Source organism: Cervus canadensis, chromosome 33, assembly GCF_019320065.1.
Source record: "Cervus canadensis isolate Bull #8, Minnesota chromosome 33, ASM1932006v1, whole genome shotgun sequence".
Classification (NCBI taxonomy): domain Eukaryota; kingdom Metazoa; phylum Chordata; class Mammalia; order Artiodactyla; family Cervidae; genus Cervus; species Cervus canadensis.
The window spans coordinates 11,447,166-11,519,254 of NC_057418.1; the positions used below are offsets into that span (position 1 = coordinate 11,447,166).

At 40.6% G+C, this 72,089-nt stretch overlaps 1 protein-coding gene across 1 annotated transcript; it reads right to left on the reverse strand.

The window, feature by feature from the left end:
• Positions 1-21,694: 21,694 nt before the first annotated feature.
• LOC122434124 (p53 apoptosis effector related to PMP22) lies at positions 21,695-36,421 on the reverse strand. Its single transcript, XM_043457298.1, has 3 exons — positions 36,006-36,421; positions 25,596-25,736; positions 21,695-23,257 (listed from the first exon to the last, which is right to left on the reverse strand). Exons 1-3 carry the CDS (start codon positions 36,190-36,192, stop codon positions 23,031-23,033), a joined length of 555 nt encoding a protein of 184 aa, XP_043313233.1. The 5' UTR covers positions 36,193-36,421; the 3' UTR covers positions 21,695-23,030.
• Positions 36,422-72,089: the final 35,668 nt, after the last annotated feature.

Consider the following 72,089-nt stretch of genomic DNA (forward strand, 5'->3'; position numbering starts at 1 on the left):
CAGTCCATGAGGGTCAAAAAAGAGTTGGACACGACTTAGTGACTAAACAACAACTGGAAACTACACCTGAATAATCCTCTTCACACCTGGTGGGACATCATCTCAGGAGAGTTAGGCCAGTGAATTGTGTGTTGCTGCCTTGCTTATTTGGGCTGAGTGCTCCAAGCCCTGGACAGCAGGGCCTCCGTCCCCTGGGGCCTCCGGGGGATGCTGAGGCCTGCCCTCCTGAGTCAGCTCAGGGGTGGGGCTCAGGGCGTGGCCCCAGGTGGAGGTGGAAGAAGGGTGAGGTAGGGCGAGGAGGAGCATTTCAGCTTCTGTGTGTGCGTGCTGGTTTAGTTCTCACAATTACTCCCTTAGACTAGCGGCTGGGCGTGAGAGCCATCCACTTCCTGAGAAAGGGCGGGACTCCAGGTGAGACATTAAAGGTACAAGAGCCGCAGAATCACCGACAAGACACCAGGCTTACACTCAGCCCTGCTCTGATGCGTCGCATTCCTTTGCCCGGCGTTTGAGGGTCTCCTTAGTCTGGCCCAACTTACCTAGCGAACTGGCTCCCAATACCAAAGGGAGACCTTCAGAGGCTGACCTCACACACTACCTGGAGGCCAAGTAGGTTGGTCCCAGGTAATAAAATTTCCACTGAAATCACATGAGCACGGACTCTGAGACAAAGCCCTGGTCTTGTAATTGAATGAGTCACCCATTTGTTGCTGGAGTTGTTAGTCACTTTCTCTGTGTTCTAACCAAAGATGAGGTAGCCTGGATTTAAAAAGCCAGTTGATCCGATTTCTCATCAGCTGATCTCTGTGCAGTTTCCACAAATGAGTATGTACTTTCTAGGCCATGTCACCATCATGTAAGAAGCTCAAGCAATACTTAGGCATGTTGTGTCTAGAACACATTATTTTCCCAGGAACAATGATAATAAGTGCTACTTACTCCCTCTAATGAGAACATGCCAGCCTGTCTGTCACCCAGGAGAAGGAATGACAGGAGGTCTTGAGATGCCCCAAAGGAAACTCGACCACGTTGTTTTTTATCAATCGAGTTCAAAGAAAGAACAAACAATTGCTCGCATTGGGTTTTCCTTTAGCCGGAGGCTGATGCCAGGCGTCAGGCTGCAGTGGGGTAATATTCAAACAGTCATCACTGGAGTCATGTGAGAATATGTGCAGTCTCTAGCCTGAAGAGAACCTTCTAAAGCACCTGGGATCCTCACAGCTCTTCTGTGGGTCTCTCAAGATTGAACACTGTGTTGCCACCCAATCCCCCCTCAATCACAACTAAATAGTAATAACTCTGATCTTTGTGCACTTATTCTTAGCAGGGACTGCTTTTGGGGCTCCCATGTGTTGACTGGTTTAATCCTCACAATTTTATGACATACGCACACTGGTTATTCAGTGGCTAAGTTATATCCAACTCTTTGCAACTCCGTGAATTGTAGCATGCCAGTCTCCTCTGTCCACTGTCTCCTGGAGTTTGTTCAAATTCATGCACACATATTCTCCCAGATTAATTTGCCCAAGGGTATGGTTAATAAATTGTAGAACCTGGATTTCAACCCCAGAAGCCTGACTCCAAGACCTGTGTAGCTAAGTGCTATGTTACTCCAAAATCAGACAACAATAAAACTGAGCAAAAGAAAACAATGATATGTGAATGGAATATAAAACCAGCATGATTTAAATTATCTGAACTGGGGGAACACAACATAAATTAGAGGGGAAAAACTATCCTTTCATCAACTCTGTAGTCCTCTTCATTTAAATCTAATATGGGCTTTACTCCCATGGGGAGATGGAGGTCACAGTTAAAACACAAGGGGAAACCAAAATAATTTGCTTTGTGGTTTCAGTTTGAGAATCATGTAAGGAATTTTTGAGGGTAATTTGATTATCCAGTCTTTTTATTCACATGTTGAGTTTAGACTCTAACCCCCCAACAAAATATGACTCAGTCAGTTGCAGTGACTGAGTTGGGGAAAATCTTGTAGCATTTTTCATCGCTGAATCACCATCAAGAGGCATCCTGAGAAGCACCAGCCATATGTTGGGCTGGCATTCAGAGCTGTTCGTTCTTTCTGCTCTGGAGGCCAGAACCCTGAGCCCACTGGGGTCACTGGACCCAGAATGAATTGTAGCCCATCAGGCTCCTCTGTCCTTGGGATTTACCAGGCGAAAATCCTGGAGTAGTTTACCAGTTCCTTCCCCAGGGGATCTTTTCAACCCAGGGATGGAACCCGTGTCTCCTGCGTGGCAGGTGGATTCTTTATTGCTGAGACACCCAGGAAGCCCCCACAGACTAATAGCAAGTAAATTACAACAACACAGACTTGTATTCAATAGACACTGGCCAAAACACCGTGAAGCAATTCTCCATCAAACATAAATCACACATTAATAAGAACTTCTTCATAGAGAGTCTATTAGTATTTTCCGTAAACCTATAGCCAAACATCTGCCTGCAAATGCCCAATACTAATTGCTCTTCCATGTTGAAAGCCATTTCCACTGTGCAATGTTCCTCATGTCATTTGACAAAGGTATTTTGCCAAAAGCACGTTGGGCCTTCTTTCTGTGCATAATATTAGTCATTATCTTTGTGGCTGGTATTAGAAGCTTCTCATAAATCATGCAACTCATACTATTTTTGCTCTAAGAAGCTCGTTTGGTGTCCATCTTCATGAGGAGAAGAAGGCCCACACGGGAAGCTGAAACTAAGAATGATGTAGTCAGGAATTGAGGGGGATGCAGCAGTCTCCCTTTTAGTTGAGACCAGCAGTTAATTACTGTAGTTCAATTACCTGAAGAACTAAAAAATTAATCATAATTCCTAAGCCTCACCCAGATTTTGATTTTAGGGTCTATTTCTATAAAATAGTTTGCCAAATAAATGTATAAGATGAAAAAAAAAAAATACCCCCTCCACCCCAGGTCAAGGAGGTAGTGTACTTGGGAATTTTTTTTTTAAGTTTTCTAGGTAATTTTCATTACAGCATAGACAGACCTCTATTATAAAAATAATACATTCCAGAAAGTTCTCTGTGCTGAAGTTCCTTGCATTAGTTCTAGACCTGCTACCAGAATGTAATTTTTCCAAGGCTTCATGTTTATAAAAGATGAACAGTTATTGTTGAGCATCTTTTAATGAGAGTTTATGATTGTGAAATTGATTTTTTTATTTCCTATCTATATTTTCTCTCAAAATGAAACAGAAGAGTACCACCTAGAAGAAACGTGGACCTGACCCTCAAAGCCCCATGGCCTTCCTGTTTATCCCAACAGGTAAGAGACTGATATGTTTGTCATGTGCCATAAATAAAAAAGAAAGATGAAAGTACTTACATGCTCTCAGAGGCATCATAAGACACTTCTCCCCCATTCACTGCTTTCCTTTAGAAGCCAGTAGTGTTGGGGGAATGGCAAGGAAGAGTATGTACATCACAGACAAGTGAATGTCAGGAGCTGAATTTCTCTTCCTTTCTCTGACCTACTGTCTTCCCAGCAGTGGTGCTGGTCTCACATCAGACTAGGGAGACACAGGTGGTACCCAGTACCTTCAAAACACATGAGACAAAGTGTGATTTCCCTTACTCCATGGGAAGATACTAAATAAATAAGTGCATTTTATTAGGTGATTTGATGATTGAATTTTAGTGGTAGTATGTGTTTCGTTAATCCAGTTACTGATATCTGTTAAGATATTTGGTTCTGATTAGTTTAATTCCAAAAAAGAGATTTCTAGAATAATGTTTCTACATCATTCCTCCAATCTGCCTCACGATATTAACCCTCCCTTGGACATTTCCTAATTAGATCCAAAATCAAGGACTGAATCCCTGAGAGATTGGATAATAAAATGGCATCTGCAATATGTTCTCAGACTGGGAGCTTGAAAGCAAAGGAATAATCTTTCCTCCTCAGTCCATAAGAAAGGACATGTTTTCAAAGCAGAGATAGGTTTGTTTTATTTATTTATTTATTTTTTAAACCTGATTCGGTTTTTTTTTTTTTAATCCGTGGCTGATTCATGTCAATATATGGCAAAAACCACTACAATATTGTAAAGTAATTAGCCTCCAACTAATAAAAATAAATGGAAAAAAAAAAGATAGGTTTGTTTTATACAGCGGGTTATCTAGGCCAATAGGCCCATCTCTGTTATTTCCTAGTTGTCATCCTCTAGAGTGGTGAAAGCCTTATTTGTTATTTCCGCCAGTCTCAGCATTGCTTCGGAGACTTGAGGGAAGAGAATGTGTGCACGTTAACCTGGTGGGTCAGAGAGGAAGGCGCCCTTCACAGGCCAGGGCTGCGGTAAGTTGAAGCTTGAGGGGGAGAACAAACCTCAGGACAAAGGCAGTGGCCCAGTTCCACCTCCCCATCAGGAAATGCTTCTTTCAAGGAAGCCAGCCTATTTAGAGGTTTGACACTTTTCCCCTTTATTAAGTAAAGTTGCATAGCCTACAGGGAGAAGGAAATGGCACCCCACTCCAGTACTCTTGCCTGGAAAATCCCATGGACGGAGGGGCCTGGTAGGCTACAGTCCATGGGGTTGTGAAGAGTCGGACATGACTGAGCGACTTCACTTTCACTTTTCACTTTCATGCATTGGAGAAGGAAATGGCAACCTACTCCAGTGTTCTTGCCTGGAGAATCCCAGGGACGGGGAAGCCTGGTGGGCTGCCATCTATGGGGTCGCACAGAGTCGGACACGACTGAAGTGACTTAGCAGCAGCAGCATAGCCTACAGAGATAATATGCCCATCTCACAGAAGAAATGACTGAGGCCAAGGTAAGTTGAGTTTCTTTGCCCAAAACAACAGAGCTGAAAGTGGTGATATAAGAAGTGAGAAGCATACCACTTAGTGTTTCATATCACTGATTTCCAAACTGGGGAATTATAGCACACTTCTAAAAATCTTTCTAAATTGTCATAAAATCATAACATAAAATTGTGTCTTACCCATTTTTAAGTATACAGTACAGTAGTGTTATGCAACAGATGCCCAGAAATTTTTCATCTTCTGAAACTAAAACTTTCTACCCATTAAGTAACTCCCCATTTTACCATCCTTCCATCCCTTGGCAACTCCCATTCTATTTTGTTCCTATGAATTTGACTACATTAGATACCTCATGTAAGTGGAATTATACAATATTTGTCTTTATTGAAATGGCTTGTTTGACTTAGCTTGATGCTTTTAGGTTCTTCCATGTTGTAGCAGGTGACAGAGTTTCCTTCCTTTTTAAAACTGAGTAACATTCTACTGTATGTATATATTATATTTTGTTTATCCAGTTATCTGTCGATGGACACTAGAATTGCTTCCACCTCTTGGCTGTTGTGAATAATGCTGCAGTTAATGTGAGAAGGCAAATATCTCTCCAAATGCCTGCTTTTAATTCTCTTGGGTGTGTACCCATAAGTGGAATTGCTAAACCATATCATAATTCTGTTTTGAATTTTCAGAGGAACTATTTTCCACACTATTTTAAATTCCCACCAACAGTGCACAAGAGTCTCAGTTTCTCCACGTTCCCGTCAATATTTGTTATTTTCCTTTTTTTTTTTTTCTTGATAGTTGCCATCCTAATGAGAGTGAGGTGACATTTCATTGTGGTTTGACTTGCATTTCCCTAATTATAAGTGATTCTGAGCATCTTTTAATAAGCTTGTTGGTCATTTATATATCATCTAAGAGAAATGTCTATCAAGTCCTTTGTCATTTTTGTTATTGATATATTTGGGTTTTATTGATTTGTAGTTCTTTATTCTGAATATTAATTGCTTACCAGTTATATGATTTGCAAATACTTTCTACCATTCTGTGGGTTGCCTTTTCACTATTTTGTTTGTGACCTTTGATGCACAAAAGTTCTGAAGTTTGTTGCAATCCCATTTATCTATATTTGCTTTAATTGCCTTTGCTTTGGTGTCATATCCAGAAATCACTGCCAAATCCAATGTCATTGAAGATTTTTTTCCCCTATGTTTTCTTCTAGGAGTTATATAGTTTTAGGTCTTTCATTTAGGTATTTTCTCAATGACATTCTCCTTCCCCCATTGAGTAGTCTCTGTACCCTTGTTGAAAGTACCCCAGCTAGGTTCTCTTAAAAATGATTAAAGCATAAGGATTTCCCTGATGGTCCAGTGGCTAAGATTCCACACTCCCAGTGCAGGGGCCCTTTGTTAGATCCCTGGTTGGGGAACTAGATACCACATGCCACAGCTAAAAGATCCTGCATGCTGCAACTAAAAAAAAAAAAAAAAAAAGTCCCATGTGCTGCAACTAAGACCCAGCTCAGACAAATAGATATTGTTTTAAAGCACATGCATGTTTTAGGAAATAAGATCTTTCTCTGATGTAAAGTTTGTTGTCAATCCTTTACCTCTTCAGTATGTCCAATATCATTAATTATAGTAAAAAATAATAACTTAAAAATTGATCAAAATTACATTGCAAGCCAGTGACAAAATTGTGGTATATCAGTGTGCCTCAGCATGCCAGTTGGGCCCCACGATGCTAGAGTGTAGTCTCTTAGAGAAGGTATTTCTTGGAATCCTAGGCATATTTTCTCCATCCTTACTAAGGATGAATAATTACATGAATCGAATCAGATTAAATTTCCTGACTACTATGCAAAGCATAAACATATTACTTATCACTTTTTAAAATTACAGTTGACATAAAATATTAGGTTAGTTTCAGGTGTACTAGATAGTGATTTGACATTTGCTTTCATTTTGAAATGACCACCATGATGTCTTGTAATCATCTGTCTGCATTCAAAGTTATTACTATATTAGAGACCATATTCCCTGTGCTATATGTATATTGCATGCCTGTGGCTTATTTATTTTGCAAATGGAAGTTTGTAAACGTTAATCCCCTTCACCTATTTCAACCCTTCCCCTCCCTACAACCACCTGTTTATGCGCTGTACCTATGAGTCTGGTTTTGTTTATTTATTTTGTTTTGTTTTTTAGATTCCACATATAGTGAGAGCACACAGTGTTTATCTTTCTCTATCTGACTTATTTCACTTAGCATTATACTCTCTAGATCCACGCATGTTGTTACAATTGGTTAAGATTTTTTTTATGGTTGAATAGTATTCCACTGTGTATATATACCACACCTTCTTTATCCATTTGTCTTTTGATGGACATTTACATTGCTTCCATATCATAACTATTATAAATAATGCTGCAGTGAACAGTGATATGCATATGTTTTGTTTCCTTCAGGTAAATACACAGAACTGAAATTGCTGGATCATATGATAGTTCTATTTCTAATTTTTTGTGGAACCTCCTTACAGTTTTCCACAGTGGCTCTACCAATTTACAATCCCACCAACAGTGCACTAGAGTTCCCTTTTCCCCACATCCTCATTAACCCTTGTTATTTGTTATCCTTTCGATGAGAACCATTCTGGTAGATGTGAGGTGGTATCTCACTGTGGTTTTGACTTGCTTTGCCTTGATGATTAGTTATGTTGAACAGCTTTCCATGTACTTCTTGGCCATCTATTATATTGTCTTTGGAAATACTTCTGTTCAGGACTTTTACTCACTGGCTTGTTTCATTTTTTTTTTAATATTGAGTTGTATGAGCTGTTTATATATTTTGGATATTAATCTCTAAATAAACATCATTTTCAAATACTTTCTCCCTTTCAGGAGGCCACCTCTTCCTTTGGCTGACAGTTTTTTCACGATGCAAAAGCATTTTAGTTGGTTGCAGTCCCGTTTGCCTATTTTTGCTTTTGTTTCCTTTGCCTGAAGACCAGTGTCAAAGAGTATACTGTCAGTGTTTTCTTCTAGGAGTTTTATGGTTTCAGGTTTTATGTTCAAGTATTTAGCCAATTTTGAGTTTATTTTTGTATGCCTTGTGAGATATTAGTCCAGTTTGATCCCTTTGCATGTAGCTTTCCATCTTTCCCAGCACCACTTATTGAAGAGGCTGTATTTTCTTCATTATATATTTTTGCCTCCTTTGTCATAGATTAATTGCCTTATGAGCTTGGGTTCATTTCTGGACTCTGTAGTCTGTTTCATTGATTTTTATGTTGTATGTTCCCTCTATGCCAACTTTGTTGAGAGTTTTACCATAAATGAATGTTAAACTTTGTTAAAAGCATTTTCACATATGTTGAGATGATCATATGATTTTTATTCTTCAATTTGTTAATGTAATGTACACACTGATTGATTTGCAGATAGTGAAATATCCTTCCATCCCTAGAATAAATCCCATTTGATCATGATGTATGATCTTTTTAATGTATTGTTGAATTTGGCTTGCTAATATTTTATTGAGAATTTTTACACCTATATTAATCAGTGATATTGGTGTGTAATTTCCCTTTTTTGTAGTGTCTATGTCTGGTTTTATTATCAGGTGATATATAGAAAATCCTACAGACACTACCAAAATACATATAATAAAGTCCATGTTTGACAAGCCCATAGCCACCATCATATTCAATAGTAAAAAGCTGAAATTATTTCTTCTAAGGTCACAAACAAGACAAGGATGTCCACTCCTCTCACTTTTATTCAATACAGTATTAAAAGTCCTAGCCATAGAAATCAGACAAGGAAAAGAAATTAAAGGAACCCAAATTGTCATGGTTTGCAGATAGCATAATACTATATATAGAAAATCCTACAGGTGCTACCAAAAAGAAATATTAGAATTAACAAATGAATTCAGTAAAATCACAGGATACAAAATCAGTATACAGAAATCTTGCACTTCTATACACTAATAATAAACTATCAGAAAGGAAATTAATAATCCCATTTATAAAGTCATCAAAAAGAATAAAATAGCTAGGAATAAATCTAACCAAAAAGTTAAAAGTTTTTCACAGAACTAAGACAGGTAATTCTAAAATAGTATGGAAGCACAGAAGACCTCAAATAGCTAAAGCAATCTTGAGAAAGAAGATCAAACCTAGATATTTCACACTCTCTGATTTTAAACTACACTACAAAGCAACAGTAACTAAAACAGTATGGTATTGCACAGAAAAGAAATAGGTCAATTGTGACATTCTTCCCATTTGTGGATCTCATTTGTGGATCTCATTTGTGGATTGCTGAGCCAGTGGTATGGATTCTGACTAAACCACATCTCTGCCTCTCCTATCCATCTCATTGAGGTTTCTTCTTTATGTCTTTAGTTGTGAAAAATCTTTTCTGCTGGTCTTCAGGTCATTCTCATAGATAGAGAGATACTTACTTGATCTATAAGTGCTTGTAATTTTGATGTATCCATGGGAAGAGGTGAGTTCAAGGTCTTCCTACTTCACCATCTTGGACACCTCTAAGGCATTACCATTTTATAGCCAAGTACATAAATAGGATCAAACAATGACTACCACTTGATTCATGAATGACTAGGAAGCATGTTGTCTAAAATCATTTTACTGTCTCCACCCATCAGAATGTCAGTTTCATGAAAGTAAGAACCTTGTCTGTCTTGCTCACCTCTGTATCTCCAGTAACTGTTGCAAAGGAAGTATGCAATAAATCTGCGCTGAGAGAATGAATGGCAAAATGAGCAAATGCAGAAAATTTGTAAATCATGGAAGGTCATTAAAAATCATGTTTAACCTTGTCATCCATAGGTATCCATTCTTTACACACTTTCAGATTTGTTCTTTAAACTTATCCTTCCTCTCTCTCTCTCGTTTCCTCTGTCTCTCACTCACTCTAGTTGTGTGTGTGTGTGTGTGTGTGTGTGTGTGTGTAATAAAATATATTTAACATACACTCTATTTTATAGCCTGCTATTGTGTGTTTGTGTGCTCAGTCACTTTAGTTGTGTCTGACTCCTTGCGACCTCATGGACTATAGCCCACCAGGCTCCTTTGTCCATGGGATTTTCCTGGAAAGAATACTGGAGTGGGTTGCCCTCCTCCAGTGGATCTTCCCAACCCAGGGATCAAATTTAAGTCTCCTGTGCCTCCTGCATTGCAGGCAGATTCTTTACCACTTGAGCTATCAGGGAAGATAAAACTCCTGGCAATACTTATTGAACATACACCTCTATCAATAGTAATTATTATAAAGTATAAATATGCCTGTTTAAAAAAAATAGAAGAGTAAAAAGTAAAGAATAAAAGCCATATCCCACCCAGTCCCTTTCCCAGAAGTAACTACTGTTAAGATTGATATGTATTATTCCATGGTTCTTCTTTTGTCTATATAAATACACACACACATACATGATATTATACAACATGTCATATATATATGTATATATATGTGTGTTACTATACCTGTATATATACACAAATATAGGGAAATAAGGTCACAGAAATTTAAACTTGTCTTTTTAAATTTCAGAATATATTTATATCTTCCCATGTCAGAACATGTGGAACATTGTAAGGGCTTTTAAATCTTAAGATGCCTGCAGGGTAGGGGGAGAAGTAAGCCAACAAAAAGCAAGCTGATTCCTGCTTCAGCAAGATTCAGGATTTAAAAACAAACAATCTCTGAAGGCAAGACTCAAGGTGGAGTTGAACACAGGAGGATAGCTTCTAAGTCTTTACAAGAAGCATGTAGAAGGCCAGTTTTGCTTCTCTACTAGTTAAGTGGCTTCTCCTCAACTTTGGCAGAAAACTAGAAATGTGCCCAGAGTATTGAGGACAAATCATGGCTAAGGAAAAGTAAGGCACATGTTGAAAACATGTAGATTATGTTAAAGGCTGTATATTCAATGGTGAAAGTCCCAGCCCAGTCCCCCAGTGGCTCCTGGAATAATAGGAACCAGGTTCTGCTTTTTAGGCAAGAAATAGGAAAATTTTGCTCCAGGAAAACTGATCAGCCCAAGAGAAAAGATTCATGTCTATCAGTAATTTGAAGCCCCCCAAGGCAGCAATCAGATTCACCTTCTTAACCTATGATGAGGACCACTAGTTGAACCCAGTCGACATATGTGGAGCTTGAAAACTAGAGTTTTTGTGTCTCACTCTAAAATATAAATGAGCAACCAAGGATCATCAAATATCCAAGAAAAGCCTGAAAATTGAAAATTAGGAACAAAAACACACACATAAGCTACCAAAAAATGGATTTCAAGGAAGAAAGAGATATGAATAGGACAAGTAAACTTCAAAAACTTATTATTAATATCTTATGGAAAAGCAAGAGGAGATTTTGCTTCCACAGAATAAGACAGGATGACTCTCTTAAAAAGAAAAAAAAAAGAGGAATGATTGGGGGATAAGAAAAAGCTCTTGGAAATTAAATATAGAAGAAAAGTTTTTAGATTCAACAAAAAGACTGAAAGACGAATATTGGGAAAATCACTGCAAAGGGAGCATAAAAAGACAAAGAGATGGATAATAGAAAAGGACAGAAAGAAAAGAGATTCAAACATTGAGAGAAAAGAACAGAAAATTAGAAGACATAACTAAGAGATCCAACATATGGTTCACCTTCAAGGGAAAACCAAACTTAAATAAGTGGTTGGGGAAGTGGTCTCAGGATGGAGCCTACAATTGGCTCCCTCCGGTCAGAAGGCAACAACAATGGCATTGTTGGTGGTACATGCAGCCGTGAAGACTCCTGTCAGCCTGAGCATCACAATTACTGAAATGCTTACCTGTGAGGGGATGGAATGGAAGAGGAAGCACTGGCTTATAAGATCTCTGTAGCACTTGAAAGATAATCTGTGGGGGCAATGGTAATGATAAGGATCATGGAATTGTTAACTGAAGAAAGTGAATTAAAGGCTTATGTCAACCAACCATCAACCTGATGGCACATTGTGAAAGCCAGAGGTCCTCCATGGAAGCATCTAAAGAGATCTTTATCTCCTCCATCTGATGTCAAACTGTTGAAAATCGGGTCTAGGATTTGATACAAGCATGACAGACCTACAATGGGGGTTGCATGCACAGTCCTAGGAAGTCTCCCATGTTAAAAATCAGGCTCTGATAGGAAAAGAGCTGGACTCCAAGACCTGGGACTCAGCCTTTGGGTAGAAAGCTCCAGACTCACCAAATGATGCCCTCTCCTGTGGCGGAGGCAAGTCACCTTCCACTGCCTGGAACCAAAGACCTCACCTGAGGCAGATGCCTCACAAGATGTTAGCGTCCTCCTCATTGCTTCTACACCTGTGACTAGGTTGAGTTCTTAGACTATCCTGAAAAGGAAAGTAAAACTACTTTTGGTGATAGATGGCTTATCACCAAAAGAGCTGCAGGACCTGGCTGATATGTCCAGTTAGCACTGAGAAGTCACACACGAAAATGGACTTCAGAGATGTTGGATTGAGAGATGGGTGGTGAACCACCTTCCTCAAAATCTGCAAACCCAGTATCCAGGGATTTATGGAGTTGTAAGAGGTGAAATCCTATATAACGTTTCCTTAAACTAAGGGAGCCGAGGTGTGACAGTGGGCACATGACCATGAGATCCACTGATCTTTCTGTTTACTGAACCTCCCAGAAGCTGCCAGACTAATGAGATATTAAAACAGCCTTTTATAGTCTCTTTACATGAAGTCTTTTGGCTTCCCTGGTGGCTCAGTAGGTAAAGAATCTGCCTATAAGGCAGGAGACCCTGGTTTGATCCCTGGGTCAGGAAGATGCCCTGGAGAAGGAAATGGCAACCTACTCCAGTATTCTTGCCTGGAGAACTCCATGGACAGAAGAGCCTGGCAGGCTACAGTCCATGGGATCACAAAGAATTGGACCTAACTGAGCGACTAACACTTTCTCTTTTCACTTTTATAGTCTCAGCTAAGGTACCAGCTCGCAGACCTTTCAGAGCTGGGCTCATGCGCTTGTGGCTCCACTCCCAGTGTCTTATTTGGGGGAGTTTATGCCACCTATAATAGAAATTTTAGACTCTGCAGAATTCAAGGTCTAGGTCTTTGAGAGGCTACACTTCGACCAGGGAATGTAATAAGGGTTCCACTGAAGCTTTTAGGTTCCTCATGCAGATGGACCAACAAGCCAATAATCAGTTATTATAGTAGTGTTAACTGACCTTCATCATCACAAAGGCGAATAGTTGCTGTTACAAAATACCAATTAAAGCTTCAGGCTGCCACTACGGGGACTATAATTCATTTCCCTTGTCTTCCCATTTATGAGATGGCATAGAGACTATGGCCTTCAGCTACTTTGAGGCATCAATAGAGAGCCTGCTCAGCGTGGGGCAGGGGCACCCTGAGGGCTGTAGCAGGCAATGTCCCCCGCGTCTCCTTGGCACACCTCTGGCCCCGCAGCTACAGGACAGCTGCCTTGCCCTCTGACGGCTTCCCAGCCCAAGTGTCTATCTCTCTAACCCTTGGCCTGAGAGCTTTGCCTGGTGTAGCCTACACACAGGGCAGCTTAGACATGCTGCGACGTCAACCCGAGAGCAAAGATCAGCAGTGAAGGACAGCAGCCATTGGATAAAGAGCCTCCCGGTCCTGCAGCAGAGCTGTTCCGAGGCACATTCCTCACAGCTCCTCGGCAGTCTTGAGCCCCGTCAGTGCTCTGACTATAAACACACACTTGACTCATTTATCCTAAGCTCTTCTACTCTACTTACTCTTTCATTTGTGCTTTCTGGGATCACTTCCCAAATAAACTACCTACCCCCAAGTTCTTGTCTCAGGAATCCAAATTAAGGCAGTGTGCCATGAGCAAAAAAATAAAAGGTGTTCTGCTGTCAAAACTCCTCCTCATGACTTATCGTTCACTTTAGCATCTTAGTAGTTCTGAAATTTGTACTGTAATTAAGAAAAAAGAAAACAATATAATAATAAAAAAAGATTCTTTATACTCTATTTGCCACTGTATTTCCTCGGTGTATCTATGTGTAGCTGAAAGAATGGACTTTGGAATCAAACTGACCTGGTTTGAATGATGGTTCCATTATTTACCTTGTAGTCCGTCAGCCTCTCGTAAGCCTTAGGATCTCAAACTCTACTGTGGTAACAGTATATCTACCTAAAGGAATTGTTGTTAAGGTCAAATAAAAGCCTGGCTCATGGTAGGAAAGTGATAAAACATAGATATTACTATAATTACCTTACTGGAAAATCTTTTTCTGTAAGATTTATTAGCATCTGGAGCATGATTATTTTTTAGAACTTTCTGTATGCATTTCTCTAGTGAAAATCTGACCTCTCCTCTTGTGCTGAAAATACTAAATCATAATTCTAAATGGTGGCTTTCCTTCTGTAAAAGTTTTAAAGGAATTTGTAGAACTCAAAGAAAGCATTCCTATCTGCGAATTCCTACAAAAGAGAAGCCTACGTTTAACATGTCAGCTTTGTCAACAATGTGAGCCTTATGAAGCTTCTCTAACTTCTCATTTGGTCCATGTTACCAAATTTTTGTTCAGTGAAAATGGTGTCTCAGCATAAAATTCTGTAGTTTTTTTTTTGTATTGGAGTGTAGTTGATTTACAATGTTGCGTTAGTTTTAGGTATACAGCACAGTGGTTCAGTTATATATATATATACACATATTCGTTTTCAGATTCTTTTTCCATGTAGGTTATTAGAGAGTATTAAGTAGAGTTCCCTGTGTTATACAGTAGTTGATTATTTTATATATAGTAGTGTGTGTATGTTAATCCCAAACTCCTATTTGGAAAGTTCTGTGTTGTAACATGTAGAAATTTCTACACCTTGCCTGCCAGTCCTAACACATGCTGTGATTACTCACCTACCCCGAGATTGAGGAAAAGATTGGGCTGCTCTGTTACCAAAACATAGGGCCCCAAAGAGCACCTTCCCCACAGATGGCCTGAGAAAAGAAAAACTTTACACAAAACAGGCTGCCTGTGAGTAACATCCTTCCATTTTCCATTCATTTCCAAAAGCAGCCCTGAGGTTACACAGCTATAAATTCTGAAAACTTTTCTTAGAACAAAAAACTGTGATGTTAAAAAAATGAACAACCAGGCATGTTTTACACATAAATCCCTTAATACTAAACAAGCTGAATTGAGAAAACTCTGGTGAAGGGCTGGGGGCAGGCTGTCTGCTTCTTTGATGGCTTTCCTGTAATGACTCAGCTTTGCCGTGGGCCAAGGACAGCGCCCATCTACAGCTCCTCCAGGGATGCTCAGGGAGCCCCACCAGGGCAATTAGGCTAAGAATTAGCCAGTTAGAGCTGGGAGCTTGTTGTTCATCTGCTCAGTCAGGAGGTGGAGAAGTAGCATTCTGAGCTGAGTAACTTCAATGCAGCCTTTCTTTCTTTTTTTTTTTAATATGACATAGTTTCCTTTGAGATCTGTGTATCTGTAGCACATGTGAATATAGAAAAAGACAAACATCACATAAGTCAGTTTCAACTTAACTGGTGATGTTTCTGAATGTCGAATTTACCATTTAGTGTATTCCAGGCAAGAATACTGGAGTGAGTTGCCATTCTCTTCTCCATGGGATCGTCCTGACCCAGGGATCAAACCCAGGTTTGACTGCAGCCAGATTCTTTTCTGTCTGAGCCTCCAGGGAAGCCCTTATCAGGCTTCCCTGATAGCTCAGTTAGTAAAGAATCCATCTGTAATGCAGGAGACCCTGGTTTGATTCCTGGGTCGGGAAGATCCACTGGAGAAGGAATAGGCTACCCACACCAGTATTCTTGGGCTTCCCTTGTGGCTCATTTGGTAAAGAATCTACCTGCAATGCAGGAGACCTGGTGTTAGTCCAGTTGGGTCACAAAGAGTCGGACATGACTGAGCAACTTTTACTTTCACTGGCCCTAAATCCCTGTGGTGTTGGAGAAGACTCTTGAGAGTCCCTTGGACTGCCAGGAGATCCAACCAGTCCATCCTAAAGGAGATCAGTCCTGAGTATTCTTTGGAAGGACTGATGCCGAAGCTGAAACGCCAATACTTTGGCCACCTGATGTGAAGAACTGACTCATTTTGAAAAGACCCTGATGCTGAGAAAGAGTGAAGGCGGGAGGAGAAGGGGATGACAGAGGACAAGATGATTGCATGGCATCACTGACTCAATGGACATGAGTTTGAGTAAACTCCAGGAGTTGGCGATGGACAGGGAGGCCTGGCGTGCTGCAGTCCATGGGGACTGCAAAGAGTCAAACATGACTGAGCGACTGAACTGAACTGACTGAAACCCCTGATGTCTTATAGAAGAACATCTGGAGAGGGATATGTGCAGAGGAGGTGAGGAAGGCTTGGCTGACTTCTCAGTTCTGATAAGTAATGTTCATCTACACCAGGGCTCCTCTTTGGAGTGCGGACTGTTGACTGTGGTGTTGCGATGTCTGATTGCATAGCCAGGGCCGCCTGGTGGTGCTGCGTCCTGCACAGGGGCCCCTGGCTCAGGCTGCTTCTGGTGGAAGGCTGCAGCTATTCTTTCCCTGAGCACCAACAGCCCTGCTGGGATGATCCGTCCAGAGAGAGGACCAGGAGGCTAATTTACAAAAGTGGTTTCTGTGGGTTTGGGGTCAGCCAGGAATTCATTTTTATCATGTTGATGTCTCTAGTCTTGAGATCCAATTTCTGACCCCCTAGACATCTTCAGAAGAGGAGATTATTCCAATAGTAAATTTTGTCAACATGAAATTAATCATGGCAAATGCCAGCTTCTTATACATACTTCAGGTTATCAACGTCCTACATCTGCACTGAAACCAGTTTGGTTGTTGTTGAAAAAGGGCTTCCCTGGTGGCTCAGAGGGTAAAGCGTCTGCCTGCAATGTGGGAGACCTGGGTTCGATCCCTGCATTGGGAAGATCCACTGGAGAAGGAAATGGCAACCCACTCCTGTATTCTTGCCTGGAGAATCCCATGGACAGAGGAGCCTGGTGCAGATTACAGGCCATGGGGTTGCAAAGAGTCGGACACGACTGAGCGACTTCACTGTCACTTTCATTGAGGTGCTGGGCTTCCCTGGTGGCTCAGACGGTAAATAATCTGCCTGCAATGTGGGAGACCTAGGTTCGATCCCTCCGTCAAGAAGATCCCCTGGAGAGGGGCATGGCAACCCACTCCAGTATTCTTACCTGGAGGATTCCAAGGACAGAGGAGCCTGGTGGGCTACAGTCCATGCGGTCGCAGAGTCGGACCTGACTGAGTGACTAACACACACACATTGAGGTGTTGCCGGACCAGGAATTGAATGAGGTGTAATTTGAAAATCTGAATTTTCACGGAAGCATTTCAAGTTAAAAATATCCATTGGACAGAAAGCATAGGACAGGGAAACAGGATTCGCACATGAAATTTGCTTTCAAAGCCTCACTTGGCGATTTACTTTTAATGATTACATTCAGAGTTTCCATGTGAGTTCCCTCTTAACTTATTCATAAATAGCTGACACTAGCAGGTTAGTTCCCTTGAATCTTTGTGCTGGAAAAACTGGCTGAGCAAACCATTATACAACCATCTCTTATGATTATCTGATGACTCATTATCACTAAGACAATCTTAAGCCATTTAAATCAACAGGATTCCATTTCTTCACCAGATAACTATCTTTAAACACACATACACACACTTCTGAGTTCTCCTTTATTTCTGCAGTTGGAGAGAGCAAGTTGTAAAATTAACAATGAAACACAGAATAGTACAAGTGGAACATCGTTAATGGCATAGAATCTAAACCTCTTTTAATCTCCCTTTTTGGCTTTTTCTCTTCCCACACTTGAGGTGTGTTATTGCTGCCACACCCTGAAGACACACCCAGATACTTGAGAAATCCAAGAACAATGCACTGGAAGGGTGACCAGACAAGTAAAGCTCACTGAAGAATGGTCTCCAAAAGCAAAGGGTTCTCTGATCACCCACCAGTGAGTCCCAAGCTCGGTCTGTCTTCAGGAATTTTAAAACCCGAAACCATAACTGTTACAGGAAGAGCAAGAGAAAGAGGAGGGATTTCAAAAGCAAGAGCTGGCACTGACTGTCTTTATCCCAATTTCCTAAGTAGCCTTCTCCTTCCCCTGACAGGGCCATTGCTGCAGTTCCAATTATATCCTTACTGCATAATCGTAGGAATATTCTTACTCAAAGTCATCCCCTTTTCAATTGAATTTAGATGTCAAAATTATTTTTCTGATGAAGAATATGCCACAGTATAACAAAAACTACTGATGTACTCTGTTCTATGTGAATATCATTTGTTCACCATGTTTTCAGTAATACATATTTCAGAGTATCCTGTACACAATGAAGATGCACAACATTCTATGCAGCGTATGGATGATTCTACTGTCCTTTTAAAAATTGTACCTCAGGACCAGTAATCTGTAATCTCAAAAGCAGTACATTTTAGAAAGTCTAAAAACTAGTGCTTCAGAAAGAAGATTAAAAGGGTTTTTCTTTACGATGCCCTCTCCATCAAGACCGGACCCTCTAATGTCAGCCACACCCCTGGAATGATTTGGAAAAGGGCTCATGCCTGTGATGATCATGAAGTGATGACTTATGACATAAGGGTCCAAGCACAGAGAAGTGCGATCCAACCACGAAAACAACAGTGTGAACTCCGCTTCTCAAACATGGTACCGTGAGATACACAGACCCACGGAGATGTTTTTAATTCCTTTCTTCTCGTTGCCATGAATTTCCCTCATCTGCCCCACTCATCCCCAATTCTCTATGAAGAGCCAGCCCTCACTGGGACCTTTAGACTCTCCATACTTCTCCATCATAACATGTCCCCCAAAACACATAGAAAAGCAGAGTCCTCCTGGAGTATGGAGAAGGAAAGGGGCTGACAGACCCAGACCAACACAGTGGGAGGAGGGGGAAGCCTGAAATCCTCATAACAGTATCAATACCTACTGGAAAAATGAAAGTCGCTCAGACATCTCCGACTCTGTGACCCCATGGACTATACAGTCCATGGGATTCTCCAGGCCAGAATACTGGAGTGGGTAGCCTTTCCCTTCTCCAGGGGATCTTCCCAACCCAGGGATCAAACCCAGGTCTCCCGCATTGCAGGCAGATTCTTTACCAGCTGAGCCACAAGAAAAGCCCAAATATCTACTGTACTGTGTTCTAATGCACCAAACAATACCACAACATGGTGTGTTTTGCATCTATTATTGCTGTTGTCATTTACTAGGTGTCTGACCTTGCGAACATTATTTCACATTCCTGTGCTTCCATTTCTTCTCTGAACAATTAAGATCATTAAGTTCATATCAGAGGGTCTAGGCCAGGTTTATATGGGTTAGTACATGGGAAGCACTTACAGGATGCTGGTTAGGAAGTGTAGCCATATCCTCGGGTTCTTCCACTCTGTAAGTTTCAGGTGGCAGCCTGGTGGGGGGAAGAGGGGACCAGCCAACTGGCAAATTCCTCATGGGGCTGACTTCTAACTAATCCCCCTGATTTACACCCTCCTCCTCTCCTGGTCCTACTTTTCCTTGCCAACACCAAGCTTGGCACTTCTGTGGCACTTCTAAGCAGCACAGCTGTTACTTCCCTGACAGGCAGCTTGAGTTGGTTCTGACTGGCAGCTCCACTGAGATGTTGACAGTGTCACTCATTTTCCATCTTCCAGAAATTTGACAGACTCTCTGGTCAGCTACATATCCCTCTTTAATTATGGATTTATTCCCTCTGGCACCTGTTTACTATTCTACATTTTTTTTTCTATCCTGGTCAGAAGTGATTATTTAATAGAGAGTTCATTCTACCATCTTGAATCAGAAACTCCCTGAAATACAAATAAATATTTGCTTCTAGGCTTCAGGGTTACTTATGCTCATAATAAGAGTCTAGAGGAACTTATTTAGTAGATCTTCCAATGGAAAAAATGTTCTTTAATTTTCAATTAAAGAAAAAAATCCATCACAATATTAAGAAGATGTTAATCATTTCTTTGTCTCTAGTATGAAAATCAACTTGAAAAAAACACACCAAAAAATAGCATCACTTAATCCTTTTTCCTTTTCCCAAGAATATTTGAGTAAATCAACAAATGAGGAGCTACACATACAAACACACTGAATCAGAGAATTTTGAAAGAAAAAGGATCATAGCAATAATCTTACAGATGAGGTTGAGGCATGAGGGGTGGTAAACTACTCAAGCTATAAATTCCAACATAACTAACAAAAGCCAACAGTGGGATGAAGCTAAAACATGCCCTTTTCAGGTATTCTTAGGAAAACAAGTCAATTCAGCATCTGTGTTTATTATATTAACAGAACTGTCAGCAGGAGCTTGTAGCAAAAAATCAACCTAAGTTATTAGACTATATTGTTCCATTCTTTTCATTCCCTTAAGAAAAGAAAACCTATCAAATTTTAATGTCAGTCCTGCAGTGTATGATTTCGAAGCCAAAAGTGATTACACTCCATAGTTACCTTGTGCGTCAACTGAAAATCCTTGACACATTACCCTTTTGTTACAGTCAATGGTAAAAGGCACTTGGCATATCTGATTACTTCTAGTGTGAGCATGAGATAATTGTTTGGGAACCTAGAACTGCTTGTTTAATGGGTGGGGACTCAGTATAATAATTACAGAGTCAGAAACCAGTTCAGCTTGATCATAGGAAATCTCATTCAGTACCTTTTTAGTCTTTAGATGGCTTCTCAAATTCTCTATTCCTCTCTGGAATTCCCTAGAATCCTCCTGCTCTGTTTATGACATAAAGGTTTCTGTCCTAATGAATGTGAACTAAGAAGGAATGGAGGGTCTCTACACTGGAACAAGGCTGAAAGAAGTGGCACATTTTAAGTAAAGTAATGATGCTTCTTCTGTCACAGACATGTCTGTTAGTACAGACCATGGATTCCAGGAAGCTGTAATTTTTCCTAAATGTGCATCACTAGGATCTAGTGTGTTACTTATTTAGGAAAGAAAGAAGGAAGCTGGGTGGGAACAAACTCCAAAGACAAGAGTGCTTGCTTTAGAGAGGACCTGTATCTGAGTCATTTTCATGTCTAATGAGAGATCCAGTTTCTGAATCTCTAGATATCCATTATCTTTATGAATGGATCAAATTGTTAATTTGATCATTTCAAACCTTGTCAAAGATTTTTTTTTAATTTTGGTGTAAAGAATCACCCAGACCAAATTCTTGTAGTCTTATGGTCAAATTTATGAAACAATCACCTTAAACTTTGAAAACCATAGAAGAAAAAGTCGCTGACAGAAGCACTAAGAAAAAATATCCTCCTTCTCCCACCCTGCTACTTGGAAACCCTTCTTCACATTTATATATAATAGAGTAGAATTCACCTGTGAGCCACCATGGGGAAAAAACAAACAAACAGAAAATGGAAGATGGACAAGAGGAAAAGACATAAAGGGACTGCTTGTGGTCCCATGACCTGCATAGAAGAAGATTCCATCTCAAGCAGGAAGCTGTGCCACAGAAGACGCGAGAACCACCAGCAAAACCATACTAATGTTCCACGGTGTCTGGACCTACCAGGAAGCTCTTGGTCCATTCCCTCTGATGGCAGCCCTGGATAAATACCGTTTGATATTGGTGTCCTGGGTATTGGTCATTGAGGAAGTAGTTTAGAGAGTAAACTACTAGAATCCATTAAAGTTCATCAAAAGTTGTGTTGTTTCTTTTTTATGTTCATCTTAAAACTTGAAAATGATAAAAGCAACTTTTCACTTTATCCAATGTTCTTACTACCCCACTCAAAACATCTTTTACAAATTCCCTTCCCCCAGATTTGGGGGAATGAGGGGAGAAGCAAAACCAAAAAAACTGCAAGCTAGAAACAAGATAAGATCACCTGGTTTATTGAGAAAAGTTCATAATAAAACTGCAACTGCTGTTTTTACAACTTACAAAATAATTTGATATATAAAATGAATTGGTTTTCATTATGTAAGTACAAATAGTAAAAAAATAATAATATTCCATGTGATATATCATATTTGCAAGTCAGAGAAATCCCACATTCCTGAATTCTCCTGTTAAATGTTTTACATCAGATATTTTTAATCTGTTTACCAAGGGAAACCAGGTTTTTAACCATATTTAAGTTTTTGCTTACAGTTGCAATCTATCAGAAGCTGTGTCTACATGATTAGAGCCCGATCAAGCCAAAGATGAAAAATTCAAGCCATGTCTCCTCTTTAGGCTGTTTAATGTTACTTTTGTGATGGGAATGGCCCTCCTAATGCTTTACTGAACAACCTAATACTACTTAAAGGTCATAATGAATTAGACCAGTCCATTTTTCAATCCAGTCTACTCTGGTCTAGAGCATATAGACACCAAAGAGCAGAGAATTACTAGTAGCTTTCTACCACACCCCCACCCTATGAACCACTTTAAAAGAGAAAATTTCATCTTAAGATTTCACTGCTTAAGGAGGCCTTACTACTGCAACAGGTTTTGGCAGTGAAAGAATACTTTCCTAGATGTCATATAAAGTTAATGGAAAGCTTAGCCCCAAATCAATTATTCATGATATTCATTAGAAATTCTCACAAATGACATGCATGTAGGAACCAATTTTGCTTCTTTGAATAGCCAAAGGCTTGAAAAAATTTTTTTTTGCATTTCTTTTAGAATATTTAGTCACTGACAATTTTTACCAGTATCTTCTTCTCCTTAGTCCTTAATAGACCCAACCCATTCCATCTAGAAAAAACAGAAACCTAACCAGAGTACTCAAGTCTTTGAAGCCTTCTCATTTTTACCTTATAAATTATGTGGTTATTTTCATACTCATATTCTTTTACAAATGCAATATCAATGGTATTGTTAGATACAAGCAAACATTGGCATATTAGTATTGAGTTGGCAAAAAAGTGAGTCAGGTTTTCCCATCAATCTTACGGACAAGCCTGAATGAACTTTTTAGCCAACTTAATAATTAGGTAATTAATTAAAAGAAGTCTTACTTAACACTACAAAACATATATAAAAGATGAATATGAAACTATAACACCATTTAAGAAACACTTTCCCCAGATTATTTTAACATTTTGACCGTAGTTTAATGATATGAACATTGTCCCCAAAACAGGTTCAAAGTATTCCGGGGAAAACAGTTTCTTTCTCTGGAATCTATCTCAGCAGCAGTGATGTTCTTCTGCTCATTCCCCACCTTAGGCAGATGTGTAGAAGTACCTGGGCTTGGCATTGCCCAGCAGGTCATCTTCATAGTTGGGGAGGCAACAGAAGAAGAAGGCACAGCCGATGAGGATAATAGTGGCCGCCCACCCGAAGCCGTAGGCCCAGTTATAGATGTAAGTGACAGCTGGGTTGAGGTGAAGGTTAAAGGTCTGAGTGTACTTCACAGGGTAAATTACCAGGGAGATGATCTGGAACACAGCTAAAAGGAAGGAAAGAAATTCCCAAAGTATGAATGCACGAATGAAGGAATGCATGGTAACAACAGATTAATTCCTCTTCGTCAACATTTTTGCCTTAAAATTAAGTGTTAAATCCACCTAAATAATGCTGATAAAAGGGGCTGGGAGAGTCTAGTTAATCATGAGCCAAAAAAGATGGTTGAATATTTTGTGTCAGAGATACCTGGCACTGAGCAGAATACTGAATATATGAAATACAGGCAGAATATTAGAGAATCATTCCACAGTACCTGTGTAAGCATTATATACACTAAAGTAAAAATTGCTGAATTGTGGTGTGCAATAGAAAGCAAGAGCATAGAGAAGAGCCTATTCTTTTCATCTTTGCATTTTCTGTGCCAAACATTTAATATGTCAGTGTTAGAAAAAATTACACACACACACACACACACACACACATACATATATACACGTGTGTGTGCACACACACATGAATTAGGACTCAATACTGACATTTGATAACATACCACTGGAATATTCATTCAATAAATGAATGACTAAATGAAACAATGAACCAATGATATGAATGACCAATGGGAGAATCAGTAGAAAAGCCTGCAGAGGAAGGGAAATTTGAAGAATAAAATGGAAATGAAGAGATGGAGGGCAGGAAGAAGAGCATTCCAGGCTAGAAGAATAGAAGTAAAACAAGAGAAACATCACGGTGCTTTGAAAAAGTGAAAGGGCAGATACAGGCAGGGAAACATGTCAAAGAGACTTCTAAACTCTTAATATAAGAGTCACATTGTTACAATTATTATTAATCATGCATTAACATTTTAAATTGCTTAAAAATAAAAGGAGCTTTATTAGATTTACTTTGTAGTCTTTTTCAATGAACATGCATAATTCTATAAAGCGCTAATGAGTATACACATGCTATGCTATGCCATAAGCTATGCCAAAAGACCCTGATGCTGGGAAAGACTGAAGGCAGGAGGAGAAGGGGATGACAGAGGATGAGATGGTTGGATGGCATCATTGACTCAATGGACATGTGTTTGAGCAAACTCCGGGAGATAGTGAAGGACAGGGAAGCTTAGCATGCTGCAGTTCACGGGTCACAAAGAGTAAGACATGACTGAACACAACGCTATGCCATGCGCTTTTTAACTTAGTATTTCATGTGTGCATTGCCATGACTTAAGGTATGAGCAAATTTTAGCTCTGTGACAGTTAGACACTGCTCTTCACAGAGGGGCCAATTAGTTGGCTGTGCTTCCTGGAGTATGTCCAGGAGTGGATGGTTACCACCACTTTGCTTTCACCTTAATTTTTTTCTACTAGCTCCACAGATATAGTCTTAACTAATTTTCTGTTTTTTGGTGTTTTTTTTTTTTAAAGAAAAGCTAGTTTTTCCATTTCTTTTTTTTTTTTTTCATTTCTTTTTTTTTAATCACTAGAAAGGCTATAGATGTTTCCATATCTTGACTTGTTGCTTCTGTTTCCCAACTTAAAATGTTCTCCTTTGGCAACTCATGAAAGGCAATCTTGATGCAAATCATCATTCCTCTGCTTCTTGTCTACTTAAAATAGCAAACTTTCACTGGTTAAGCCTGTCATTTAGTGCAAATAGTTGTGTCCTACACAAAAGGAACACTTCTCTGCATTTTTCTCTAATGTGATCGTGTCCGACTCTTTGCGACCCCGTGGACTGTACCCCGCCAGGCTCCTCTGTCCATGGGATTCTCCAGGCAAGAATACTGGAGTGGGTTGCCATTTCCTTCTCCAATATGTGCCATAATACATGTAAAATATAGTTATTTACCCATTTGGGTTCATCACATGGTTTAGATCAATTTCTACAAAATCTAAATTGCAGAGGACCCTTCCATGATCCACCACATCCTAAGACTGCAAAACTTCTTCACCAAGTGCAATGGTTCAGGGACATTTCAGTCCCCTAAGCATGTAGCTCATGGCAGGCCAGTCTGAGACCACTATGGAGACTGCCCTTCCAGTAGCGACACAGCCCTGGCCCCTTGGGGAGCGGTGTCAGGGACTCGAGGTCATCTATGAGAGACACCCTAGAGTGGTAGGCTAGGCTAGAGACAGCCTAGACAGGTAGAGTGACAGCCTTCCTCACTTGGGTGGGGGGCCTGGAACTGGAACACTATCTCAGATGAGGAAAGGGATCAGGATCTTAAAGCACATCCTCTGTTATTTCTGCCTTTGGGGACACATTTTCTGAGAGCAGATCAGGAACTGTGTTGTCAGGGATCTTCACTGTGGCTTGAACATTACTATGTTGATGTTCACTGCAGATAGGAATGAAGAACTGCTGGTGCACAGTCTTACCAGCCAGGGCCAGGAGGCCTCCGATCACTCTCAGGAAGACAAGCATTTGGGGTCCGCAGAGGGCAAAGAAGGAGAGGATGAAGCAGATCACCAGGATGATGAGACCACAGAGCAGCATGGCGGCGGCTGCCCTTCCCCAAGCTACAAGAAAAAACAAACGGTCATTAATACAACAGACATGCCAAATCTAAAAATTACTTAACAAAGCATCAACAGTTTTTTTTTTCTTTCTAATAATTATATTTGGGTGGAAGAACAGTTTTTCTTTCAATAATACTTAAACATCTCCATATTTTAAAGGAAGAACAGGCAATTTGTAGGTAGGGCATTAATATAGTGATATACAGTAATGCCTTATCCCCGTTTGGGGGCAAATGTTTATACCTCCAAAATGAAAGGTAGACATCATTAAACTGTATCTCATTTAATAAGTGGATAAACTGGCCATATAAACAGGTATATTTAAAAGATTAACTCAAGTTCTAATCCAGTACAACCCAATAAACAACATTTTTGGTATTGAACAATCCAAATTATAATCTCTTTAGGAACTGTTTCAATTACCTTTAAAAGGATCTTTGTTTTGTATTAAGATTTGGTTCCATGCAAAAATAATTTTTGAAAACAGAGTGCCTATGACTGGGCAGAGATGTGAAATAAAACAACTTAATTGTAAAGTATGTATGATTGTTATAACAAATTTAGGTGCAAACAACCTTTCTAAATTTTTGCATAAATTTTTTCTGAAGTATTCAGAATTTGTTGCACAATAATTCTCAGTTATTGACATGCGCCCTAAAAACAATCGGGATAAGGTGGAAATTGAGTTCTGGTTTCAAAGATCTATGTGGGCAGCTCCAGCCCCGACTCATTCTGCTCTGCCTATGGGAAGAGAAAAGCCATGACTTCCCAGCTAAGGATTCCAGCCAATCACTCTTCTTGTTCAACCTGCACCAATTTGTAAAATCTCTTTCCCACACAACTTTCTCTCCAGAGGTAGTAACTGACATGTACGAAGTAATCACTCTGTGCCAGGCATGGAGCTAAGAACCTGCTATGGTTTAACTCTCTGAATTCTCCCGATAACTCTTCAAGGCTCATATTCTGTTATCATTTCTATTTTAGAAGTGAGATTAAACTGAGGCTTGGAGAGTCCAGATAATCTGCCTATGGTCACAGAGCTGGCAGCCGAGTCTGATTTCTAGCCTGCCTATAGCCAGAATGTGACTCCTTTTCTTTGAGGATATGATTTACATGCTGGAAAATCCATCCATTTAGTGTACAATTCAGTGGTTTTTACTATATTTACAGGGTTGTGCAGCCATCACCATTTACAATTCCAAAACTTTCATCACTCCAAAAAGAAACCCCATGACCATTAACAGTCACCTCCCACTCCCTACTTCCTTCAGCTTCCAACAACCACTAATCTACTTTCTGTCTCTATAAATTTGTATACCCTGTACATTGCTTATAAATGGAATTATAGGTTATACTATGTGGCCTTTGTGACTGTCCTGTCCTTTCACTTAGCATGTTCTCAAGGTTCATCTATATTGTAGCAGCATGGATCAGGACTTCATTCCTTTTTATGACCAATAATTATTCTATTGTATGGAGAGCCCACATTATGTTTGTCCATTCATTCATTAATGAATGAACATGCACCCTTAACTTATTTTTCTTTATTGAATTTGAAAAAGAAAATTGCATGCACCTCAGTGCTGGTCCTACTCCAACTTGCACACAGCTTGGCTGGCAAACATACCCTCACTTAATTTTGGTCACTAGACTGGTCAATAGTAGACAAACCTAAGGACTAGCAGAAAGAACAAAGGCTTGGGAACCTTGTTTATTCCCTGCCCCTACTACCTATTAGGGCTTCCCAGGTGGTGCTAGTGGTAAAGAACCCGCGTGTCAATGCAGGAGACGTAAGAGGCACAGATTTGATTTCTGGGTCAGGAAGATCCCCTGCAGGAGGGCATGGCAATCCCTCCAGTATTTTCGCGTGGAAATCCTCGGGGACAGAAGAAGCTGGTGGACTACAGGCCATAGGGTCACAAAAAGTCAGACACAACTGAGTGACTAACTTTCAAGTAGAAGACACATGCTCATTTTTTTTTACACGCTCAAATAGTATGTTTTCACACAAATGACCGTTGAGCAGCAGTGTCAGGATGACAGTCCCGATGGCACCATCAGGGGCATGACAGTCCATGAGTGGGTCCAGTTTTGCTTATAATTTTTACTACTTTCCTCCAAGTCCTGCTCTTTCTGTGAGATCAATAAGAGATTTTAGGACCAAGGTAAAAAGAAATGTTCTATTTTAAAAGCAACAAAGATAAAGCCAGAATGTGAAATTGAGTAATTAATTCTCTTTTCTCACTTTTGCCTTGTCCTTTGAGTAAGGTAACTTTCCAGAGAAGAGGAGCCATCTTTGGAAAGAACATCTAAGACCATCTCTAAGTCTACACCATAGACCACTGACACAAAACCATCAGTGGTGCTTATAGAAAATATGGATTCCTCTGTGTCCCTCCAGACACACTGAATCACAGTTGAAAAGATAGTGCCCAGGAATCTGCATTTTGCTAGTATTTCTTTCATTTATACTAAAGCTTGAGAACAACTAAGATAGATGATTAATCTTCTTATAAGAACAGCTGTTGCATTGCCAGAAAGGAGCATGCAACTTCCAGTGTGTGACCCATTCACTGCCAATTACAGTCTCATTTCTATAGATTTTTTTCATGGCTACTGCCAATCATTAAATTCAATTAAATACAATCATTAAATTCAAATAAGCAGACACTGATTTTTTCCTTTTAAGTTGAATTCACAGGTTTGTAACTGTTCAGTGAAAAGGCAATACATCTGTATATGCATACAGAGGAATACAAACATGAAAATCAATTGTAAAGTACAATGTGAGTGTTCAATAAATACAGAAAAAAAAATCCTAACAGGGAACATATTTATTAATCAAACCTTGACAATTACAGATGAAGGTTTTTAAACTATAGCTAAATAATGTATGATATTGCCTAAAGAGTAGTATCAATCATTTTACCTGTTTATTTGAGGAAAATTAATGCAAAGTTAAATTATTGCTATTACTACTTCCTCTGACACTATAGCTGTAATTTTCATTTAGTTTCAGGTACTTGAAAGAAATTTAAAAAATAGTAAGCGAATTCACCTAAAACCAACAGGTGAATGTAAAGATAAACACATCATTTTAATAATTCTTTCTATGCTATGTTAAATCAACTCAATTAGCGTCTTGTTTATTTAAAACGCTGAGTCTGAGAGAAATCAAAATGGACACTTCAGCAACATTTTGTCTGGAGAAAGGCTGCCTTGGAAGTAGAACATGTAAAACCTGCTCCTTGGAGCGTGGAAACACCCACAGTGAATCACTTAACTATCATTTGAGATAGAAATCTTATGGTTTTGAAGGTCCTGACGGATGGATAACAAGGAAGGCAATCTGCTCTCATGTCAATGATTGTTTTGTGAGATGGATTCTATCAGGTCTGAGCAGGGTCCTCCCAGCCCAACATTCTGCCTGAGAAGGGGCCAACTGCCATGTAGGCTTACAACATGGCAATTTTCCAAGACACACACTTTAAAAAGTTAAGTCTGTAGGCTAAGTACGTTTGGTCTCCCTTAATTACCCAGAATGAGCCTGATATTCCCAAATTTACCAAACCCTTTTGAGCACTATTTATATTTTAAATTATACCTTGATCTAAATTATACCTATTTACCAGCCCCAATGAAAAAAACATCACTTTTTAAAACTTGTCCTAAAGCCACTTCTTTCATGATTCAACAGATGTTCCTCAGTTCTTCAAAGACAATCCATCTTCATCTATTCTGAATATAACACTGTCCTTCATTATTATTTTATATAGTAAATTTTATGGCCTTTCCTAATCCGTATTTTATTGGCATTTGTTACATCCATACTAAAATTTGAGAACAACTTAGATGATTAATCTCCTTATAAACATAGATTGCAACACTGCGAAAAAGGAGCATGTAAGTTTCATGAGAAATGAGACTACTATCAACTGTAGTCTCATTTCTATAGATTTTTTTTCATGGTTACTGTCAATCATTAAATTCAATTAAATACAATCATTAAATTCAAATAAGCAGAATTTGTGTGTGTGTGTGTGTGTGTGTGTGTGTGTGTGCAGGGGTTGGGGAAGTTGTCAATTACCTTTCTCTGAATTGAGACCACAACAGCATGCTGTATTTCAGGTAAACAGAGTTTCTATGCAGGAATGTTTTTTTTGTTTGTTTGTTTTCTTAAAGGAAGACAAATTTGGGGTTTCATATGTATTCATAATTTATTCTGTCATAAGTTTATTTTCTAAATACCACTTGGAGAAATTCATGTTATCCAAGAAACCAGCAATATTATAAATCCACTTTTAAATAAGATTCATTAAAGATCCATTTAGGTGAAGAATGGCTTATCAAATTTTGCTATTTCTTGCAAAGATTCAACATTAAATCAACAACATGGAAACCATTCGCTGATCACTAATGAAATTCTGAGTTTTTTCTAGGAAATGTTTTTCAATTTTTTGTATGAGGAACAATGCTGTATCTTTTTCCAGAGATTATATACTAAAACATGACATTACAAGGCAAATACAGCTGGGAAAAAACCAATAAGATCAACTGATAAGAAAAGAGCAATACAAGTAAAAATAAGTAAATACCTCGAATATCAAGCTAAAAACCATAAATCAAACTTAAGTTTGTGGAAAAGAAAAAAAAAATTTTTTTATTTTAAGACAAGGAGAGCACTACTACTATTGTGGGTGATATTCTGGAGACTGTCATGACTTTTCACCCCAAATTAGTACTTCTTTTAATGGATCTGCCGCATTCCTCAGGAGTTTTACACGTGGGCACCAAATATTGAGGTTTCCCTAGTGGCTCAGTAGTAAAAAATCAGCCTGCAATGCAGGAGGCGTGGGTTCTATCTCTGGGTCAGGAAGAGCCCCTGGAGGAGGGCATGGCAACCCACTCCAGGATTCTTGCCTGGCAAACCCCATGACTGAGGAGCCTGGCGGGCTAGAGACCACAGGCTGGCAGAGAGCTGGACATGATTGAAGCGACTGAGCCCAGCACCCAGCAACAAACGCTGACCGAAACCTCCTGTGGCCCCGCCCCGCACTCAGCGCCTGCACACACGGAACTGTCACCCAGCCAGAGGACCGATCCTTCCCAGAACAAAAGACTCATCTATGAACAAGACAGAAAACCCTACCTGGTGATTGAGAGTTTGTCAGATTTCTTCCTATTGTTTCTATAAAATTCTTTATGTTATACACAAGCAGAGCTGAAAACTGGATAAGACCAAAACTGAAAATATAAAAAGATGCTATCTACAAATAAACATAAGCATGGGCGGACGATATAGTCAAAAAGACTGTTGCCTATTCAGCGAGGAGACCTGCAGTAATACAGACCAGTGTTTCTGAAACTTCAAAGTGACGATGAATCAATCACCTGGGGACCTTGTTAAAATACAGATTCCAATTCGGCAGATGGGCCTAAGATACTGAGTGTCCAATAACCTCCCCAATAATGCACGTGCCGATGGTCTGCATTAGTAGTAAAAATCTAGAGGATAACTCAGTACAGGCCTCCAAAACAATCAGCACAGGAAGAGCGATTCTGCAAGGTTTGGAGGCAGGAAAGGAATGGCTTAAAGCCAAGAATGGTGGGGGCGGGGATCACTGGGGGGAGATTCCACTGGTAGGTGTGAGATTCTTTACATGCTCCACATTCCCAACCCCTCTACACTGAGCCAGATGATAAATCTTGCCCATTGGTCTTTACAGAACTCCTTTACCGTCTTCTTTTAACGTCTTCTTTTAACGTCTGGGAGGGGAAACTATCCTACACAGGAAGATGGGAAAATATAGGAAATCGTGTATGAACTCAGAAAAGATAACTAGCAGCAAATCTGGGATCTACCCTCAAATGTTTGAAAATCTGTCTGCTGTTAGAAGGCTAGAAAGAAGAATTTACAGAGAAGCACATCAGCTCTTGTTAGTGTTGAGAGAGGTACTTTTTTTTAAATTGGAGGATAATTGCTTTACAATGTTCTATTGGTTTCTGCCATATAACAATGCAAATAAGCCATAATTATATATATATACATTCTGTACTTCTTCAGCCTCCCTCGCCCCTCCCATCCCACCCTTCTAGACCATCACAGAGTACCAAGCTGGGCTCCCTGTGTTATACGGCATTGCCACTAAGAGAGGTACTTTTAAACAAACAAGCATGGTGGAGAGAATTAAGTTGCTGAACAAAGGGTGAAAGCTCAGATCAGTCACAGGGGATGCTGACAGGCAGGCTTTGGAGAAATCTTGAGTAGATGCACTCTTCGTCCCTTCTAATTCTGATGGTCTAGGAGTCTGTGCCCATTTACAGGGAGAAAAGACAAATTAGGTCACTAAAAAGGAATCGAGGCTCTCTGGTAGTTATTGCTAAGCACAGCAAATGTGGAGTAAACTGGGCAAGATCACTGGTTCCTAGATGTCTAGATTTGATAAATCAACATATATATATAATCATTAAAATCAATTGAATGTCCAACTTTTTGTTTTACTATATAAGAATATGAACACATGCCCACAAAAGATCAATCTACTAATGCCTAATTTCATAAGCCACAAGAATATAATCTCAAAATGAAATCCTTTAAGTTGAATTTAGCCCAGTGAACACCTGTTAACTTCGTGCTTTTCTCATTTTCCATGCTTTGAAAAACCATAGGGCTAAATGATCTAAAACTATTTCCTATAATAATCTGATTCTTTGTCTTAAGGCTGATTTCATGTTTAAAAAAAAAATTTTCAATGTGGTATCATTGGTAAAAATGAGGCTCTGCCCTTCTGAGTTCAGATGGAAGACAACCTCGTTCTCCCTTGCTGCCACTCAGACTTGCCACTGTCGTTCTTGGAGCATAAATTCATCTTTCTTATCCCAGTAAATGATCCACAAACTTAACTCCATTTTTCTCCACCCTGAGCGAGTCAGAGCTTGCTTAGGATTTGAAATCTACATCCCTGAAGTTGAAAATATCCTCCTGATCTACTCTTTCTTAGAACTGGAAGAGAGGGTGCCAATAATGCAAAAATACCATCTGTGAACACGGATTCAAATTTAATTTTGCATTTTCTTTATACATGAAATTTGAATGACTGTTTCAACATTTAAATCTAGATTTTGCTTTTCCTGTTTTGAGGATTAGAAACCTTGATTAAAAAAAAAATTTAAACAAGTATGTGTATTTATTTAGTTGTTGTTGTTTAGCTGCTAAATTGTATCTGTCTCTTTTGCGAACCCATGGACTGTAGCCCCCCAGGCTGCTCTATCCACGGGATATCCCAGGCAAGAATACTGGAGTGAAAAAAAGAATACTGGAGTGTGTTGCCATTTCCTTCTCCAGGAGATCTTTCCGACTGAACCCTCCTCTCCTGCACAGCAGGAAGATTCTTTCTCACTGACCCACCAGGGAAGCCCAATTTAGTTGTTACTATTATGTAAAAGAAAATATTCAGTGTTTAATTCGGTTTATTGATGAGGAAAAATGAAGTAGATAAATCATTTTTTTAAATTCTTAAAACTGTTAATGACAGTGAAGAATATAACATTCTGCTTTTTACATAATTCTAAGGAACTTTATGAAAATACGCCTATATTATTTAGTATTATTGCCGATACCTACCAGCAACAACCTAGGTCTTTAATACCAAAATAAATCAATGTTATAAATATCAGCAAATAAAAGTGATAGTGAAGCACTTTGTAATACAAAGGTATACTTTCGTAAGTGTTACAATGGTAAACCACAAGATTTAATTTTTAGTACATGGCAAGAAATTTTTTAAAAGTGGAGGTACTTACTTAATTCTCTATACTGAGATATTTTAATTAGAGCCATCAACCTTACTCCTCGTCATGTTTGTACATACGTGGGAGTATGTGTAAACTGCTCACTGTATTTTAGATAAAGTATGACCTTATGTGAATGTATTTTTTTCAGCAAGGACATACTGAAGCTATCTGAAAATCTCAAGAGTTCAGACACCTAGATAAACGACCTAAAGTGTAGAAATACACAATTTCTATACCTGTGAGGCAAAACTAGACAACAGTCCCTGGTAGGAGATGGAGTGGAAGTATGATAATCATTCTAACCATCTTTGACTTCAGTAGCCTGGGATGGACCTCTTGTGGTGAATTCATAGCTATTTTCTTCTTCCCACGGTCACCTATTGACAGTGGATGCTAGGTTCATCATTTGATTCTAGGGCTTGAACAAAAGCTGTGTCTAACACATTCTTGGCACTTGGTTATCTTTGCAAAGGTCAGGAATAACTAAATTGGAATGTGAAGGCTACCACCACCCACTTGTGAAAATTACAAAGACAGTACTAGATTCTGCAAGACTCACTTGGAAAACCGCACTTTTCCAAAGACCAATTTCTGTATCAAATTGAAACATCAACTATTCACTGGATCTGTACTTTCTTTACAATTTAAAAAAGTTAATGCTTGAGACTTTTGTCTAATTTAAAAAAATTAGAAAACAGAAATAGAACCTGCTTACTCCCTTCTTTATACAAAGTACTCAATCAGCCTGAGGTTAGAAGCGCCACACCCTAAGAAGGTGAGTTCATCCTGCAAGTCAAGAAAAAGAAAAACTGCATTGTGCCAGTTTCACAAGAGGGCTGTGGTCACAGCCAGAGCCTTGCAGGCCAGATCATGTCCCAGCAATAGTGCTGATCTAGGCTCTGCATGCACCCTTCTCCCACTGGTGTACTAACCTTCTTAATTCACATGCCCAGGATCCCTAAATATTCGTTGGGTCTGTATTAGTCTTTGCAGTGAGACATGAAGACCAAAGTCTGTTTAAAAACACACCTGTTTTTAGCAGGCCTGCTAAATCCCCTATAAGATACAGAACCTGACTGCATTTTAACCAAATATACAGACATGTTATTTCAAAGAAATTAACTCGTTTCAAATACCTAAAAGACTTGCAAGTAATACAAACCATGGTAGGTGGGCTGTTTGTGCTTTAAGAGAGGAAAAACACAGACTCAAGGAAAGTGGGAATTTCATTTAGTCTTTATATTTACTTTCTGACTAGGGCCATGCCTCCTTTGTGGGTGGGGGTGGGGTGGATTCCATGTGGGAACTTCCAAGTAATTCCACAGTGGATAAGATAAAGCACCAAGCCTCTGATTCAGGGCCTCAAGATAAACAGAATTTGGTTTGAAGCCCTGAGCCAGGTTAGGGGTAGGGGGCAAGTCAAAGGCCCTACCAGAGAATGGGGGGAAAAGCAGGATAGCCTTCTTTCTCGGTTTAAAACTATTAAACTCAGTTGGTAAGGCCCCATTCAGTAGTACCTGGCTTTCAGCTTCTGATTATGCTCCTACCTAAGCCCTCTATTCTCAGACCCCACACACGTCCCTAATTACAATAGACCCCAGCAGTTCTTCCCACCTACCAGTAAGCTGGAGGCGGTACCAGCCCAGGGCAAGTCCTGCTGGGGTCATGTCAGCTAACTAGTAGGCAGGAAATCCCTCCACGTTGGAAAAAGAAAATACTCTATCGGCAGTATTTTAAATTTGTCGACTCCATTTCATTACGCTAGTGTAGAAGGTGTGTTTGCTTTTTAGATTTCAAATCGAATTGAAATAAAGTTTTCTAAACAGCAATGCTGGACTTGAGCCAAACTCTCCCTCTAACAAGAATTACCCTGCAGCGTTAAACACTGCAATATCTACTGAAATTACCACTGCTAAAACTTTGACAGAAAGGGTTGGGTTTTTGGTTTTGTTTTTTGGGTTTTTTTTTTTTTTTAAGGAAGAAGAGTTGCTTTCTCTTAGTTCAAGTTGAATAATATAGCGAATTAGGGAAGGTACGCACTTTTAATACTTGTAGTTTAAGCATAAGAAGAACCAGAGGAGGAGGCCACGGAATGGGGATAAATTTCAGTAGGTATCCAAGAAAATATACTTTGTTCACTGTATTTACTCATCAAACCCTTTTCAAATGGCTGAGATCACCTTTTGCTGTACAAACTATGAATAAATGTAGTTTGAACTAGGGTCATTGTCCACCAGTGTTGAGCCTGGGTTTTGGCCTCTCAAGGCTGCTACTGCTTGATTTTGTACGGGTCCGATGTACGAACCCAGGCTCTGAAGAGATTTTTGTTGAGTCACCCATTAGCCCCCCGACCCTGTTTAGTCCCTTCTCGACCCTGTTTTAGTCCATTCCCGCAGAGCGACTTCCGCACTCCCTGGGCGCCGGCGCTCTTCCCAGCCGCCGCCCGGAGGACTTCACGGAGGAGGCGGCACTCACCATACACCATGAGGCTGTCGCAGGCTTCTAGTAAGCAATGCCACCATAGCGAGGACGTCTGGCTGTCGTCGCTCGACTGCAGCCAGCCGCGACCGGCCAGCGCGATGATGTCAAAGACGATGGCGCTCAGCAGGAGCAACGGCAGGATCCACCTGCAGCGCTCGCAGGCTAGGCCGCAGCGCAGCATCTCGGCGGCGGCGGCGGCGGCGGGGAGGAGAGCAGCGCGCGAGGCTCGGACGCCGGCGGAGAGTGTCCCTCGAGCGCGGGCAGCGCGACAAAAGGCAAGAGGCCGCGAGGAGGCGGCTCTTGGAGGACGCGGCTCGGGGCTGGCAGCGGGGGCGCGGCGCCCGCCCCACCTAGATTCCGGTGACTCAGAGCGCACCGCCCGGACCTGCCGGGCCGGCCCGCCGGGGCGCGCGCTAGGGAGGCGGGGCCGGGCTCAGGTTACAGCGGGCGTGGGTGAGCCGAGCCCTGCCCGCGAGCGGCCTGGAGCCTCGCGGAGCCACAGTCTCGTCTCCCCCCTCACTTGGTCCTCGCGCATCCAACGCTTCTCTTCTCAGTGCTTCAAGGTGTACACATTTTAATCTGCGGATCACCAGTTAGGTATTCAACCCCTGAAGTCGGATCGTGGTCTGATTTTCAACTGTGTTTAAGTTTCCAGCCATTTGAGATGAGCGTTCAAACTGGACATGGGTGGTTGTCGCACTCCGTTTGAGCGCGTCTTTGAGCACGTGTACCGAACCGAGGGTCCCTGACCCTCCGCAAGAACTTCCCTGGTAATCCCAAGGGCTTCCCTCGTGGTTCAGATGGCAAAGAAACTGCCTGCCATGCAGGAGACCCGGGTTTGATCCCTGGGTGGGGAAGATCCCCTGGAGAAGGAAATGGCAACCCACTCCAGTATTCTAGAGTCGGATAGGACTGAACGACTAACACACACGCACACAGCCGCACTTTCTTTGAGTGCGTGTCCCCAACCCAGGACCCTGGCCCTGACCCTCCCCCGCAGAGGGGGGCACTTCCTGCTGAGCTCCACCTTTGTACCTTGTACCTCAGCTGCTTCAGACTCACAACTGCTTACATCCCCGCCTTCTGCACTCGGGTGCCGACTGTTTGACAAGAGAGACCTTGTTTTCATGATCTCTGTATCCCTGGCGCCGGCCCTATGCCTGGGTCTCAAAGGGAGCACGGTAAACATTTTATTGGCAAACACACTGAAATTAACAAATGCTAGTTTCAGTCGTGGTGGAGAAGGCAATGGCACCCCACTCCAGTACTCGCGCCTGGAAAATCCCATGGACGGAGAAGCCTGGTAGGCTACAGTCCATGGGGTCGCAAAGAGTCCGACAGGACTGAGCGACTTCACTTCACTCACTTCATATTTTATCACTGGAGAAGGAAGTGGCAACCCACTCCAGTATTCTTGCTTGGAGAATCCCATGGACCTGGGAGCCTGGTGGGCCGTGGTCCATGGGGTCGCAGAGAATGGGACATGACTGAAGTGCCTGAGCAAGAGAGACTTTCAGTCGTGGAAGCGCTTTAGCCGCTTCTCCAGATAAATTCAGGTCCCCTTGGCTGCCATCCACTCCTTAGCCCAGATCTCTACTTAGACCCCCTTACATCTACCCTTTTCATTTACTATTTTGAGGTGTCTCCAAACAAAAACCGCATGTCAGCATGCAACCACCAACTAAAGTCCCACCTCCCGTGTCAGCATGCAACCACCAACTAAAGTCCCACCTCCCGTGTCCTGACTCTGCTTCCATCACCACCATAGCTCCTCAGGTGTGGCTAGCAGGGTGAGGTGGCAGCTGGGAGTGGTACTGAGGAGAAACAAGTTCTCAGGATCTGCACAACCCCTCCTTGGGCAAATCATGAAGAATAGCCAATGAGGGTCATATCTCACCTTGTACCCCCAAAGATATATTCCGAATCACTTTTTCTTTTCTTTTTATTGAAGATTTACAATATTACTTTCAGGTGTACAACATAGGGATTCAATATTTTTATAGCACTCAATATGTCAGCAAATTTGGAAAACTCAACAGTGGCCACAGAACTGGAAAAGGTCAGTTTTCATTCCAATCCCAAAGAATGTTCTAACTATCGCACAATTGCACTCAATTCACCTGCTAACAAGATAATGCTCAAAATCCTTCAAGCTAGGCTTCAACAGTACATGAATCAAGAACTTCCAGATGTACAGCTGGATTTAGAAAAGGCAGAGGAACCAGAGATCAAATTGCCAACATCTGTTGCATCATAGAAAAAGCAAGAGAGTTCCATAATAAGGTCTACTTCTGCTTCATTGACTATGCTAAAATCTTTGTGTGGATCACAACACACTGTGGAAAATTCTTAAAGAGATGGGAATACCAGACTACTTTACCTGCCTCCTGAGAAACCTGTATGCAGGTCAAGAAGCAACAGTTAGAACCTGACATGGAATAACAGACTGGTTCCAAATAGGAAAAGGAGTATGTCAAGGCTGTATATTGTCACCCTGCTTATTTAACTTATATGCAGAGTACATCATGCAAAATGCCAGGCTGGATGAATCATGAGCTGAAATCAAGATTGCCAGGAGAAATATTAATAACCTCAGATATGCAGATTTCACCACCCTAATGGCAGAAAGTGAAGAGAAACTAAAGAGCCTCTTGATAAAAGTGAAAGAGGAGAGTGAAAGTTTGGCTTAAAACTCAACATTCAAAAATGAAGATCATGGCACCCAGTCCCATCACTTCATGGCAAATAGATGGGGAAACAATGAAAACTGTGACAGACTTTATTTTCTTGGGTTCCAAAATCACTGCAGATGGTGACTGCAGCCATGAAATTAAAAGACGCTTGTTCCCTGGAAGAAAAGCTATGACTAACCTAGACAGCATATTAAAAACCAGAGACATTACTTTGCCAACAAAGGTCCATCTAGTCAAAGCTATGGTTTTTCCAGTAATCATGTTCCCAATGTGAGAGTTGGACCATAAAGAAGGCTGAGCACCGAAGAATTTATACTTTTGAACAGTGGTGCTGGAGAAGACTCTTGAGAGTCCCTTGGACAGCAAGAAGATCAAACCAGTCAATCCTATAGGAAATCAGTTGTCCCGAATATTCCCTAGAAGGACTAATGCTGAAGCTGAAACTCCAATACTTCGGCCACCTGATGTGAAGAGCTAACTCATTGGAAAAGACCCTGATGCTGGGAAAGATTGAGGGCAGGAGGAGAAGGGGATGACAGAGGATAAGATGGTAGGACGGGATCATCAACTCAATGGACACGAGTTTGAGCAAACTCCAGGAGATACTGAAGGACAGGGAAGCCTGGCATGCAGCAGTCCATGGAGTCACAGAGTCAGGCACGACTGAGTGACTGAACAACAATACTCCATTTAAAAATATTATAAAATATTGGCTATATTCCCTGTGCTGTACAATATATCCTTATAGTGTGTTTATTTTATACATAGAAGTTTGTGCCTCTTAATCCCCTGTCCCTATTTTGCCCCTCTCCCTTCCCACTGGTAACCACTTATTTGTTCTCTGCATCTCTGAGCGTTTCTGTTTTATTCATTCATTCATTCATTTATTTTTTTTTTTAGATTCCACACGTAAGTTATAATATACAGTATTTGTCTTTATCTGACTTATTTCACTAAGCATAATAACCTCGAAGTTCATCCATGTTGTTACAAATGGCAAAATTTCATTTTTTAAAAATATCCCATTGTATATATAGAGACATATATATGCATATATATATATGTTAGCATATATATATCACATCTTTATTCATCTGCTGATGGATAGTGATGTTGCTTTCATATTTTGGTTATTGTAAGTAATACTGCTGTGAACATTGCGGTGCATGTATCTTTTTGAATTAGTGTTTTCCTTTTCTTCAGATATATTCCCGGGAGTGGAATTGCTGGATCATATGGTAGTTCTATTTTTAGTTTTCTGAGGAACCTCTATATACTGTTTTCCATAGCGGCTACAGCAATTTACATTTCCACCAACAGTGTACTAGGGTTCCCTTCTGCATATCCTCACAAACATTTGTTTTCTGTGGGGTTTTTTTGTTTTTTTTGATGAAGACATTCTTTTCTGACAGGTGTGAGGAAATATCTCATTGTAGGTTTGATTTGCATTTCTCGCATGTGAATTCCATACTTTTTTCATTGAAAATTAAAGAAGTGGAAAATATATATCAGTGTTTAATTTAGTCTCCTGTATTTCAGTTTGGCATCCTCAATAGAAACAAAATACTGTTTTGCAGTATGTGGTTCTCTGTGGCAATTTTTTGAGGATGAATAAAATAAAATTACTGAGCAAATATCTGAAGCCACCTGAAATAATTTCCCCAGCCTTCATTTTACATAAGCCAGATTCACATATTTTCATTAAAGGCAAATATTTTCACTTTCAAGGGGGTATTCTGCTGAGCGTTAACTGCATACCGTGTAGACTGTGTAAGAAAATGTTCTCAGTTTTCAAAAGTAGTGAAAATATTTATTAGCTGTATAATAAATTTATGAGGAAAAATCATTTTCTTACAAATCAAAGTACTAATTATGAGCACATTCCAGGCAAATTGAGTGTTTCTTTGGTGTTTTAACCTCTTCGAATAATTTTGGACTAGATATGACTCCTTTCTCTTCTTTCAGTAGATTTGAGGAAGAGAGCCATTCATGTTGAAGTGAAAGCAAGTGAAGTAGCTCCTCAGAATTTATGGAAGAGACCCAGGCAGACGCTGGTTGTTTTCCAACAATAACGTACCTCACACATGATTCCCTGACTATGGAACCAGATAGCTCAGGTTCAGATCCTTTCTCACACTTGCTGCGTGACACGGGGCCACTTAACTTCTTCGTGCTTCAGTTTCCTCATCTATAAACGGACGGTGCTCACCCTACAGCATTGTTGCTGCTGTTCAGTTGCTCAGTCGTGTCCGACTCTTTGTGACCCCATGAACCGCAACACGCCAGGCCTCCCTGTCCATCACCAACTCCTGGAGTCCACCCAAACCCATGTTCATTGAGTCGGAGATGCCATCCAGCCATCTCATCCTCTGTCGTCCCCTTCTCCTCCTGCCCCCAATCCCTCCCAGCATCAGGGTCTTTTCCAATGAGTCAACTCTTCACATGAGGTGGCCAAAGTATTGGCGTTTCAGCTTCAGCATCAGTCCGTCCAATGAACACCCAGGACTGATCTCCTTTAGGATGGACTGGTTGGATCTCCTTGCAGTCCAAGGGACTCTCAAGAGTCTTCTCCAACACTACAGTTCAAAAGCATCAATTCTTCGGCGCTCAGCTTTCTTCACAGTCCAACTCTCACCTCCATACACGACCACTGGAAAAACCACAGCCTTGACTAGACGGACCTTTGTTGGCAAAGTAATATATCTGCTTTTTAATATGCTATCCAGGTTGATCATAACTTTCCTTCCAAGGAGTAAGCGTCTTTTAATTTCATGGCTGCAGTCACCATCTGCAGTGATTTTGGAGCCCCCCAAAATAAAGTCAGCCACTGTTTCCACTGTTTCCCCATCTACTTGCCATGAAGTGATGGGACCAGATGGCATGATCTTAGTTTTCTGAATGTTGAGCTTTAAGCCAACTTTTTCACTCTCATCTTTCACTTTCATCAAGAGGCTTTTTAGTTCCTCTTCACTTTCTGCCATAAGGGTGGTGTCATCTGCATATCTGAGGTTATTGATATTTCTCCCAGCAATCTTGATTCCAGCTTGTGCTTCCTCCAGCCCAGCATTTCTCATGATGTACTCTGCATATAAGTTAAATAAGTAGGGTGACAATATACAGCCTTGACATACTCCTTTTCCTACTTGGAATCAGTCTGTTGTTCCATATCCAGTTCTAACTTTTGCTTCCTGACCTGCACACAGGTTTCTCAAGAGGCAGGTCTGGTTGAGAGGGTAACAGGCAGGAAGGCCAGGGCTCTCCAAATGGAGGAAATAGGCTGCAAGTGTCAGACATTTTTCTCTCTCTTAAGCGGCTGGAGGAAACAAACTAGCGATATTTTTTTCCTTCTCTATACAAGTTTAAGAGGAGGTTTCTCTTAAAATACTGTGTTGCCATAATGACACCTGGTTTCACTTGAAGTTAACTATTCTCAAGCCTTGAGTTAACCAATACATTTTTCTTATGGAAATGTTTGTCTTAAGCTATGTTAATGTACTATGCATTTACCCCAGACTCTGTCTTCAAGTTGGTTCCACCTAATGGCTCAGAACCTACTTGACAAACCAGTATGTTATACTCAGATATTGTTCCCCTAATCTATGTAAATGAAACTATTTGTATGGTAATCTGCCCTTCTACAAGATCCAAGTCAATCATTTTATGGCCTGGGATGAATCATCTGGTGCCAAGATTATCCCAAAATGCATCTTATGGATGAGGGGCCTGGTGCCATTCTGAGTTTTAAGACATTCCTTTCTTTTCATTAACAGACTGCTAGTGACTATATAACATCCAGCTGAAGACTACCAGGGGGTACTCTTTCTGCCCCCTTCTGATGCCTATGTCAGAAGCTTTCTCTATCTCCTTTATACTTTAATAAAACTTTATTACACAAAAGCTCTGAGCGATCCAGCCTCATCTCTGGCTCCAGATTGAATTTGTCTCCTCCGGAGGCCAAGAATCCCGGCATCTTATCATTCAACAACTATCTTTCAGTATTCCCATCTCTTTCAGAATTTTCCAGTTTATTGTGATCCACACAGTCAAAGGCTTTGGCATAGTCAATAAAGCAGAAACAGATATTTTTCTGAAACTCTCTTGCTTTTTCAATGATCCAGCGGATGTTGGCAATTTGATCTCTGGTTCCTCTGCCTTTTCTAAAACCAGCTTGAACATATGGAAGTTCATGTTTCATGTATTGCTGAAGCCTGGCTTGTAGAATTTTGAGCATTACCTTACTAGTGTGTGAGATAAGTGCAACTGTGCAGTAGTTTGAGCATTCTTTGGCATTGCCTTTCTTTGGGATTGTAATGAAAACTGACCTTTTCCAGTCCTGTGGCCACTGCTGAGTTTTCCAAATTTACTGGCATATTGAGTGCAGCACTTTCACAGCATCATCTTTTAGGATTTGAAATAGCTCAACTGGAATTCCATCACCTCCGCTAGCTTTGTTCATAGTGATGCTTCCTAAGGCCCACTTTTACTTCACATTCCGGGATGTCTCAGAGCTTGCTCAAACTCATGTCCGTTGAGTTGGTGATACCATCTAACCATCTCAATCTCTGTCATCCCCTTCTCCTCCTGCCTGCAATCTTTCCCAGCATCAGGATCTCATTGTAATAAAAATCAAAAGAGCCAGTATATCTAAAATGCTCAGAATAATGCCTGCCTATAGTAAGTCACGACAGAAGAGTTGCTGGTGATGATGATAATTTTCATATAGGTTTTCCACTTTAATGAGATTGGAAGTGGGACTTTTCATGTTCATAAGATGCAAATTCTATTTACGAATATTAGCCAAAGATCATTATCATAGACAATGCAATCATTCATCCAGACATATTCCTGAAATGCTAGCTTACAGTTTCCCAGGCGGCTCAGGGGTGATGAATCTGCCTGCCAACACAGGAGATGCAGGAGACATGGATTTGCTCCCTGTGGGGAGAAGAAGGAAATGGCAACCCGCTCTAGTATGCTTGCCTGGGGAATCCCATGGACAAAGGAGCCTGGCGAGCTACAGTCCATGGGGTCGCAAAGAGTCAGACCCAGCTTAGCGACAGAGCACCCTTGCTGGCAATGGACAGTAAACGGTTAAATTGCTCCCCCTACTGGATAACAGATGGATTGCAGAACATTCCCCAATTTAGATTGTTCCTTTTAAAAGTTTTTATGAATCTGACGGGTATGTGGTTATATAAGTAATTAATGTTATAAACAAAAATATATAAATATATCACTTAAAAATGAAAATTCTTAGTTGGTTTAACCTCCCATCCAGAAAAAGTAATAGTAATCATAACAGTGACAGCTAACTCACATTTGCTGGGAGTTGCTGTGTGCCAGTAAGTGTTTCGCACCCACCCTACGAGGTATGTACACCTATCGCCTTCATACTGAGAAGACTGGGTCACAAAGAAGCTAAGTGGCTTGGCCAAGATCGCACAGTCCCTGAGTGGCAAAGCCACATGCTCACCCTAAGCAGTTTGACACCAGGGACAGTGCTGTTTACAACAGCCTCTCATGAGAGTCTGGGAGATATTTATGCAGAAGTTTCCTTCCTTCTCTTCTCTACTTGCCCTCATAAACATCCAAGACACTGCCAATTCTCTCCCAAGTGAAAGTGAAACTGTTAGTTACTCAGTCTTGTCTGACTCTTTGCAACTCCATCGACTGTAGCCCGCCAAGTTCCTCTGTTCATGGAATTCTCCAGGCAAGAATGCTGGAGTGTGTTGCCATTCCCTTCTCCAGGGGTCTTCCAATCCTGGGATCAAACCCACTCTCCTGCATTGCAGGAGAATTCTCTACCATCTGAGGAGTGAAGTGACCCCCATGTAAGTTACCATGTTCTCACTAGTAAACCAAATCAACATCAGTGCAGTAGAAGAGACAGCCATAAAATAAGCACCGAACAGAAGATCAGTCAGTCGGAGTTCTGCTTCTTGCTGACCCCGTGTTTCCCCTCTAATCCTTGTCCAAGCTCTTCTCCTGGCTTATGCAACCTTTTAATTATCTCTACTCTCTCTCTCCTTTTCCTTCCTCAGTCAACTGTATCTCCCTTCTACCTAGTGATGTGATGGCCAAACTTAAACGAACAACTTTCTGAAGAAAAAAAAATCCTTGATATATAGTATTTGCCCATTTCCATAGTGTAGATACTCCCCGTGGCTGATTTTCAACTGCGAATTTGATGTCACTGAACACAGAGTTAAGAAGAATATGTATATAACCATCTGTCTCAAGCTAGTAAGAACACTCCACCGCATCTATCCCAATACCCTGCTAAAACTCCTCTCACAAAGGCCCCCAGGAAGCTATTTGCCAAATCCAGGGTATCAGTGGCCCCCTTGTTGCACTAGATACTTTGGTATCTTCTTGCATGAAACTTTCTACTCTCCTGGCTTCTGTAAAGATGTTGAGGTCCAGTGCCAAAGACCACTAGGATCACATTTATAGAAAATAAAGTTAGATTTACTGACGTATTGCAGCAAGGGAGGCTGTACACCATGAAAATGTCTTAATGAGAAGGTGGGGGGATGGCTAGTAATAAGATTTAGGCTTATATTGGGTGATTTTGAAGAGGATTCATGGGAGTGGGTTTTGTGTTCTGAGGTACATTATGTCAGAAAGAATTGCATGGTGTTTTTATTTTTTCAGCATTCAAATCTGATTATGGAGTGGTCTTGTTTTTGTCTTGTTCTACCACCGACTCAATGGACATGGGTTTGGGTGGACTCTGGGAGTTGGTGATGGACAGGGAGGCCTGGCGTGCTGTGGTTCATGGGGTCGCAAAGAGTCGGACACGACTGAGCGACTGAACTGACTGACTGACTGACCACACAGAGTGAACTTTTCTGTTTTAAAAGTCTGTGAAATTAGCTACACTCAGCATTAGATCACTTGTTGTTCAGTCACTCAGTTGTGTCCGACTGCGACCCCATGGACTGCAGCATGCCAGTCTTCTTTCACTATCTCCTGGAGTTTACTCAGACTCGCGTTCATTGAGTCAGTGACACCATCCAACCATCTCATCCTCTGTCATCCCCTTCTCCTCCTGCCCTCAGTCTTTCCTAGCATCAGGGTCTTGACTCTTCATGTCAGGTAGTCAAAGTATTGGAGCTTCAGCTTCAGCATCAGTCCTGCTAATGAATATACAGGGTTGATTTTCCCCATAGTCTTGCTATTGGTTGCCGGGCCAACTACCAGATGTGTGAGATGTGTTTTTCTTTCACACTGGTTCTCCGTTGCATCTTTCCAGGCATCCCTTCCCTGTCTCCTTAATGTGCTAGCCTTCCCCTGCGTCCTGCCTTCATCCAGGGTTGGATTCTCTGGTCTTTCCTTACACCATTTTTCTGTCCTTTCTATACATTTGCTTTGAGTCACATCGTGCACTTTCATGATTTCAACCCCTACCTACATACTGATGACTTGAAAAAATATGTCATCTCCAGTCCATACTTTTTCTCTACGCTCCAAACTTTTATACTAACTTCCAGCAAGATGGTATGACCCAGATTCTCCCTCGAACACTTTAAGCTCAACCAGTGCAGAGTTCAAATGGCCCTCTGGTCCCTAAACCATTTGTTTCTTTCTGTAGCACTTCCATCACCTTGGTCACCAAAACTAAAACTCCCAGATCATCCTTGACTCTTTCTTTTATATCCAGTACACATGTGATACTTAAAGATCTGCCACCTACTTTACCTCCCAAACATCTCTGCCGAGCGGACTCCCTGCTGCTCCCACTCGGGTTCATTTGTCTTTACTGCCCCAGCTGCATTCTCACTGCTCTGGCTGTTTCCAGTTCTGAACACTCCCCCGTCCCTAATTCATCGTCCACAAGACCCTTAACATGAAACAGCTAAATGTGAGCCTGACACCCTCTTCCAGGACCCCTCACTGCTGCTCCCTCACTTCCGTGGTCAGGAATGAGATTTCCAGAAGTGACATACAAATTCCTCCACGGTCTGGCCCCTGGGAGCCCCTCCAGCTTCATCAGTTACCGCTGCTTACTTGACGCTTTATTGCCTTTTTTTTTTTTTTTTCCCTCACCCTCTACTTCCTGATGTTATTTCTGGAATACTTCTCTTCCTAGTTCCCACCTTCCTCACCCATTTAGTTCTTGCTAAAGATCTGCTTCAGACCGCATGTCTTCCAAGAAAATGACCCTGAATCTTGGCATATTCCCACCCCTAATCTAAGGTAACTATGTACTCTTTCTCTGTGCTCCCAGAAGACTTGAAGCATACTTATTAATCCCATTGTTTTATAATCATCTTTGTCTTGTCCCCATTAGATGGTGAGATTCTTGAGGAAAGTGATCATTGTCCTAATTGTCTTTGTACCCCCAGCACCTTTTCTAATACAGGTGTTAAAAAATTGCTTGATGAGTATATAAATGCATGAAGGGCTATGTCAGTAGCTGCCTTGGTCTTTCTGATCCTCAATACACTCACGTATTTGTTGAGGTAGTTAAAGTAGTTCTAAAAAAGTAACGGTGTTAGTCGTTCAGTCAAATAGTTCTAAAAAAAAAATGACATTGTTAGTTGCGAAGTTGTGTCCAACTCTTTGTGATCCCCATGCACTATAGCCCACCAGGCTCCTCTATCCATGGGATTCTCCAGGCAAGAACACTGGAGTGGGTAGCCATTCCCTTCTCCAAGAGATCTTCGCAACCCAGGGATCGATAGAACCAGGTATCCTGCATTCAGGTGGATTCTTTACTGTCTGAGCCACCATAGCTCTAAAAGATATAGATAAATGAAAAAATTCTAATCAAATTGAAAATTTTTTTATTCAGAACAGTAGATGGCGGTAGAACATTGTTATTCAACATAGCATTTGCACACCTTAAAATCCATCAAATAACCACAGAAAAACTATAGTCACAAAGTAGGATTTTTAAGATGACTCTATAACCTCAGTTAATAACACTGTATCCATACTGATTCCTTAAATGCAACAGGTGTACTATACTGATGTAAAATGTTAATAATAGGAAATTAGTGGTTGTTTATGGGAACTCTGTCCTGTTGCAAGATTTCTATAAATCTGAAACTGTTCTAAAAATATTTTGTAGTTTTAAATTACTTGGTAAATAATTTACTTGGTAAAAAATATTACTTGGTAAATAATTTCCCTCATACAAAAATGAATATTCCAGTATCAATTATTTTCCTCAAATAAAATTAAACGTGAAACCCCCAAATCAATAATTAATCTTCAAATTTTAAAAAAGTTTTTATATATCCAGTATCAACCAGGAAAAAAGGCACAACCTAAAAGTTGAGAATTACGTTTTACTGGAGACAGTACTGACGACTTAAGCCTGGGGTACAGTCTCTAAGATAGCTCTGAGGGAATGTTCCAGAGAGGTAAGGGAGCAGCCATCACCATGAACAAGGATGTTGCTGCCACCGTGGCATCGGCCAGGGAAGCCGTAACACACAAAGTGTGCCTCGAGAGAATTCAGGATGGAGAAAAGCAGGATCCCGGCCCTGGAGTGTTAAGGTGCATATCAAAGGAATGATTTCTTTAAGCTCAGACTTTTTCTGTAACACAGAAAAGCTCTAAACTCATTAACTTGAGATGTCTGATTTTTCTTTAATTAGCAATGATCTTTTAATGTTTGGCTGTATGTTTGGTTTTTCGTTTGTTTGCTTGCTTGCAAAAACTCATATATCCTGGCTCCTCCTACCTCAAAATATTTTGGTTTATCTCTTCTTTCTATTTCTCTTTTTTTTTTTCTGTATGGACACTGTCAACTTAAAAAAAATAGTCACAACCTAAAAGATGAGAGTTATGTTTTATTCAGTGGAAATTTTTAGGACTTAAGGCTGGGAAGCAGTGTCCCAAGTAACCCTGAGAGAGCTGCTCTGAGGAGGCAAGGGGAGGAGCCAGGTTATATAGAAGTTTTGCAACAAAAGACAGGTAGTCTGAACACAGAAGATTATTGTTAATTAAAGAAAAAACTAGATATCCCAAGTTAAGGAATTTAGCGCTTTTCTACTTATGGGAAAACGCACGAGTCTGGGCTCACTGAAATCATTCTTTTCATCTGCATCTCCATTCTCTGGGGCCTGCATGCTGTGTTTTTCACATCCTGAGTTCTTCAGTGCTCACTATAGTGTGGCTGCAGCCGGAAGGCTACCAAATTATGCAGGTATTCTTCTCCTTCCCGAATGCCCTTAGGGCTTGGGAATTCACATTTGAAGGGCCAGAATCTCTGATGGTTATCACATTCTTGTTTACTGATATGACAGGAAATATTCCATTTTTCAACTCACACATATCATACATATGTATCGCATGGATCATATACATATTTTGGATTTTACAAAATTAGGATTAAACTCTACATATAACTAGGTATCCTGTTTTTTATTTCATATGTACAAATCTGAATTTTTTTGAGTTCCTGATATACCTTGCCAAGTGGCTTTTCTGTTTACACTTGCCACAACAGAATTTAATACTTGATTTGATCTATCTTTGCTAACTATGATTAATTTCCCGGTCTGGATCTTTACATTTCTGTATAATACTGCATATTTATTCTTCCAGGAAACATTTATTGAGTTCGTCTCATATACTCAGCACTGTGCCAGGAAATAGTCTAGGAAGCTGGACAGGATAAGGCCCTGTAGCCGTCTACTCAGTGCTTGGGGCTCGGGAAAGATGCTCCCACCAAGTGATGCCGTTGATGCCAGCGCTGTGTGCTGTCCTAGTGCAGGGCTGGGGGCTGGGGGAGCAGAGAGAAGGGTGCGTCACCCGTGGCCCTGCAGGAATCAGCACAGTTATTAGGAGAGGGACACAAGGCTTATTTCAGGGCTGTTTGTTCTCTGTCCTAATTATAACTCAATTCCAATTCTAAACCCCTCCCTGGGACTAATACCAACGTATTCAAAGGGACTTGTTGACAGCCTTCTGCTGAGGAGGGGTCAACTAACACTTGCTTAAAATTGCTATGCTCCAAGGAGTCTACTAAGTTATCCTACAAGTAGTGTCTTTTAATTCTCACAACTGTCTATGAGTTAAAGCTGTTATGCCCATTCTGCAGATGAAGAAAACTAAAACTGAGCTATGAAGTAAACTATTTTAGTAAATGATGCTATTGACACTCTTGTTTACTTGTGCAATGGCCATGCCACATCCATTCCATCACACTGATGTCACGATCTCCGAGTTGAGCTAAAGATGATGTCTTAGGCAAGCACAATGTTTAGAACCAACAAGGAAACAGAGTTGAAGGGGAAGATTTAGTGTAGGCATGTAATACTATGTATATGTAGCGGTTAAATCTCAACATCAATTTCAGGCTTTGAAAGCCGTGAAACAATGGAGAAACATGATACAGAAATACTAAGCCCCAAAATTGTCATCTAGAACCCAAAAGTTTACTTGTGGTTTAGTCGCTTAGTCATGTCCAACTCTTGCAACCAATTGGACTGTAGCCCACCAAGCTCCTCTATCTATGGGGTTTCCCAGGCAAGAATATTGGAGTCGTTGCCATTTTCTTCTCCAGGGGATCTTCCTGACCCAGGGATTGAACCCACATCTCCTACATTGCAAGCAGATTCTTTACCACCGAGCCACTAGGGAAGCCCAAAAGTTTAATTAGAAATAATAAATGCTAACATTTATTGAGTATTTCAAGGTACGTGGCCCTATTCTTTGTGTATGATGTATATTAATTTATTTAGTCTCAGAACAACCCTATGAAGTAGGAGCGATTATTATGTCTACTTTGCAGGTAGAGATGCTGAAACATAGATAGTTTAAATTACATGTTTAAGATCATTCAGTAGCTTAGTGTTAAAGCTAGGAAAAGCCCAGACCAACCTTCTTGATCCAAGAACTCACAATCACTGTGGAAATAACCAAAATAGCAACTAATGCTTCTCTAGCACTTACTATGTACCAGTCCATGTTTTGAGAACACATTCATTTCTTTTATCCTCACAATATCACGAGCAACATACAACTGTTGCTTGTACATTATAGATGAAGAAACTGAGGCACAAAGAAGTTAAATGATTTTCCCCAGATAACACATCTTGTAGGTGGCAGAGCTGGGCTTCAAGCCCAGACATTTGGCTCCAGAGTTTGCACAATTAAGTCCTGAAATTCAATTTATTGTGCATATTCTTAAATTTATTGGAGCACATTTGAAATTTGTAGAGCACAGCCAGCTGTCAATATATATTCTAAGACTCTAGTTATCTCTCCAAACCAATTGCAGAGTGTGCCTACCCTTCCTCCCTCTCCTTTTCTCTCTCCACCTCTAGTACAAAGATGATTGTTGCATGCCTGGAATAATAATTTTAATGATCGTCCTAAAATGCAGGTTATATAATCTAGGTTTCTTTCAGCCTGGAAAATTTCCAATAAATATTCAGCTAAGACCTAAATGAGTAACACATGCCCTTAAAATACACCTTTAAAAATTATCCTTGCAAGATAGAGAAGAGCATGAGAAAGCACAGACCCAGGCTGAGCAGAATTGTATTAAAGATTACACAGACTTGCTTCATTAGAAAATTGAAGGCATATCAGAGTTGTACTAAAAATTACTTTAACAACGGAAGGGAACATCAATGTTTGGAAGAATTTTTATATTTAAGATTTTCACTCTGTCTCTGAAATGGACATTTTGTTTTATTTGGCATTTTCTGGGAATTCTTCCCAGCTTACATTTGACCCGTTTTGTGAGGTCACTTCTGCCCATCTCATAATGACCTTTCAGAGCCCATTTGGTTTTAACTGCTGCCTCTTCATACATCCATATCATCTCCCAAACTGACATTAAAACCTCCAAAAGAAGGTTTGTGTTCAGTCACCCAATTGTGTCCAACTCTTCATGATCCCACGGACAGCAGCACACCAGGCCTCCCTGTCCCTCACCATCTGCCAAAGGTTGCCTAAGTTCATGTCCATTGCATCAGTGATGCCATCCAGCCATCTCATCCTCTGACACCCTTTTCTCCTTCTGCCCTCAATTTTTCCCAGCATCAAGGGCTTTTCCAATGAGTCAGCTGTTTGCATCAGGTGACCAAAATATTGGAGCTTCAGCTTCAGCAACAGTCCTTCCAATGAATATTCAGGGTTGACTTCTTTTAAGATTGACTGGTTTGATCTCCTTGCAGTCCAAAGAAGTTGCAAGAGTCTTCCCTAGCACCACAGTTCGAAGGCATCAGTTCTTTGGCCCTCTGTCTTCTTTACAGTCCAGCTCTCAGCACTGTACATGACCACTGGAAAGACCATAGCCTTGACTATCCGGACCTTTGTTAGCAAAGTAATGATTTTGCTTTTCAGCACACTGTCTAGGTTTGTCAATCTATGACAAACCTATGACAATAAAAGGTTTGTACTTCTCTGTATTCCTACACTTTGCACTTAATCTGCCAGGCTGTATCTCCCTGGATTTCAGGAAATAAAACTACCAAATAACAAACTGTTTTGCCATATGGATAGAGATAAAAAAGAAAAATATGCTTAAATATATAAATGTTATGTAATATTTAGCACGTCTACCTACCCCTTTCCTTGTTTCAGGAAATCCATTCTGCCACCATTATTTGATTATCTTTTAATTGGGGCTGGAAATGTTTTCTGAATTTTGTTAAAAATTCAAAGCAATATCTTTATATGCCTGAAAAGGTACAGAATATATGTTAACATTTTGTATTTATGAATGGTAAATAACAAGTAATTTTTATTTTCGCTTTTTAATACATTGATATTTTCTACAATGAATGTATTTACCTTATTCACTTTTCATTATGCATCATAATTCCGTGGTTATAAAGCAACCACAGTTAAATCAAGCATTCTCCTATTGATGGGCATTTAGGTTGTTATCAGCTTTTTGCCACAACAAACATCCTCTTGCATATTTCTGTAAATATTTCCTTGGGATAAATATCAGTGGAAATAATGAATCAAAGATGATATGCAAACTGATTGATATTTACAAATTGCTCTCCCAAAAGGTGGCACCTACTTTTATTTCCACCAAAAGGAAAATGCTTGCCAACATCATGTTTTATAAATAATGTCATTTTTGTCAGTCTGATAAGGGAAAAATTAGGCATCTCCTTGATCTGATTTTCAGCTTCTTTTAAGTGAGTTGGAAAATGTATATTGGACATTTGTATTTCTTAGTGATTTATATATAGCACTGAAGTGTGCTATACGCATGTAAAGTGCTTCTACACACGGAAATTAGGGTGGCTACTACTCAGAGCAGAAAGGATGAGGAAGGAGGAATCTCTCTTTTATCTGAATTCGTATTCAGTGCCCAAAGACCCACTGCCAGTGTTGTTTCTTGTAAGATTTATAGCCATCACTCAGTATCTGTGGAGCACTGGTTCTAGCAGTCCCGTGGATGCCAAAATCCGTGGATGTTCAAGTCCCTTACATACAGTGTAGTGCACACAACCTTCATATCTGCAGATACAGAACCCAGGGATACGCAAGGGCGGCTGTCAGGGAGGCTGCAGCCCAGCTGAGCCCCTTCATAAAATGAACCTCACCCAGTTAAGACTCAGTTACTTGCAATAAAACCCAAACTCCTTTCTGAGACCTAAAAGCCTTGCAGGACCTGGCTCTTGCTGTGCTTACCAACCCCATCTACTGCCGCAGCACCTCTCTCCCCAGCCTCTTGGGCCTCTTCACTGTCTCTCTGACAAACCAGGCATTTCACTGTCCCAAAGCCTTTGCAGTTTCTCATCCCTTTGCCTGGAAGATGCCTCCTTAAGCTCTTCACATGCTCACCAGACTCTCATCCCTCAGGCTTTAATTCATTCCCCCTCTTAACCGGGCACCCTACCCCCACCTCGTCAGTTACTCTAACACATCACCCTGTTCATTTCATTTAATATGGTTTGTGTCTAGAGGGTCTCCGAGACCATGCTCAGACTCAGTAACTCACTGGAAGGAATAACAAGGCTCAGAATAGCTATTATACTCAAGATTGTGGTTTATTAAAGTGAAAAGATGCAGAACAGAATCAGCGATGGAAAATGGTGCTTGGGTAAAGTCCAGGAGAAACTGGATGCAGGCTTCTAGCTCCTCTCCCAGCAGAGTCACGTGGCGATGCCATTCATTCTCCCAGTCAGAGTGTGTGACCACACTGGTGAGCTACTGCCGACTAGGGAAGTGGTCCTGAGCCTTCGTGTCCCGGGCTTTTATTGAGCATCAGCCACATAGGCTGGCAGTGCCCACGTGACTGCTTACTACTCAGCTTCCAGCTCTCCTTGCCACAGAGGTCAAACCGACAGAGCATGGCCCAAGGTCCCAAGCATCTGGAAAGACCCTTACCAGGCACCCTCATCAGACTGGTTCAAGGGCCAGTCCCCCTGAAAACAGGACTTTCTGGGGAACATGCAGGGTTTGAACAACCTGGGCCTGTTAAGCTAACCCCTTGCGGTACAGTCTGAAATGTCCTCGTTCATTTACTCATCGCTTCTTGACTATCTTCTTCCCCATTAGAAGATGGTTCCATGAAGGCAGAAAGACCTTGTCTCTCCTCCCGTGCTACACAGCCCAGCACCTGGCACATGAAGGCATTCAATAGATACCTGCTGAGTGAATATATGAATGACTAAATGAAACATTTGAATAAGTATTTACAAGCTCCTCTTACCTCTGCTTCTTATAGGAGTTTTGTCACACTCACACACATTGAGAGCTTGGAAGAAAGTCGTAAAACATAACACTTTCACAAAGGAAAACAAGCCTCTAGGTTAAGTCCTCATTAGCATAAAATTCCAAGCATTTCCTTCAAGCAATGTTTTAATTTCATAATTATTTGACTTGGCATGAAAATTCTATCTAAATATGTCAGAGGTTTGAAAAATAATTTTGGCTTTGTAATGAATCTTACTTTATTGCAGTGCCTGCCTTTCTCAAATTATACTAATAATTCTGCTATAATGTTTTCTGAAACATTTATGAATTCCTTTAACTTATATTTCAGTAGCATCTTAATCTTTTGAACTTCTTGATGTGGAAATATCTTTTTATCTACTGTCATAATTTCTTGCAATGTATTCCAGCAGAGTTAAAAAGAAAAAGTCCTTCAATAAATGAAATAAGTTTCCAATTTAGAACATTTCTGCTTTAGGGGAGGGGTGTTTTATGATTACATTCCCTGATGCTTAGTTTTTGCCATCCGCTCTTCCTGCTTATTATAAATGACAGGAGAATTCACAAACATGTAATAGATAAAAGTGATTTAAAATCCCTATATCTGTTTCTTTCATTGAAAAATGCTGCTAAGAAAACATTTATGATTATTCATGATTCAGGCATGAACCATGGAATGAACTGGTCACATGTGACAGACGAATTTGTTTCCTGGACTAATGATTTTCTAAAGCTAACATATGCTGGAGAAAGACCATATTGAAAAGCTCATAGCTTCTTCAGCATTAAGGGAAGATGCTTAGGGTAGGGTTGATGATACAGAGGTAAGTAGTTTCAGCTGTATTCACTTTGTGGGTATCTGTGTTTTGAGATGAACGGTATTGCTAGAAAAAAGAAAGCAAGATATGAGGATATATCTGTATGCTCTGTAGATTCGCATAATCAGAATAATAATAAGTCCTGCTGTAGTAGAATAAAACCTACTGCAAACAATACATTTAAGCTCTAATTAAAGCCACAGCCTCATGATAAGCACATTACTCCTGTTAAGGCAAGTGAAGGTCCCTTGCTTTTCAAAAAAATACTGCTCTGCCCTTGTAAGCCAAATACTGATATCGTAGATTCCATATGAGCCCATGCTGTGCTGTGAGCTGTATTGGCTCATATCCAGCTCTCTGTGACCCCATGGACTGCAGCCCACCAGGCTCCTCTGTCCTTCGGATTTTCCAGGCAAGAATACTGGAGTGGGTTGCCATTTCCTTCTCTAACTACAGACTTTGGTAATAATAAAGAATCACTTGGGTGCTTATTAAAATCACAACTTTCTAGGCTCCATGCCTACAGAATGTGTTTCTATAGGAAGGAAAAGGTGTGTCAAATTTGTCTTCCAAATATTATGCTGGGCCAACAGGAAATGGCCTTGATAAGCCAGACCATATGGTCACTGACTGTAGGTCTGGGTGTTCATTTACCAAGAATTCCGTGTGATTCTTGTGGAGAGAGAATGAGAATACTCTTGAGGGAATCAGGCCTCTCCCTCTGTCCCTGGGGACCTAGAGCATATCTATTAATAGGAAGAGTTTCTACCTGGAGGGAACCATCTGCTCGGTCACAGGGAAAGGCCTTACCCAGAGAATGAGCAAAAATCTGGCTTCCCTGATCCCCTGGGAAAGGGGACTGTCAGTGCTAAAGCCAAGTCCTAGACAAATGGGGACCTTATCACCCTCTCATGGAAAGCCAGGAAAAGCAGCTTCTCCAGAGACTGCAGGACAGGAGACATCGATAGAAGGAAACGTGTGTGAAATATTGGGTCCAGCCTCCTGCTGGTCTCTACTACTCAAAACTGTTTGTTTGTTTTAAATATCTATTTACTTATTTGGCTTTGCCGTATCTCAGTTGCGGCAAGAGGGATCTTCAATCTTAGTTGCCGTATATGGGGTCTGGTTTCCTAACCAGGGATTGAATCCAGGCCCACTGCATTGGGAACACAGAGTCTTAGCCATTGGACAACCAGACAAGTCCCTCAAAATTACTTTAATAGAAGAGAGGCCTCAGTTCTTATGAATTCCTTTAGTCCCAAGACCTCCTCAGAGGTCAGCAGACACTTTGGGTACTACATCTCACTTAGAAGGAGAAAGTTTTGTAAAACATAGGAATTTAAGATATTTGATGGACTTGTATCTATTCATTATCAAAACTGTGCTCTTAGTGCCAACCTTAGTGAGTCTGTTAGTTCCTGGAGTCTGTGTACAAGTCCCCTTCTCTCCCACACCACCCCCATTTCCAGCTGATAACCTTCTCCCCTCTCTTCACCTCCCCAAGGAGTGAGCATGTGTAGTACTAAGACCTGCCCTGCACAGCTTGATTCCAAAGCCCTCACGGCCTAATACAAAGCCGAAGAGAAAGACAGCCTGAGGTTGGAGGGACCTCATATGACCGGGAATCCTCACTGAAGGAGGTGGGGAAAATTGCCTCTTTAATAAGGGCCCCTGGAGGTCAAGCGGAGAAGGCAATGGCACCCCGCTCCAGCACTCTTGCCTGGAAAATCCCATGGAGGGAGGAGCCTGGTAGGCTGCAGTCCATGGGGTCGCTAAGAGTCGGACACGACTGAGCGACTTCACTTTCACTTTTCACTTTCACACATTGGAGAAGGAAATGGCAACCCACTCCAGTGTTCTTGCCTGGATCCCAGGGACCGGGGAGCCTGGTGGGCTGCCCTCTACGGGATCACACAGAGTCGGACACGACTGAAGTGACTTAGCAGCCGCATCAGCAGCAGGTCAAGGGTCCAGGGACTTGCTGGAAGCATACCTACCCAGACCATCAGTGAGGATTCAGAGAGAAGTCAGAGAGACCAAGTGTGTGACCAGAAGCGAGCAAAGATGGGGCTGTCAGGGCTAAGAAGGGGAGAGGTCTCTGGACAGAGAATTGAGAGGGAAATGCACGATTTCAGAGCACGGATGCTCAGTTGAGTTGGACTCTGTGACCCCATGGACTGTAGCCCACCAGGCTTCTCTGTCCATGGGATTTTCTAGGCAAGAATATTGGAGTAGGCTGCCATTCCCTTCTCCAGGGGATCTTCTCCACCTGGGGATCAAACCCATGTCTCCAGCGTCTCCTGCCTCGTCAGGCAGATTTTTTTTAGCACTGAGACACCTGGGGAGCCCTTCGGGGCTTTAGTCGCGCAAGTTAGGGCGTCCCTGGTGGCTCAGTGGTAACATCTCCTGCCAATGCAGGAGACTTTGGTTCGATCCCTGGGTCAAGTTCGATCCCTGGAGAAAGAAATGGCAACCCACTCCAGTATGCTTGCCTGGGAAATCCCACGGACCAAAGGAGCGTGGAGGGCTATAGTCCATGGGGTCGCACAAGAGTCAGATCTGACTCAGCAACTAAAACAAGAACAAATCACAGGTTAAAGAGCATGGGCGGAGGGGGTCTGGACTGTGAGCAGGCACCCAAGAAAGGGCTGTCAAAAGTACAACTGGGGAGCATGGAGCCCAGCGGCTCCGGTAAAAGCTGCTTTACCCAGGATGAGGTGGCCGCTCTCAGCCCCTACAGACTGTGGAAACAGAGACTTTTCACCCATGCCTGCCTCTCAAGGGGCAAGAACAGTAGTAGTCACCATCTGAAATAGTACAATAATTATCTCAACAGCGTGTGTCTTTACAGAACATTGCACTTTGCAAGGCTTCCTGAATGAAGTAGAGTATACTTTTAACCTTTCAAACAGGCTTTCTATTTTATCCCAGATTGCAAAAGTTATTTTCTTTAATGTGTGGAATAGAAAAGTTCATGAAATCACAGTCAATTTAACTTCTTGTAAGGGCATGATAATAGCCCATTCTAGCATATATTTATGTGACTCACAGGAAAAATAGATCAAGTTGGAGGAACTTCTAATCATTTTTTTCTATGTATAGACTACATCATGGTTTTCAGAACTGAATTTGTAGAGGATTATATTAAGACAGTTTCAAAGATACCTTAAAAAAAATAAAAGATATCATGTGATTTCATAAGATTTTATATCTTATTATATAGCAGTAATTTCTTCTCTAAATTTTTTGAAGAAAAGACAGCTGCACACAGTTAAATTTATGTAAACTTTGGGTCCTAAGAGTATTAATAGTTGAGAGATGACAATAATAGAGCTTCCCAGGGTAAAAACATTCATTCAAAAATTCCTGTGTTCTCACTCAGACTCTCCAGTAACTAACCATGTAAACTAAACCTTCTTTAATATCTATGTAACTTAGAAGTCTTTCCTGTAAAATAAGTATGATATATTCAAAGAATTAGCCATTTTTAAAGTATGCCTCCATATGTCCCAGCAATCCCACTTCTGGGCATACACACCGAGGAAACCAGATCTGAAAGAGACACGTGCACCCCAATGTTCATCGCAGCACTGTTTATAATAGCCAGGACATGGAAGCAACCTAGATGCCCATCAGCAGATGAATGGATAAGGAAGCTGTGGTACATATACACCATGGAATATTACTCAGCCGTTAAAAAGAATTCATTTGAATCAGTTCTAATGAGATGGATGAAACTGGAGCCCATTATACAGAGTGAAGTAAGCCAGAAAGATAAACACCAATACAGTATACTAATGCATATATATGGAATTTAGAAAGATGGTAATGATAACCCTATATGCAAAACAGAAAAAGAGACACAGATGTACAGAATAGAATTTTAGACTCTGTGGGAGAAGGCGAGGGTGGGATGTTTAGAGAGAACAGCATCAAAACATGTATATTATCTAGGGTGAAACAGATCACCAGCCCAGGCTGGATGCATGAGACAAGTGCTCGGGCCTGGTGCACTGGGAAGACCCAGAGATATCGGGTGGAGAGGGAGGTGGGAGGGGGGATCAGGATGGGGAATACATGTAACTCCATGGCTGATTCATGTCAATGTATGACAAAAAACCACTACAATATTGTAAAGTAATTAGCCTCCAACTAATAAAAATAAATGGAAATAAAATAAAATAAAATATGCCTCCTTGCCCCCAAACCCCAGCTGAACTTTCCTTCTGACTTTTCTCATTCATTCTAGCTGAACATTGCAAAAGACTAATACACAACCCTATTTCATCCCTTTCTGAGTTTGGAAATAAGTGAGTGATCAAAGCTGGAATCAAATGGAGAGCAAAATACAGGTTAGATTACTGATAGAAGACGAGCTAGTGAAGATGACTTGCAAGTGCTGTAACAAGGGCCTCCTTGTATATCTATCATTTAAGTCGCTGGCCCAGTTGGGCCATCTCAAACTTTGCCACACTGATGGACAGAGAATATACATTTACCCTGCAGAGGGACAGGGTCTAAAGAGAACTAAGGCCCCAAAGGAGCTGAGCCAGAACATTCAGTCCCTTTTTAAAAATGTACCAACCACATATACACCATGGAATATTACTCAGCCATTAAAAAGAATTCATTTGAATCAGTTCTAATGAGATGGATAAAACTGGAGCCCATTATACAGAGTGAAGTAAGCCAGAAAGATAAAGAACATTATAGCATACTAACACATATATATGGAATTTAGAAAGATGGTAACGACAACCCTATATGCAAAACAGAAAAAGAGACACAGAAGTACAGAACAGACTTTTGAACTCTGTGGGAGAAGGTGAGGGTGGGATGATTCAAAAGAACAGCATGTATATTATCTATAGTGAAACAGATCACCAGCCCAGGTGGGATGCATGAGACAAGTGCTCTGGCCTGGTGCACTGGGAAGACCCAGAGGAATCGGGTGGAGAGGGAGGTGGGAGGGGGGATCGGGATGGGGAATACATGTAACTCCATGGCTGATTCATGTCAATGTATGACAAAACCCACTGCAATGTTGTGAAGTAATTAGTCTCCAACTAATAAAAATAAATGAAAAAAAAAAAAATGTACCAACCACTTAGGTCATCCTCTTGCCATGGGAAGAGGGAGAAAACAGAAAGGAGCTGAGCAGATTCCACCCATATTTCTGCCTCCTACAAAGTGGAATAAACATTTTTAAATTGTAGTCGATAATCATATAACTCCCTGAATATATTAAAAAGCAATAAATTTTACACATCAAATGCGTAAATTGCATGGTACATGAGTCAAATCTTCATAAAGCTGTTATAAAATCAATGACATAAAGGATATATGGAGATCCAACTGCAAGGAGGTCCAACCAGTCCATCCTAAAGGAAATCAGTCCTGAACATTCATTGGAAGGACTGGTGCTGAAGCTGAAGCTCCAATACTTTGGCCACCTGATGGGAAGAACTAACACATTGGAAAAGACCCTGATGCTGGGAAAGACTGAAGGCAGGAGGAGAAGGGGATGACAGAGGATGAGATGGTTGGATGGCATCACCGACTTGATGGACATGAGTCTGAGCAAGCTCTGGGAGTTGGTGATGGACAGGGAAGCCTGGTGTGTTGCAGTCCATGGGGTCGCACAAAGTTGGACACGACTGAGGGACTGAACTGAACTGAACTGAACGGATATAATCATGTATATGAATTGATTTAAATGGAATTCATTGAAAACCATGTTATTAACATTCACTCAAGAAGGAATCATCTGGATAGCCCCCATATTTATTGAAGAAATTTTATTTATAGTTACAAATTCCCCCACAAAAAGAAGACCAGACCCAGAAAAATTTAATGGTGGATTCTACCAAAGAAATAATAGCAATTTTATACAAATTTTTCTAGAAAGAAGAAGGAATACTTTCCAACTCATTTTATGAGGCCACCCAGCATTACCTGATACCAAAGCCAGAGAAGACATTATAAGAAGAGAAAACTACAGACCAATATCTTTCATGTATATAGACACAAAAACTCTAAACAAAATATTAACGAATGGAACAGTACATAAAAAAGATAATACATCACGATCTTTCCAGGTTTATGCCAAGAATGCAAGCTTGGATTAATATTGATGATCAATCAATGTAATTTCCCATATTAAAAGCTCTGTGTGTGTGTGTGTGTGTACACACACACATGATTATTTCATTAAATGAAAAAATAATTGGAAAAAATAGAATTTTCATTTATGATAAAAAATTTTAAGAATATTGGGAACAGAACTTCCTCAACCCAACAAAGGACATCTAAAAAAAACCCTTCGCCTAACATCATAAACAATGGTGAAAGACTGAACGTATTACTCCTTAGATGAAGAAAAAGGCAAGGATGTCAGGTCTTACCATTTTATACATTCACTTATGAATATGTATGTAGCTTGATTCTTTGCAACCAAAGATGGAGAAGCTCTATATAGTCAGCAAAAACAAGACCAGGGGCTGACTGTGGCTCTGATCATGAACTCCTTATTGCCAAATTCAGACTTAAATTGAAGAAAGTAGAGAAAACCACATTTAGGTATGACCTAAATCAAATCCCTTATAATTACACAGTGGAAGTGACAGATTCAAGGTATTAGATCTGATAGACAGAGTGCCTGAAGAACTATGGATGGAGGTTTGTGACATTGTACAGGAGGCAGTTATCAAGACCATCACCAAGAAAAAGAAATGCAAAAAGGCAAAATGGTTGTCTGAGGAGGCCTTAAAAATAGCTATGAAAAGAAAAGAAGTGAAAGGCAAAGGAGAAAAGGAAAGATATACCCATTTGAATGCAGAGTTCCAAAGAATATCAAGGAGACATAAGAAAGCCTTCATTAGCGATCAATGCAAAGAAATAGAGGAAAACAACAGAATGGGAAAGACTAGAGATCTCTTCAAGAAAATTAGAGATACCGAGGGAAATTTTCACGCAAAGATGGGCATAAAAGGACAGAAACTGTATGGACCAAATAGAAGCAGACGATATTAAGAAGAGGTGGCAAGAATACACAGAAGAACTCTACAAAAAAGATCTTCATGACCCAGATAATCATGATGGTGTGATCACTCACCTAGAGCCAGACATCCTGGAATGTGAAGTCAAGTGGGCCTTAGGAAGCATCACTAAAAGTTAGTGGAGGTGATGGAATTCCAGTTGAGCTATTTCAAATCCTAAAAGATGATGCTGTGAAAGTGCTGCAGTCAATATGTCAGCAAATTTGGAAAACTCAGCAGTGGCCACAGGACTGGAAAAGGTCAGTTTTCATTCCATCCCCAAAGAAGGCAATGCCAAAGAATGCTCAAACCACTGCACAATTGCACTCATCTCACACACTAGCAAAGTAATGCTCAAAATTCTCCAAGCCAGGCTTCAACAGTACATGAACCATGAACTTCCATATGTTCAAGCTGGATTTAGAAAAGGCAAAGGAACCAGAGATCAAATTGCCAACATCCAGTGGATCCTCGAAAAAGCAAGAGAGTTCCAGAAAAACATCTATTTCTGCTTTATCGACTATGCCAAAGCCTTGACTGTGTGGATCACAACAAACTGTGGAACATTCTTAAAGAGATGGGGATACCAGACCGCCTGACCTACCTCCTAAGAAATCTGTATACAGGTCAAGAAGCAACAATTAGAACTGAACATGGAGCAACAGACTGGTTCCAAATAGGAAAAGGAGTATGTCAAGGCTGTGTATTGTCACCCTGCTTATTTAACTTATATGCAGAGTACATCATGAGAAACGCTGGGCTGGAAGAAGCACAAAGTGGAATCAAGATTGCCAGGAGAAATATCAATAACTTGAGATATGCAGATGACACCACACTTATGACAGAAAGTGAACAAGAACTAGCCTCTTGATGAAAGTGAAAGAGGAGAGCGAAAAAGTTGGCTTAAAGCTCAACATTCAGAAAACTAAGATCATGGCATCTGGTCCCATCACTTCATGGCAAATAGATGGGAAAACAGTGATAGACTTTATTTTGGGGGGCTCCAAAATCACTGCAGATGGTGACTGCAGCCATGAAATTAAAAGACGCTTACTCCTTGGAAGGAAAGGTATGACCTAGACAGCATATTAAAAAGCAGAGACATTACTTTGTCGACAAAGGTCAAAGCAATGGTTTTTCCAGTAGTCATGTACGGATGCGAGAGTTGAACTATAAAGAAAGCTGAGTGCTAAACAACTGATGTTTTTGAACTATGGTGTTGGAGAAGACACTTGAGAGTCCCTTGGACAGCAGGGAGATCCAACTAGTCAATCCTAAAGGAAATCAGTCCTGAACATCCATTGGAAGGACTGATGTTGAAGCTGAAAGTCCAATACTTAGGCCATCTGATACGAAGAACTGACTCATTAGAGAAGACCCTGATGCTGGGACAGATCGAAGATGGGAGGAGAAGGGGATGACAGAGGATGAGATGGTTGGATGGCATCACCGACCTGATGGACATGAGTTTGACTAAACTCCAGGAGTTGGTGATGGACAGGGAGGCCTGGCATGCTGCAGTCCATGGGGTTGCAAAGAGTCAGACATGGCTGAGAGACTGAACTGAACTGATGTAGCTTGAATACCTCTTCACAGGTTTATTGGTCATTTGTATTTCTTCTTATTGCCCAATTTTCTCTGTTGTTACTATTACCAAATAACATCTCCTTATTAGGGATATTAAACCATTCTCATGTATATCACATTATTTTTCTTAATTCATCATAGTATTTTTAGTCATTTGCATTTTAATTTTGTTTTTTTATTTTCTATAGAAATTAACATTTTTCTGAAGTCTAAATATTATCAGTCTGTTTATTGCCTTTTAACTTTTGAAATTAAGCTATGGCCTTCACAGAAGATTTCATTATAGATACCAGTCCAGACACAGGAGCCTGGTAAGCTACAGTCCATGGGATTGCAAAAAGTTGGACATGACTGACTGACTGAATGCATGAACTTATTCACAGCAGTCAATCAGATCTTCATCCCAGGAATCTTTATTTTTTAAATCTTCTCTGTAAAGATGGAGGAAAAAAAGAGCTTACTCCAATGAAGGTACAGATAACCTTGTATATCAAGATATTGAATTTTCATGACAAATGTCAATTTTGTCATTTTTTTTCATGAACACTTAATACACATGAATCACTTTCCAATAACAAATCTAGGGCTTACCCATTTTTCCAGATTGAGTATTTCCAAAGTCATTAGAGTCAAATTAACTGCTCTACAACCCCTGCCAAATGCTGCTGTTTGAGAGAAGTGGTATATTTCCACTTCAGGTGGTTCTGAAGATCACCCATGCCTTTTTATCTTTGCATCTGTAGACTTAATATTGTACTTGTTGAATGAATTAACGTTCCAATTAGAATAACTGGAATGAAATGTCTAGAAACTATTATAGGTACAAACATCCCCTGACTTATAAACACTTGACTCAGTAGTACACTGAATGACCACTCCCAGAAGTCCTCTCCTATTACCGATATCCTCTTCTCCAAGAACCTTCCCTTGCTGCTGGTACCTAATTCATGAAGCCCTTTCTATCTGCTGTTGTGGAGAGCAGTTAGGAGCCCCTGTCTGAGACCTCTCCAGCCAGTGGCACCTCCATCCATTCTTCCCATAGACAAAATCACCAGGGATTCAGTGTCTCAAGACTCTCAGGGCTTAGAATTGAGAGTGTGAGGTGGTGGTCAGGTCTCTCTTTCTGGGAATACTAAGAACTGCACCCAGGAATATTTTATCCCTGTGATGGAGTAAATAAGATTTGGTGAGTTTGGCTAAGAATGTAGCCACCATTTATAATCTTAGGCTTAACAAATACTTTTTGGGTTATATACCTCTCATAAGTTGGGGTTACCTGTAGGATGAACATTAAAAGTTGTAGTAATTGGATTTTTTCTTTTCACTTGATAAAATATTAAATCAAATGCACATTTTGTCTTTAATATTAAAGCCCCATCCAACTGTAAAGATAAAAAAGGAAGTGTTCCTTTCTGGACATGTCTGCAGCTAACTCAAGGGATCTGCCAGCCATAAAGGCAAGCAGAATTTCTTTCCCCTCAAGCACGTGGCTTGGCAATTCCCTTCTACATTTGCTTGTTTGTCAAAACCCTAAATTTCTTAGGGGGCATGATCTGTGCTTGTGAAACAATATATATATTGTTCCCCAAGTCAAAAAAATAACTGAATTGCAGAGAAGAAACATTCAGCCTTCTCCACTTCTGAATTTCTTCAAAAATCTCTTCAGGGTTTGCTAAAACAGAATATTTTGGGGAAAACCCTGGGCGCCCAGTGTTAGAACTGGGCGCTGTCACTGTCCTAGTCTGGGTTCAGTCCGTGATGGGGGAACTAAGATCCCACAGGCTTCATGCCATGGCCACAAAAATAGGGAAAAAAATTTGTGCAGTATAAATATCCAAATGTGACAAGGCAGGTCATAGTGGAGCTCTAGAGAAGGTCTCTGCAGAGTTTTACAACCCAAAAGGCAATTTCACGTCTTTCTACTTCTAGGACCAAAAGGTTCTTCTCTTAAACAGCAGGCTCAGGATAAGGGTTCTTCACTTTCAGCCTCTATCATACTCTTCCAGCCAGACAGCTCCACCAGTTACCATCTCTGTGTGTCCTGGACTCCTAGACTCTAAGCCATACCCTGCAGAGCTGTAGTCAAGGAGTAGCACATTCCTCCCCAAGTTCCTGCAGGTCAGGTGTGACTGGTTAATTCTAATTCTCTTTTCCAGTTCCCCTGACTTCTATACCCAGCCATAGATGAGACCATTTGAGATTAGAGAGGTGAAGTCCTTTTTCTTTGGTTCTTAAGTTTCAGTTCAGTTTTAGTGAAAGTCGCTCAGTTGTGCCCGACTCTTTGAGACCCCATGGACTATACAGTTCAGGGAATTCTCCTGGCCAGAATGCTGGAGTGGGTTGCCATTCACTTTTCCAGGGGTTCTTCCCAACCCGGGGATCGAACCCAGGTCTCCTGCATTGCAGGCAGATTCTTTACCATCTGAGCCACTAGGGACACCCTACTTCTTAAATCCACTTCTAAATCCCAAGAGAAAATTACTTCTCTTCCAACCACTAAATTATTGACTTGGCAAGTCTCTCAGAGCTTGTAACAACATGCAATCCTTTGTCTAAAAGTATACCTACTTCCAAAAAAGATTTGAAATAGTTCATTTGTTCCCCTAGTAGATGGACAAAGTTTAAATATAAGCCAGAGCACTGAATAGAAACATAAAGTTAGATGTTTCCAGACACCTGGAGTAATGTAAGTATAATCTTTCACTCAAACATTCATGTATTTTTATTGAATAACAACTATGTGCCAGGCATCAAAGTAGGCGCTGGCATTCAGCAGTGAGCAAAACAGGCATGGTTACTTCCTTCTTGGCTCTTAAACAACTTGCACTTGGAAGAGATGGCTGAGCTGGAGCATGATAAGCACAGCAATAGTGTCAAAAGCTCAGAGAGTGGGCGTGAGAGCCTGTGGAAGGTGAGGAGAAATAGGAGAGGCAGCAAAGAGGGAGGGAGAGAGAGACATACAGAGAGACAGGGAGAAGCGTGAGAAAGAGAAAGCTAGGACTGAGGTGCGAAGTTACTCTAATGAGAACCAGTAAACGAAATGGAAGTACAGTGACAAAGTACAATTATAATAGCAGAAAGACAAAGGAAAGGGGGGTTCACAGAATCCAACAAAAGAGTGTGTTTGAAGGAAAAAGTAGTCAATGATATCAAATGATATCAAATAAAGAGATGAAATAAAATGGAGGGTTTGCGTAAAGAATTTAAAGAAGAGACTTGGCAGGAGGGGCAGGGTGGAAACCAGCCCTGAAACCAACCACTTAGCAGAGGCGTCCTTGGGAGAAGCAGAACACGAGGAACCTGGAACCCGTGCTCTTCTCTATGGTCACCTGGTTCTCTTCTACTCACGTTCAGGTCAACGCTTAGATGGCGCTGCTTGCAGGAAGGATCCCAACCCTCAGCCTTGTTAGGTGTCCCTCCCATATGCTTTTTTTTTTTTTAATATTTTATTATTTATTCATTTGGCTGTGCTAAGTCTCAGCTGTGGTACAATAGGATCTTGGATCTTCATTGCGGCATGCAGGATCTAGTTCCCTGACCAGGAATCAAACCCAGCACCCCCTCATTGGGACCGTGGAGTCTTAGCCACTGGACCAGCAGGAAAGTCCCCCTTCTATATGCTTCTATAAGCCCTGTCTACTTTCTCTCATGTCAATGACCATATTTCTTCGACTGTCAACAGAAACAGCTCTGATAAGCCAAAAGACAGTTTCTTGAAAGGATATTTAGTAGTTCACAGAATTTTCATGGAAAGGCTGCAGAATGAAGCTTAGGAAAATGGGAAAAAATCTAAAGGACACCCAGCAATGTTGGATGGTGTCAAGGACAAGTCTCCAGGGATGGGGCAGGTTAGCCAGCCACCCCCTACCTGGTTCCATCACCACTATCACCACCTGCTGCTGGGTGCCTCTGCCATCATATCACTGCAGGAATGAATTGCAAACTATCCCGTCACCTCACTTTATTAAGTTGTGGGAGAGGGGGAACTTACATATAAAAGAAGGAATATAGCATGTATAGTTCAAAGAATAATAGAGTGAACTACTTGTGTAGCTATTGCTGAGTCATGATTTTGAAGCCTCTTGAGCACTCTTCTGATAATTTAACCGTCATTTCCTAGAGTTGGAGAAGTCTTGATTTCTGGGAAGGCATGTCACCTGCTTATTTCTTCTTCCTCAACAGTGGTTTAGCTCCTCTTGACCTTTGCTTTTTGAAATGAATTTTATTTTACTTTATTATTTTTTATCTATAATTTTTTATAGTCACCCAGTCGTGTCCAACTCTTTGTAACCCTCACAAATTCCCTTTAGCTTCTTATTTAAACTTTTTCTTTTTTAAACTTTCACCCATTTCTCCCACCCCGCCCCCATCCTCTGCCCCTGGCCACCACCATCTGTTCCCTGTATTTATGAGCTTGGTGTTTTTTTGCTTTGGGGGGTTTTTTTAGATTGCACATACAAATGAATGAGATCATATTTCATTTGTCTTTTTCTGTATGACTTATTTTACTTACTATAATGCCCTTGAGGTCTGTCCATAATGTCACAGATGGCAATCACACAAGATTTGTTCTTTTTTTAATGACTGAATAAAATTCTATTGTGTATATACACCACATCTTCTTTATCCATTCACCCATTGGTGGATACTTAGGATGTTTCCATATTTTGCCTATTTTAAATAATGGTGCAATAAACATGGGGTTCATATATCTTTTTGAGTTAGTGTTTTCGTTTTCTTCAGATAACTACCAACAAGTGGAATCGCTAGATTGTATGGTAGTTCTATTTTAAAATTTTTGTGGAACTTCTGTGCTGTTCCCCACAGTGGCTGCACCAATTTACATTCCCACCAACAATGCCCAAGTATACCCTTTTTTCTACATCCTCATCAGTACTTGTTAGTTCTTATCTTTTTAATAACAGTCATTCTAACAGGTGTAAGGTTATATCTCTTTGTGGTTTTGATTTGCATTTTCCTGATGATCAGTGATGTTGAGCGTCTTTTCATGTATCTATTGGCCATCTGTATGTCTTCTTTGGAAAAACGTTTATTCAGGTCCTCTGCCAGTTTTCTAAATGAATTTTTTTTTTTTTTGGCAGTTGAGTAGTATGAACTTTTCTACATTTTCAATATAAACCCCTTAACAGATACATAATTTGCAAATATTTCCTTCCATTCAGTAGGCTGCCCTTTCATTCTGTTGATAGTTTCCTTTTCTGGGAAGAAGCCTTTTAGTTTGGTATAGTCCCAGTTGTTTATTTTTGCTTTTGAAAATGCTTTTGCTTTTGGTGTCAGATTCAAAAAATCAGTGTCAAGATCTACATTAAGGAGTGTATGGCCTATATTTTCTTCTAGGGGCTTTATGGCTTCAGGTCTCATGTTCAAATCTTTCATTCATTTCTAGTTAATTTTTGGGTATGATATAAGATAGTGGTCCAGTTTCATTCTTTTATATGTCATTGTTCAGTTTTTTTCAACAGCATGTACTGAAGAGACAATTCTTTCCCCATTGTGTATTCTTCACCATATTACATTCTATATTCAAAGTTATAGTAATTAAAACAGTATGGTATTGGCATAAAACTAGACACATAGATCAGTGAAATACAGTAAAGAGCCCAGAAATAAGCCTACCCATATGTGTCAATTAACTTGTGACAAAAGGGCCAAATGAATTTTAAATTCATTCTTTTCTGCTCCAAGAAAATACCTGTTGGGAATTTCATTAGAATTACTTATTATCCAACATTTTATCTTCTTTATAGGAAATGAGGTATGTCTCTTCATTTTCTTGGATCCCCTTAAAATTCTTCAATAAAGACTTTGAGTATTCTGAACAAAGGCTTGCACACATTTTCTGATATTTATTCCTAGCTGCTTTATATTAATTTATGCTACTAATTTTGGTTTTTTTTTTTTTTTTTTTTGCTGGAAAGTAGAAATCCAAATTGTCTTTTTATATTAATACTACATCTAGAAACCTTGCTAAACCCTTATTAATTCTGAACATTTATCTGTAGGTTCTTCTAAAGTTTCCTCGTATGTAACTGTATCATCTATACATAATGACTATTTCATTTATTCCTTTTCTAATTCTTGCACTTTTTTCATTGTGCTGCCTGAGATCTTTAGTCAGTGTACAGTTGAACAGAAGTTGTAAGTGGAGCATTCTTGTCTCCAGACTATGTCCCTTCCTTCTTCCTGGTGCTTGCTTCAGAATCAGAATCTCAAATGGACACATTGATGAGGAATAATAAATGCTTCATAATATGAGGTAGGTTTCTTTCTCTAACCTTCTGAGGAATTTTCAATACATCATGATGCTGAAGAATAGCAATATAGACTCTCCCCTGCACTGTTGGTGGAAGCAAACATCCATATTCCTTGAACATGTTCTGGCAATAAGTTGGCAGGCCCTTTAACTGTGTATGCTTTTTGACTCAGCACGTCCACCTTTAGGATTTTACTTTAGGAAGGTATGTGCGTAAGTAGGGAAGTAGTGTAGTAACTAAGTGTTCATTGAAGTCTTCTTTATAATAGTAAAAACTGGAACCAACAATATAGATGAGTCAAATAACAGAAATGATAAAAGTGAAAGTGAAGTTGCTCAGTCGTGTCCGATTCTTTCTGACCCCATGGACTGTAGCCTACTAGAGTCCTCTATCCATGGAATTTTCCAGGCAAGAATACTGGAGTGGGTTGCCATTTCCTTCTCCAGGGATCTTCCCAACCCAGGGATCGAACCCAGGTCTCCCACATTGCAGGCAGACACTTTACCATCTGAACCAACAAATGATAGGCAGCCATTAAAAAGGAAGACGTGCCTGTGACAGAACATTGAGTAAAAAGAAAAAGAATGTTTAAGGACGTGTATAATGTTACCTCTTTTGCATAAAACTACATCAATATTTGGAATTCCCAGGGGTCTCAGTGGTAAAGAATCCACCTGCCAATGCAGAAAACACAGGTTTGATCCCTGAGTTGGGAAGATCCCCTGGGGCAGGGCATGGCAACCCACTCCAGTATTCTTGCCTGGAGAATCCCATGGACAGAGGAAACTGGCAGGCTACAGTCCACAGGGTCACAAAAATCAGACACAACTGAAGTGACTTATAACACATGCACACACATCAATATTTGCACCTACATATACACATCACGACCCAGATAATCACAATGGTGTGATCACTCACCTAGAGCCAGACATCCTGGAATGTGAAGTCAAGTGGGCCTTAGACAGCATCACTATGAACAAAGTTAGTGGAGGTGATGGAATTCCCATTGCACTATTTCAAATCCTGAAAGATGATGCTGTGAAAGTGCACGCCAGCAAATTTGGAAAACTCAGCAGTGGCCACAGGACTGGAAAAGGTCAGTTTTCATATCAATCCCAAAGAAAGGCAATGCAAAAGAATGCTCAAACTGCCGCATAATTGCACTCATCTCACACGCTAGTAAAGTAATGCTCATAATTCACCAAGCCAGGCTTCAGCAATACATGAACCGAGAACTTCCAGATATTCAAGGTGGTTTTAGAAAAGGCAGAGGAACCAGAGATCAAATTGCCAACATCCACTGGATCATCGAAAAGGCAAGAGAGTTCCAGAAAAACATCTATTTCTGCTTTATTGACTATGCCAAAGTCTTTGACTGTGTGGATCACAATAAACTGTGGAACATTCTGAAAGAGATGGGAATGCCAGACCACCTGACATGCCTCTTGAGAAACCTGTATGCAGGTCGGGAAGCAACAGTTAGAACTGGACATGGAACAACAGACTGGTTCCAAATAGGAAAAGGAGTACGTCAAGGCTGTATATATTGTCACCCTGCTTATTTAACTTATATGCAGAGTACATCATGAGAAATGCTGGGCTGGAAGAAGCACAAGCTGGAATCAAGATTACTGGGAGAAATATCAATAACCTCAGATTGAGGATGACACCATCCTTATGGCAGAAAGTGAAGAGGAACTAAAAAGCCTCTTGATGAAAGTGAAAAAAGAGAGTGAAAAAGTTGTCTTACAGCTCAACATTCAGAAAACTAAGATCATGGCATCTGGTCCCATCACTTCATGGGAAATAGACAGGGAAACAGTGGAAACAGTGGCTGACTTTATTTTTCTGGGCTCCAAAATCACTGCAGATGGTGATTGCAGCCATGAAATTAAAAGACACTTACTCCTTGGAAGGAAAGTTATGACCAACCTAGATAGCATATTAAAAGCAGAGACATTACTTTGCCAACAAAGATCCATCTGGTCAAGGCTATGGTTTTTCCAGCGGTCACATATGG

Coding starts and splice junctions, on each gene's coding strand:
- LOC122434124 (XM_043457298.1), bottom strand. CDS start 36,192: ATGCTGCGCTGCGGCCTAGCCTGCGAGCGCTGCAGGTGGATCCTGCCG. Junction 25,737..36,005: donor CGACAGCCTCATGGTGTATG/GTGAGTGCCGCC, acceptor TTTTTCTTGTAG/CTTGGGGAAGGGCAGCCGCC. Junction 23,258..25,595: donor AGGCCTCCTGGCCCTGGCTG/GTAAGACTGTGC, acceptor CCTTCCTTTTAG/CTGTGTTCCAGATCATCTCC.